The following is a 71734-nucleotide window of genomic DNA, read 5'->3' as shown; positions in this document are numbered from 1 at the left end:
TTTCACAATGTCCGCTTCATGATTATAATGCCCAAAACGCTGCACTCTTTTGTCCCTCCAAGGGCACCTAACCCAAAAACTGGTCAATGTATCCGGGGATAGAGGCGACATCCTCCGGGGAGAACTCCTCATAGGTCTCCTGCAGGTGTTTTTCAAGCCTCATGAGCAGGTTCCTGGGCAGGGAGAGCTTGTTAGGCCCCCCGTGGTATGAGACGTTTCCCTGCCACAACGCCAGCAGGTACTCGGGGATCATGGCCTTGCAGAGCATTGCAGCAAATGGCCCCGGTTTCTGCAGGCTGTCACGAAGCATCCGCTCCTTCTGGCTCTCCGAGACCTTCAGGAGGGTGATGTCTGGCATGACTCCCTGCTGTGAATTAGGTAGGGGAAAGTTAGTATTGGGACTGCTTGCCCGTCCCTTTACAGAACTGCAACCGCCGGTTTACAGCCACGCGGTTTACAGCCGCGAGGGGGTGGGACAGGGCCAGAGTTCATGCTTGCAGGATTGCTGCCAGCAGAGACTCGCATTGCTTTCTATGCGAAAGGAGGCCAGTGCCACTCTTAAAGTTTTAAGCAGCCACAAGTGTACGGCTTACCATGTTTGACAGCTAGACAAAGTCCGGTGTCCTGCCCTGCTCCTCAGCTCGCCACAGCAAGACCGCAGGCACTGTAGGCGAGGGCCGAAAATTCGACCTTGTCCTCAGTGCGCGTGTGATAGGTGCTCTGCATGGTCTTGTTGAAAGACTATGTTCTCTGTTCACAGATACATTGATCTGTCTCAGGAATTCACTCCCTTTTTCCAATTCCCACAGCCACATCTGCCCAGAGGCTAGCGCACATTAGGAGGAGGAAGAAGAGGACACGGGAAGACGTTTGCTGAACTAATGGGATGCTCCCGAGCACAGGCAGCCCAGCAGACACAGTGGAGGGAGAACTTGTCCCAAATGCACCGGGCAAACATGGAACGGGAGGAGAGGTGGCGACAGGAGGACTGGCAGGCTACTCAAACGCTGCTTGGACTAATGAGGGAGCAAACGGACACGCTCCGCCGCCTTGTGGATGTTCTGCAGGACCGGAGGCAGGAGGAGAGAGCCCCGCTGCAGTCTCTCTCTAACTGCCCTGCCCCGCCACCAAGTCCCATACCCCCCTCACCCAAAGTCCAAACACGGAGGGGCGGAAGGGGCCGTGAAAAATTTCACTCCACCCCTGCGGACTGCTCTACCACTAGAAGGCTCTCATTCCCCAAAATTTGAAAAGTCCTTTCCTACCCGCCTCACACAAGACCCCGTCCAAGTTTCACCCCCCCGTTCCATGTGCGGTTGTTAATAAAAAATACGTTTTTGTTCATTATTGTTTCCATCCTCTTCTTTTAGATGAGAGTCTGTCTGAAGGGGGGGGAAGGGGCTTGGTAATTGGACAGGACAGTCACCTTTAGCAGGGGGCAGGTCCAGCAGCAGGGCACATATACAGTGCAGTGACTAGTTATCCTGGTCAGTCTGGGAGGTGGTTTTCATGTTCTGTGTGGTGGGGGGGGTGGTGTTGCTCTGTGACTTGGTGGCGGGGGAGGGCAGTTACAGATCTTATGCAGCGGTCCTTACCCTGGATCACAGAGCCGCGCAGCAGGGGATCTGTAACCCTCCTCCCCCTGCAAGACAGTCACATAGCCGACACATACACGCAGTCCCGGCCAGGAGGGCTGGCAGGCTCCGTTGAAACAACGAGTCCACCACCGTGGAGCCTGTCATTCCTGGAGTTTAGAAGCATCATTTGCATCACAACACTAAACCCGCCCCCCGCCACAGTCTGCGTCCCAGGTTTAAAACATTCCCGCGAAAACAGTAATAAAGACAACGGTGTCCATTAACAAAACAGAACAGATTTTATTTTTTGGGAAGGGGGTGAAGGGGGTATGTAACTGGAGAGGATAGTCGACGGCAACTGGGTAAAGAAACGGGGGCAAGTTCAGCTTCTGTGTCCACAAACTTAAAAGTCACTGGGTACCCTGCTCAGCCTTGAAACTGGCTTTCAAAGCCTCCCGTATGCACAGCGCGTCCCGCTGGGCTCTTCTAATCGCCCGGCTGTCTGGCTGGGCGTAATCAGCAGCCAGGCTATTTGCCTCAACCTCCCACCCCGCCATAAAGGTCTCCCCCTTGCTCTCACAGAGATTGTGGAGCACACAGCAAGCTGCAATAACGATGGGGATATTGGTTTCGCTGAGATCACAGCGAGTCAGTAAGCTTCTCCATCTCCCCTTGAGACGGCCAAAAGCACACTCCACCACCATTCTGCACTTGCTCAGCCGGTAGTTGAAGAGTTCTTGTGCAGTGTCCAGGGCCCCAGTATAGGGCTTCATGAGCCAGGGCATTAGCGGGTAGGCTGGGTCCCCAAGGATCACTGTAGGCATCTCCACATCCCCAACAGTTATCTTGTGGTCCGGGAAGTAAATACCTTCCTGCAGCCGTCTAAACAGACCAGAGTTCCTAAACACGCGAGCGTCATGAACCTTGCCCGGCCATCCGACGTAGATGTTTGTAAACCGTCCCCGATGGTCCACCAGTGCTTGCAGCACCATTGAAAAGTAGCCCTTTCTATTGATGTACTGGCTGGCCTGGTGGCCCGGTCCCAGGATAGGGATGTGAGTCCCATCTATAGCCCCACCGCAGTTTGGGAATCCCATCGCAGCGAAGCCATCTATGATGGCCTGCGCGTTTCCCAGGGTCACTACCTTTGACAGCAGTACCTTGACGATTGCCTTGGCTACTTGCAGGACAACAACCCCCACGGTAGATTTGCCCACGCCAAAGTGGTTCGCGACTGACCGGTAGCTGTCCGGCGTTGCAAGCTTCCAGAGGGCTATGGCCACTCGCTTCTGGACAGTCAGGGCTGCTCGTATGCGGGTGTCCTTGCGCTTCAGGGCAGGGGACAGCAACTCACAAAGTTCGAGGAAAGTCCCCTTCCGCATGCGAAAGTTTCGCAGCCACTGGGATTCATCCCAGACCTGAAGCACTATGCGGTCCCACCAGTCCGTGCTTGTTTCCCGGGCCCAGAATCGCCGTTCAACAAAATCCACATGCCCCATTGCCACCGTGATGTCCTGGGCACTGGGGCTCGTGGTTTCTGACAGCTCTGTGCTACTCTCCGACTTCAGGCCCTCACGGCGGTGCCATAGCCTCCTCGCCTGATTTCTCTGCATCTGCCTCAGGGAAAGGTGTATGATAAGCTGCGAGGTGTTGAGAACGGCCACAACTGCAGCGATGGTCGCAGCGGGATCCATGATCGCAGTGCTGTGGCGTCCGCGCTGTCACTGATCAAAAAGTGCGCAAACTGATTTCCCGCCGGCGCTTTCAGGGAGGGAGGGAGGGAGGGCGGTAGTGACTGACGGATGACGACAGTTACCCAAAAGCACCCTCGCCACATTTTTTTACCCAGAAGGCATTGGCGGATCGACCCAGAATTCCAATGGGCGGCGGGGACTGCGGGAACTGTGGGATAGCTGCCCACAGTGCACTGCTTCCAATGTCGACGCTTTCCCTGGTAGTGTGGACTGACAAAGTCGAATTACTGTCCTTAGTGTAGACACATACGTTCGACTTTCTAATATCGATTGCACATATTCGATTTAACTAAAATCGAACTACTCCCGTAGTGTAGACATACCCTGAGTGATGTAGCTGGGTCAATCTAGATGTAAAGCGTAGACCAGGCCTCCATCGTGCTGTAGGGTCTCTTCCCCATCATCCAGTTAATTTCTCTAAGGTAAACAGGGAAGCAGAGCACCAGCACCTTCAGCAGGGCTCTAATAAGAAGGGCAGCAATAAAACACATTCATATTTCACTTTAACAGGATACATTTAAGATCCAGACACAGAGCGCCTCTCTGGATGTTTACCTGGCCGATGGAAGGAATGTTAGGCTTGATATCCAGACATCGGACACTGCTGAAAGAGTACTAGAGGTAATGGGTTTAAAATGGGATACTGTTGAAACTGCTAAATTTAAGGAAACGTGTGTGAAGAGTTGAGATGCTTTCCCTCATATTTTAGTAGGACCTAGGCAAAAATGCTTATTTGAGGGAATACCTGAAGAAAACATACACTTGGCATTGTTTACTAATTCTGTAGATAAGTTTCTTAAAGTTTTTATATTTATTAGCATTTTTTTCCCTCTGCCCCTAACCTCATCCACTCAACATCCCCACTGCTCTTTTTGTCTCCAAAGGTAGCTGTTTTGGCCCTGTGTACAGGAGGCCATCTAAGATGATTAGAGAACTGGTGTTTTGTTTTTTAAAAAGCTTGTTTTAATATAGTTCAGGCCAAATCTGTATAAACGTTGTGTTGCCAGCCAGTGTGGCCAGAGACAGTGTTCTACATTTGTCTTAAATATAGTTTAAGACTGTTGGTGTGCTGACACGCCTATTGTTACTATCCTAGCACATAGGAGCTCTAGTTATGGATCTGGACTCCTTTGTGCTTGGTGCTGTACAGACACAGAACAAAAGGAACAGAGGTTCCTGCCTCTACAGTAGAAGGAGTCTACAATCTATGTATCTCGCTGACCGATGCCCGATCTTTTTTTTTCCTGGTGCTCCCTCTTTCTATCTGTCTTGTATCTACCTGTTGTCTATAGTAAGTATGAAGACCCTTTAGGGTAAGGAGTGTCTCTTTGTTCAGTGCCTAGCACAATGGGGCTGAGGTGTCTAGATTTTGCCACAATACCAATAATAAATAGTTACAAGTTTTGTCTTAGACACGCTAGCAGCCAAACTTTGTTTAAACACAGAGAGTCTGAACTGGGTTGTAACATCTTTTTTTAATTCAAAGATGACAATAGGCCTGTTATAGATAGGGGGGCTTCAGTTGCTGGCCTGTAATCTTTTTTCTCTTCTTAGTAACAGAAGCCAAACTATTGCCATTTGCCTGATTTCTATTTTCTCATCCCTTTCACATTCTGAGCTTCATCCTCCAACATTCCTCTAGCCAGAGATGGTGAGTGTGTAACAATATGGATGCTACTTCCCCAGTAGCCACTGTTGCTGCTGCAGGGGACACAGAAAGCCAGATTGCGTGAGGTTGGTGGGCAATCACACACCAGTACTCCCATTGACCTCAGTGGGATTATTTGTGCACGTAACTGCTCGCCATCCTAAGTAAAGAATTCATGCAGTCTGGCCCTTAGATGTTACTCTGGCTAATGAAGTCTCTCCACCTCTTTGCCACACACATTATCATTGCCTCTAATATCCCTGTTCATCATGGGTCCAAGAATTGAGAGCACTAAATCTCTTCTCCAAGCAAAGTCGCTGATATAGCACAGAGAGAGAACTGCCCCAATACTGGCCAGATCATGTTTCTTAAGTAAAGCGCACTGCAGCTGAGCAGCTGCTTTGCCTTGTGTAAAGATTTCTCTCACTTTGGTTTCTTTTCATTAACAGATAGTTTGGCCCAATGGTTCAGGCTGGCCACACAACATTGTTCTAGCAGTTCTACATCATGCAAGTGAAATGAATTCCACACACCTTCCTACAGTGATTTCCCCCACCCCTTTGAAAAGCATCATGTTCAAGTTTGTTGAGCCTCTTTCTACCTCTGGAGCTCTTCACTGCTTAGTTGCCAAAAAAAAAAAAGGACTTGCAAAACAAGAAAATTGGTTAATCTAAAAAGCACATACAGTAACTCCTCACTTAACGTTGTAGTTACGTTCCTGAAAAATGCGACTTTAAGCGAAATGATGTTAAGCAAATCCAATTTCCCCATAAGAATTAATGTAAATAGGGGGGGGTTAGGTTCCAGGGAAAAAATTTTCACCAGACAAAAAACTATATATTATATAGATATACACACAGTATATGTTTTAAACAAACAATTTAATACTGTTTACAGCTATGATGATTGTGAAGGTTGGTTGAGGTGGTGAAGTTAGAGGGTGGAAGAGGGAGGGATATTTCCCAGGGAATGCCTTGCTGCTAAATGATGAACTAGCACTCGGCTGAGCCCTCAAAGGTTAACTCCCTGTTGTTAATGTAGCCTCTCATCAAGGCAGCACAAACAGGAGGGAGGGGAGACAGAGACAGACACACACCTTGTGTGTGGGAGGGAGAGAGAGATGCACACTGCCCCTTTAAGTAAGCTGACCCACTCTTAAGTGCATTGTCTTTTTAAGTGGATCAGGAAGTTGAGACAGCAGCTGCTGCCCCAGGCGCTCTGTCTCTCTCCGTCTGTGTCCCCTCCCTGCCCTATATGGAGAAGGGGTAAGCGGGGTGCAGGAGTGGGGGGAGGGGGCACCCTGACATTAGCCCCCCCCTTCCCCGCCTGCACAGCAAGCAGGAGTCTCTGGGAGCAGCTCCAAGGCAGAGGGTAGGAGCAGCACATGGCAGTGGAGGGAGGGACAGCTGAACTACCAATTGATAACCTGCTGGGTGGCTGCAGCACAGGGAACTTGGGGGAGCGGGGAGCTGCCGATCCACCCTGATTACGAGCCCCCACCAGCTAGCTGCAACGGGCTGCTCTTCCTGCAAGCAGTGGACAAAGCAGGCGGCTGCCAAACAACGTTAGAAGGGAGCATTGCACAACTTTAAACGAGCATGTTCCCTAATTGATCAGCAATGTAACAACGAAAGTGTTAACCAGGACGACTTTAAGTGAGGAGTTACTGTACCCTTCAGATTTATATCAGCATGACGGTAGCTTCCTTCTTCGTCACTGGCATCTTCAGTCCCATCTCTCCATAAAAATATCTTGCTATCTAAGCACTCGTGCATATTGTTCTGATACCCTTGTTTGTCCTGTTTAAGGGCCAGATCCTCTTCAAGCCGATGCACTCTTTGTGCAGTAGTACTTTGGGTACACTTCACAATAAAGTGCCATGTATACTTATGGCACTATAGGCAAACAGCAATGATTCTGATAATTCATTGGCACTGTAAATGCTGCCTGTTCTTCGATTCCCATTAGCGTGGGACAGGCTTAGGGGCATGTGTGAGCTTTCTTCATTATATATTTGTCTCACCACATTCCCCCTGGTAGCTTCCCAATTAATAGTGTAGAGTCTACAGGGGTTTGGAGTAATGTATACTGGGGTATGCCTTGATCCAAGAATTAGAAAATTAAGCTCAATACCGACTGAATGTTTCACATTGGGTAGCTCTATGAAGTGTGTTGAATAGAAGTAGGTGCTTCATTTGGATCACTGCGAGATGCTGTACTAAGTGATGAGTTTCTGACACTCTGTAGTGTCACCTTGCAATTTCAGGTAACAAGTTAATGGGGACTTTGGGTCAAGAAAATATAGGGTGAAAGTTAGTCCTGGTCAGGGTCTTTTCTGCCTGGGCCTCTGAACATTTATTCTAGTGCTCTAAGTGAGGGTTGGGGGGGAAGTGATATTATGCTCCAGCTCTCTCTCAACTGGAAGTGTTTGTAGAATTGGTACCTTCTAAAGGCACTCTGAAAACTTGTGCTTCCACCTTGTGTTCAGACCAAACAAGTCCTGCTTCTTATGCCAACTCACACACCCAGCATCTAAACTATGGAAAAATCATTTTCCTGGTGAAAGTTTTTCCATGTCCTTGCCTCTCCATAGTTGCATCTCAATGACTTCCTGATCAAATGGGCTGCTCATAATTGAAAGAGGTACCTTTTTTACTCTTTTACCTGTGAGCCCAGGAGGTTCTGTGGTACCCATTGAGTGCGGGAATGGTGGGGGTAGGCTCTGGCTGCTTTAAATAAGCTCTGGTTTCCAATGCTTGAAGCAGAAAATAGGCAGAGTGGAGTGTTTTCAGCTCCTCTTCCACCCTACACTTTCCATTCCTCTCCCTGCCCCACCCCTTCCTCGTCACACGTCCCGCACTTGAAGTTGCAGGGTGGGACTGGCACGGGACTGTTCCTACATTCTTTGCCAGTGGGGCTGGGGGCCATTCCTCCTTTACATCTTTCGGGTGGCATAAAGGGGCCATAGCAAAACAGAATCTGCTTCTGAGAGTCAAGCTGGGTAGGTCTTTCTTTCTTATGCGATGCCAGTAGCAAGAATGTGGAGGGTTGATGTTTAGGTCTTAACGGCTGCTTCTGCCTAGAGGGATAAAGGAACAGTTTAAAAAAAAATTTTTTTTTTGAAGCTGCATTAATGGCTGGTGACCAGACCTTGTATAAATTCATGATCGGATGCATAGGTGACCTCCTTTTTTCATTTTTTGTTTTTAAGGTTGTCTCATACAAGATGGGGCTGTCAAGAGAATTAATAGGATATTTTAGCTTATTTTTTATTCAAGATCACAGCAATGGAGTTCTCTCTGGTAAGCCATGTGCAGTATGTGTCACATAATGCACCCCTGGGTGGGCCGTTGCCAGTGGGGATTGGATCTCTGGATCTAAAAGCTTTACTCTATGCTGCTTGAGCTATAAGACTCATCGCTGTTAGCTGATGAACTTCCAGCCTTTGAATCTCTATATGTAGCCCAGCAACCACGAAGGAGGAACAGAGGATCACAGGTGGGTTGGGGTTATCTATAGCATAGTGGACTTTGCCTATAAGCACAGTTTGCATTGCATTTAATTTACAAGGCATATAGTAACTTGGTCACTATTGTGTGGGTTGTTTTGGTAAATATTGAGCTAGGTTGGCTTTATTTCAGGCTTTGCAAATGGTTATACTTTGAAGTAAAAACTGTTTATGTAATCTCAAACTCAGATCTGAACACTTGGACGATTTCCTCCTCTAGCCCCTTATAAAATGAAGTCCCTAATTTGCTTTCATTTATGCCCTCTTATTCCACTATTTCACTTTTTAATTGATAAGCATAGAAAGGTCATAACAGTGATGGAACTGGATGTGCCCTAAATCTAGGGTGTGATTCTCTGTGCTCACAAAATGTAGAAGGCTCTTGGAGTACTGTGTGTTTTTGTCCAATATGGGCTGGTGATACACATATGCCCTCTACCCCTCCCTCCATTTGGGCAGCTGTAATCTAGTGGACTGAACCCGGGACTGGGACTCAGATCTGGGTTGAAATCTTGGCCCCATTGAAGTAAATGGCGAAACTCTTGTTGACTTCAGTGAGGTCAGGATTTCACCCTTGAATTTGCTACCTGACTCTGTTACTGATTCTGTGTGGCCTTGGACAAGTCACTTAACCTCTCTCTGCCTCAGTTTTCCAGTCTGCAAAATGGTGATGATGATACTCTCCTGGAAGTATTTTCAGGTCCAGAGACAAAAAAAATGTGCTGTAGAAGTACCTTTTACGGTGATCTAGATTTTTTTTTTTAAATGTATGTAAGATTAAGGCTGAAAGACTTCTGGGTGTAAGGGTCATGACAGGTGTTCAATCCCTTGATGGGTTTGTAGTACAACTATCACTGCTAAACTTCACTACATATGGTTTATTTTATTTATCATTTCTCTGTCTTGACTGTGTCTTGCTTTTATGGATGTGGAAGGATGAATGTGATGCTGAGTGTGGAATCCCCAGCTTTTATTACATGAGTAGTAGGTGAAAGTCTGTGCTATTGCATGTGTGGCAGTTGGGCCAAGTAACCAATCAGTGCATTCTCCCTCATACAACCAATGAAATTGTTGCATGCAAATTTAGCTGTAGAGTTAGGGTGGCGATTTGTCTAATTACTTCTGATATTACAATGGTCTAGGACTCTTGGCACAATATGAGGTCCCTGGAATAGATGATGTTTTATAAAGTCATATTCAAAATTACTAAATATAAAAATATTTGTTGTGTATATATTTGTTAATGGTGATAGAAATTCTATAAGAGAAATAAGAGCTGTCCCTTTAAGAATAGGGTGGGAGCACACTGAGTGAGCTACTGCAGGGCCTAAAGTAGGGATGGGCAAACTATGGCTCGCAGGCCGCACCCAGCCTGGCAGCCATTTTAATCCAGTCCTCAAGCCCCAAGCTGGGGAACAGAGTCAGGGGCTGCTCCACGCAGCTCCCGGAAGCAGCAGCATGTCCCCGCTCCAGCTCCTACGCAGCTCTGCTGCGCGCTGCCCCGTCCGCAGGCGCTGCCCCCGAACCCTGGCCAATAGGAGCTGCGGAGGTGGTGCCTGCAGACGGGGCAGTGCGCAGCAGAGCTGCCTGGTCACGCCTCCGTGTAGGAGCCGGAGGGGGGACATAGCGCTGCTTCCAGGAGCCACTTAAGGTAAGTACGGCCGGGAGCCTGTACCCAAACCCCCTGATACCCCTCCCGCCCTCTGAAGCCGTTGGTCCCAGCCCGGAGCACCCTCCTACACCCCAAACCCCTCGTCCCCACCCCAACCCAGAGCCTGCACCCCCCCCCCATGCCCCAACCCCCCCCCCCAGCTCTGATCCCCCTCCCACCCTCTGAATCTCTTGGTCCCAGCCCAGAGCACCCTCCTGCACCCCAAACCCCTCATTCCCAGCCCAGAGAGGCCCCCCCACACCTCACCCTCCCTGCCCCAGCCTGGAGCCCCCTCCCACTCCCTGAACTCCTCGTTTCTGGCCCCACCCCGGAGCCCGCACCCCCAGCCATAGCCCTCACCCCCTCCTGCACCCCAACCCCAATTTCGTGAGCATTCATGGCCTGCCATAAAATCTCCATACCCAGATGTGGCCCTTGGGCCAAAAAGTTTGCCCACCCCTGGCCTAGAGTGTTCAGAATATGTGCTGATGCAAGAGAAGGCTGTTTGTAGCTGGGCTCTGAGGAGATCTCTGTCTGCAAGAAACTCCTAAAGCAAAAGGTTTTGTATTCCTAGAATAAACAATGTTTACACTGAAAAGCAGAGTCTTGTGATTAAGGGTGTAACAGTGGCATAGACACACTCCTTACTGTTTCACATGTGTAATTCATAAAGTCCAAGTGGCTGAGAACTTAAAAATTGGACAGTAACAGACCACACTTATCAACCTGTTGACATTCTGAACAAAAATTGCTCTCAACCATGATTGTAGCTGTTTCCATTGCTTCACACTGACTCAGCAGAAGTTCTAGGCTTCAGTGTGAGACACAGTCAGGGGCAATCCTGGAATCTTACATCTAGGTAAGATATGTTTTATAGTTAAGTGTATTTGTTTATATACTATTTGACATATTCACAAATGAACTTATCTCTGAATTGTGTTTGAATAAAAATACATAGCATATTGGAATAAATTTTCCACATATTGCACTTTTATTTACTTTAAAACTTTATAAAAATGGACATATTGAATTCTCCAAGTACGTGTACAAACTGCTTTCAAATATATATACACACATGCACGCACACATACACGTCAATCAGTGATGGATGATAAAACCTGCCAAGCTGCAGCATTACTCCCAGAGTCAAACCACCTTAAGGAAACACCTAAATACTCACATGCTTAAAGTTACACACACGTTTAAGTACGTTGCTGAATTGGGGACTAAGCACAGGAGTAAGCACTTGCAGGATCAGGCCCTTAATTTTATGTTTGGAAAACTTCTTATTGAAAGCAGTCACCTCTTGTGTGACTTGTATTCCTTACTGCACTTTAGTGATAGTGTGTTTGTCTTCTGTTTCATTCAATCAATGAATAACCCAAAGTGCCACAACCCTATTAGTGTACATCCGAATCACAAAACATTTATTTTGCCTCCCATAATTGCAGCTGCCCCTAACTGCTCAGCGTTATTTGAGATCTATACTAACTTAAATCTCCTTTCCTGGATTTCTCAGTTTAGTGCTCCTTACTTGCACTCCTTGCATTAGTATAAAGCAGAATAAGGAGACACTGATATACTGCTCCTTAAAGATTAGGTAAAGAGGTGGGGGTGGGGAGTGTCTAAACAACATGATTGTCACCTGCCATTTTTTATCATTTGTTTTTGTGATGTCCTCTTTCTTTTACATAACATGTTGTCATGGAGCACTTACTGAAATACTAAAATAGCCGTTCTGCTTCAGTGGGGTTTCAACCAATCAGGCTTATTTGTCTCTTCTTTTTTTTCCTACCTGCCCTGTCCCTAGTGGTGAAAAAAGTGGCAGAATTTGAACTTCCCTACGTGAGTCTTCAGAGTATGAAAGAGTCAGACTGTAAGATTGGGATCAGAAAATGGTGAGCTGGAAGCTGAAGAGAAATTTGGAAGATGCATTAAAATTATAAATGTACTAGAGAAGAGAATCCTCACAACTTAAATTCTGTGTATTTGGCCTGAGAGCATAACACACAAAGCTGATTTTTTTTTTTTTAAGGAATATAATGGTTCCTAACTGCTGGTCTTTGGACCTTTCACTGTAATGTTGGAACTGACCAGTTTATATGATCCTGCAACGGTTGTCGATGGAATGTCCACTATTGCAATCAGCCAATTACTCTTGAACACTTTCAAAATCTATAGATACAGATGGTTTGTTGTTGATGGGTGTTTGTTTGTTTGTTTTGTTTTTTTGCCAAAGCCACCAATAAAGGAAACCTTTTATACTTATTTTCTTTTCTTTAGTTAATGGTGTTTGTTTATTTATTTTTTATATTCAGCATTGTATCTCCTACAAGAAAAATGGGAGGACTGGGGGTTCTCAGCTGCAAATTGCAGTGTGTATGGGGGAGGTTGTTTTTGGGGAATTGTCTTTAAAGATCTCATTGTTAAATATTAGATCACAAAAGACCTGAATTATAGCAGTGCCACTATGCTTAAGTGTCTGTCACTGAGCTATATAAAAATATTTTCAGACACTTGTAACTTGTCAATTTTAAATTTAACTGGACTGAAGCTTGGCATACATAAGCCCTTCTGTTAAATTCTCCAGTTTATAAGGGCTTACCTACATAGGGAAATTTAGTGGCAGAACTATAGCAGTATAGTTATACTGCTATAACTTCCTGTGTGGACACTCTTATTCCAGTCTGAGTGCTTTTTTGTGGTTTAGCTTATGTGTATTGGAAATAGCGTAAGCTAAACCACAAAAAGGCACTCATATTGTACAGTATAACTGTACTGCTATAGTTCTGCCACTAAACTTCCCCATGTAGGTAAGCCCTAAGTTTTATACACATGCAAGAGAAATATTAAATGGAGTTTTTTAATACTTAGATTCTAAATCATTGTTTTCCATATTATTGTGATAAAAGCAGATGAGCAATTTAATTTATTTCATACCGTAGTCTATTTGCTACAGTGCTGTAAAGAGTAATTTTTTTACATACTTCACAGATGTGTAATTTCAAAGATGTGACATATTGCTGTCTTTTATTACTTTTGAGTAGTGGGATCTTTCTGTATCTATTACTGCTTGGTTATACTCCCAAGTGCATATTTATTGCTGAATGGAAATGCTAATTGTTGTGCTTAGAAATGTAATGTTTAATATTTTTGCATTTGTCAGGTATCTGGATCCCTCTCTTGATAAAATGTTAATGGACTGTAGAGCTTCAGTGAATTTACTCTATATGCAGGTAACAAAGGAAGAAAACTCCTGATACTTCTAAAAGCTAATTCCCAAAATGCGTCTCCATTTTCATAATGTAAAAGCTATGTTTTAAATAGTGCAAGTTATCTGAATATTAAGTATGGCCAAGTACTTCCATCTTGGTTTTTTTTTTTATTATTTAAAAACAAAAGAAATAACTATGGATGAGCTTGTTCTATGAGACTTTTTCATGTACAAATAACACTATCTAGTTTGCAAATTCTGTTTAGTGTAAGTAATTATTGCATGCATACAGGGGATTTATTTAGACATTGGTCCGTTTGCTTCCCATGACAATATATGTAAGTCCTATTATGTGCTAGTGGTGTTAAGGCTGAGATCACACTAGCATACTGAACACTTCCACTACTTACCATTTTCTCAAAAAAAAAAAAAAAAAATCGTTTGAGGATTAAAATGTCTCCTGGTAGTCTCTGCCCAGAGGTTAATTTTTTTTGGAAGATTTCATAAAACTCCACTAGGCTTCTTCTGTTTTATCTGAAGGTAGAAAAAAATAAATATCCGTAATAACTTTTACACTCCTCCTTTTCTATTGAGAACTCAACGCAAAAGGCTTCAAACCTGGCACGTGCATTGTCTTAAGCAATCTCTGTTAACAAATTTCACGGTTGTAATTCACCCTCTGTGCAGCTCCACCCGTGATCGTATTGGTGGAAGCTGTAGTGTAGACAGGGTTCCAATGTCCTTACCACTATATTGTGCTGGGAGGTCCTTCAGTGTCATGATTAATTACCATTTTTGCTTGCTCATTTTATTTTTAAAATTGGTAGTTGTGCCCCATCATTCCATGTGGTGTTACATTTTCTCTGTGTACTGGAGTCATGTTCTGCACAAGCAAACGAGCAGGTTGTCAGAGTAACGATAGATACCGCTTTTCATAACCAGAGGTCAGGGGCTTGCAGGTATGTTGGGCAACGCTGAATTAGAAACCATTTTGGTGCAGGGACTAAGGGTTGAGTAGACTAAAAGTTGTGTGCAGCTGTCCAAAAATCTGAGCACGTATTTTAAAAGATGTTGGGATATCTTCCCCACCCCCACAGTAAAGGGCAGATGGAAATACCCCTGTTCCCTCCCTCCCCCATTTTTAAGTTAAAATTTACTAACTCTTCTAAATAAGGCACTGCGGGAAATTGAGAAGAATTGGGTCAGACTCACAGATGGACAGATGCAGAAACTGGAATCGCTACAAAAAGCGGCAAACAAAATGAAGGTAAAGTGCTCTTTTAAAATGATATAAACCTATTGAGAGAATATATTTCAGGATGTAGACCCTTGAGGCTGCAGCCACATATATTTAATGTGGTTTTTCTCTGAAAAGTGACTCTGTAAAAATGGCATCATAAAGTTCCATATTTATCCTCTCCTTCCCCCCCTCCCTCTGTGACTTTCAGATCCATTTTACAGATAAACTGAGATAGAGACACCAGATGACTAGAGCTGGGTGAATAATGGATTTTTTTGGTTCACTGCAATTCCAAAAAATTGAAGAAAATTTTTTGGGTTAAACATTTAATTCACTCCAAAACAGAATGTTTCAATTATGAGCATTTATTAAACACTGTTAATGTTTAATAAAAGTGAAGGAAATTTCTAAACGTTTTTCTGAAGCAAAAAAAATGAGTTTAATTTAAAAAATGTCAGAATAAAACATTTCCATTGTTTCAGATGGCGGGGAGGAGGGGGAGAGGGGTTTGACTGAAACAACTGGTGAATTTTAAACCAATTCGCAAGATGGCTTGGTATTACTGAATCTGCATTTTTAGCCAAAAAAAAAAAATTCAGATGGAAAAACTTTTCAAGGTCTAGAGGTGACTTCAAGGCCACAGTGAATTGGTAGAGCTGGGATTAGAAATCAGGTCTTGGTTCCTTGTGCCTTGCTCAGTTACTAGATAACAACTGCCTCTGTACAGAAGATCATGTAGGACACTATATTTCATCACTTTCTGATTCTGTGTTTCTGATGCAGGTTCTAGAGCTGGTTCAGGAAGTGCAGCACTATGGATATATACAGCTTGATCCCTGCACCTGTGACTATCCAGAAGTAGGCTGTTCTGCTGCTGTTCATGTAGGAAATAATGAGATTAGCTGCTGCATTAAGTTACCTAGTAACCAGACCAAAGAGGTCAGCTTCAAGATCAACAGGGTGAGGTGCTGGCAGGTCACTTTTCTAGTAAGTACCTTGTTGACATTGCAGCTCCCCAAATATTTCAGCACATTTAATTCAAAATGACTTTTGAGATCAAGGCTGTATGAGATCAAGGCTGTCAGGGAGCCGGTCAGAGCTCTCTAGTTCTCAGATACCTTGCCCCCAGCGTACGTACCTTCAGCTGCCTTCCCCTAAGTTAGAAGGTGGAGTGGGACAGCGGAACTGGCACATGAGGTAGCAGAGCCACCTTAGTCAACTTTGTTAGTGGAGATTTCACCCTTCGCAGAGGGACTCTTCCAGTACAGATCTCCATCCGCTTCAAATTCACTTTTGCCCTGTAAGCCACACAAACTGAACCTGGCTGACTGGAGAGTCCAGCCCTGATTCTGAGTTAATACCTCTTTGTGGCAGTTTCTTCTCTTTCTCTTCAGGGTGCTATTACACAGCCAAAAGACCAAGGACACGAGCAGACCCTAGAGTTCAGGTTCGAGTACAATGATTCGGACTCATGGAGATGGATCGTCTTTTACACAAAACAGGTTAGCTTCAGGGCAGTAAAGAAAAAGGCCTTTGATGAAAAGTAGGCTGCTAGCCACTGGAGCTGGAATTTACTCTTCGGTGCTTGTGTGTGGCTCCTATAACTAGACAACTGCTGTGTCTGTGCCAGTTCAGTCTAAGGACAGACTTACATGGGAGCTCAAATGCTTCTCCCCAGAGAGAGGGTTGAGATTGGCAAGAGAAATTGCCCTGCACTGGGCTGCAAGCCTGGAATGGTATGCAGAGGTGTTAGTTTTCTTTTTTTATTTACTAGTCCAGTGGATAGTCACAAATTTTAATGTGGTGGAAATGCTTAACGTCTAGACACTATCTTCCACATGGTAGATGATGCACATGAATAGTACACTCAAGTACATGTTAAATAAAAAACAGGTACATGATAGGTATAAATCTATACCAGCATATTGTAAATAATAATAATTTTTAAAAATCCCTTTTTCCTCCTTCAGTACTGTCCCACCTCACTTATCAGGTCTCTGGCTGCTGTTCAAAGAAAAAGGTGTTCAAAAAGAGAAGTAGCCAGTATACAGTTATGCACCAGAGCTGCAAAACTCAGAGCTGGATATGAAAAAACCCAGGGTTTTTTGAGGGGTGTGTGTGGAATCTGGGGGTCTTGGTACAGGCCCATCCCTAGTACTTTGCTTTTATATATATAAAAAAAAAAAAAAAAAAAAAAAAAAAAAGAAATATAGGGAATATGGTGTGTTCTTCAAATAAGCTGTCTCTCTTCTTTCCCCTCCTCTCTCCTCCCTTTTCTTCCCCCCACCCCAAACCTGCCAAAATTAATAGCAGATAAGACTTTACAAGTGAAATCAGAATGCTTAATTTTTCACGCATTATTTCTGCATTCCAGTATGACTCTGTATTGTCCACCCACTTATGTAGTAGCTCATTATTTTGCTGCTACTCAGAGTTTTACAAGAACATGAATCACCCCCATATTCACAAGCCAAGAGGCTTTCCACTTTGGTCGCTGTTATGGGAAGAGAGCAGCCAAATTGAAATTCCCTCATTGTTAATTTTCCTGCTGAATCTGTTAACTAGAGCTGTCCCTAGGCTCCAGGAAGTAGGAAAACTGCGATCCTTTCTTCAAAAGTGAGAGAGAGAAAATATAGCTGAAAAGGTGCCGGGAGGACCCCAGGGCTTGATCTAAAGCCCACTGAAGTCAATGGAAAGACTCCTATAGACTTTGATGGGCTTTGCATCCGGCCCCAATAGAACTGGTGGTGCTGCCATGCCCACTGCTTTCAGTTCACACTACCACTGTAACCATGCAGTGCGCAATGGCAGTGAGATTGACTCCAAGTAAGTGCAATATACTGTCAAATATTTACTATTTGCATTATTGCAACAACTTTTGCATGTAGACACAAGGGGATCTGAATTTAAGAGGTGCTGAGCACTTGCTGCTCCCATTTACTTCCGTTGAAGTTTTGGGTTCTCAGCACTTCAGAAACTTGAGTCTAAGGTGTGTTAGAAGTATGGTAGGTACTATACTTAATTTGGTATTGTCAATACCAATGCAATTTGCCTAAGCCAGCCTTGAATGTAGTTCAGCTGCTCTAGAGGCACAAAATAGGGGTAATGATAAGAGAATAACTTGCGGTACAGAACCCACAATAAAGACACCTACCCTAAATTTTCTAAGTGGTGGTGTCAGGGTTTAGTCACAGTGAGATTGGATTGCAACTAATTTGGTGAGCACAAATATTTTAAACACATGGTAAAATTAACCAGAATTAGGCAAGTAATAGTTCAGTAGTTACCAGGAAAAGTGGGTGGGGAAATAGGGTTGAGTAAATCTTTAACAAAAGAAACTAGAATATATTCTGTTTATCTACTTAGGCATTTCTACTGAGTAGCTGCTTAAAAAAGATAATATCAGAACAGCTGATGAAGACAACCAAAGGAGACAAAGAAATGGTGAGCAAAGCAATCTATCTGCATCTCTTGGTGCCCAAGTATATGGCAGCTGGCCAGCAACTCTCACTTGTCTATGCTAGGGAATTTTTATGGGAATGAAATTTCCATTGCTGCTATCATTAATTCAGCTGCATCAGTGGCATCTGCAGTGTAGAAAAGGCTCTTGCAGCTTCCAATATTTTTACTCTAGATTGAATTGCCAAGGAGGTGGAAATGTCGCAAAAAATATTGTGATCTGGATTTCAAAGATGACCTTTTGTCGTAATGGTGTTTAATGTTAGTCTTTCTCTATCCCCCTCTAGCTTTTATCACATATGACAAAGCACACTTATGTGTCTTCCCTCACTTGCTGTATTCAGGTCCTGTCTGAATTTTTGTTTTCTGCTAAGACATTTTGTTCACCATGTTTGCAGTGATCAGTCTAAAATTTTGAAAAATTCACACTGAGACAGAGGGCCTTTTTTTAAAAAGAGAGAAGTTTAGTAAACTTAAAGTAAAAAGGCTAATAGTCAGAAAGTTCCCTGTTGCCCTTGAATGTTTTTTTAAATTTAAACAGGAACATCTTTTATAGGTGTTAGATTTATTCATAATATTTGAAATTATTAATATGGGAAAGCACCAAACACCAATGTAACCATAAATTCTTTTTATGAAATCTAAAGGCCAAACGGTAGTTTATGCAGTCGCTATAAAGATGCCTAAAAGCCTAACTAATAAGCAATTTACTACATCCAAACAGTAACAAAACATTTATAAGCATATGATTAAGATACTTTCAAATGGGCTAAACCCAGGAGTGATTAGACCCATATTGGTTTGCTCAATGTGGTCAGGCAGGTACTGTATTAGCAATGAACCCTTTTATGAGTTTACTTTTTATACCCTTTAACAAACAAGTGCCATTACCAATTACTGACTTCTGCTAAAAAAAAATTTGAGACAGTTCACCCTTATTTCCAGTCTTAATCCGGATAAGATTTACAGCCTTCTTTCTTCCGAAGGCCTTTCCTTTCTTATCTTGTCCCCCCATTCCTTGCTTACCAGCAGAACAATGGGAAGGTATAGGCTTGTTTCTTTTAAGACAGTTTGTCTTGTTATTGGAGCTCTTTATTTTATTAGTTACTTTTGGAACCATATATCCTTCCCACACTACAACTAATACTACTTATTCTCATGGACTTCTTTTACTTGCTGATTCTGGCCTTCTTACACACACACACACACACACACACACACACACACACACACACACACTTTTTTTATATAGATATATATCTCCTTGACCAAATTAATCTTTAATTTTATACTTATCCCACAATAGGTGTTTCTATGGTGGTCTTAGCTATAGTGACTGAGTGCTAAATGTCAATACCTTTGCTGACATCCTGAAATTTGACGGTATTGTAGAACAGCTGTTATGTTCAATTCTTTTTCTTTAAGATGTGAAAGGAAGAGAATGCATGTGGGCTGCCGGATTAGTACTTGGATTATGATATCGCCATGCTCATTAAAGTGAACAGGAAGGCAACAAATGACTTCTATGTTCCGTTTTAAGCAATTAATAAACAAACATTGGGTAAATGGAGATGGAGACCAATTTGAAACTGATTTAATCTTTAAACCCCAAGTTATTTGTAGTAGAGATATGCTAACATTTTAAATGTGGCAGTGATGGCTAATTTTCAGATGCTGCTGCTGCTGCTGCTGCTGCTGCTACTACTACTACTACTACTACTACTATTTAGTAGCTATAGTGATTTTGAACCGAATTAAGGAAGTATAAATAAATGAACTAATGCCCTACTCCTGCTCCCATTGGATTCAATGGAAACTGGGCCAGGCCCAATGTGGTTTGTCTGTATACTTGTTTTCTTTGCGTTTTTACTGTGTTTTAAATTTCATTACTCTGTGTAGCAGATTGAGATGCCTGAATCCCTGAAGAGTAAAAAATCCAGCATCCAACAAAGTCAGGTCAGTGAGTGAGTGTGACATACCGAGGTACAATCCACACTGAGGCCAGGTCTACGCTACAGACTTGTATCGGTATAACTGTGTTGCTCAGCGGTGTGAAAAATCCACAGCCTTGAGTGACATAGCTATACCGACCTAACCGCCTGTGTAGACCGCTATGGCGACAGGAGAGCTTCTCCCATCAACATAGCTCCCACCTCTCGGAGAGGTGGATTAACTACGCCAACAGGAGAAGCTCTCGCGTAGGCGTAGGAGCATCTTCACTAAAGTGCTACAGCGGAACAGCTGCCGTGCTGTATGTGAAGACAAGCCCTGAGTAGTTGTCATCCCTGCCTAGGCGTGCCCATTATAGTGCCTTGCTGCTGTAGCCTCCAACCTGGACTGCTCACAAACAGCCTCCAGCATGTAGGTCACTCCCAGCTCTGGCTGTGTGTACTGCAGCCAGCCAGCCACACCTTGGCTCTTAATAGCTATAGTTATGCTGCAGGGTGACCTGAACATATCCCCAGTCCAAGATCTTCCCTCCGAAATGTATGTCTTGTACTGCCCAGCCCTCTCCTGGATAGCACAAATATATTGAGTCTCTTATTCATTTAAGGAAATAATATGCCAGTTTATCATTTTAAATAGTTACCCAAACACTTCAATTTAAACACACTGTATTAGATCAAATAAAACAAGCTTATTAACTACAAAGAGATTTTAAGTGAGTATAAGTAATAAGGTATAAAAGTCAGAAATGGTTATAAGAAAAATGAGAAACTGCTTACTGGTGCCTAATTTAACAAATGATATTAGATTCAAGCAAAGTTTGTCACCATATGCTGCAGCAGATTACTGGCCAAACTCTCATGTCAGGACCCTCCCTTGCCACCCAAGTGCAATGGCTGTTTTCCTTTGTCATCTTACGTGCAACCAGAGACACACAAGGAGAGAGAGAAGGGGTGTTTGCCCTTTATTTTTATAGTCCTGTCCCCCACTTTGAGAACTGTTTACAGCTGGGAGCAAGGTGATAGGCAGTCTGCGTGGAAGGAAACTCCATGCTCTTTCTTATAAGGGCTATAAACCAACCACTAAATGTGCTGAAATTAGGAAGTAATTTTCCTCCATGAGCAAATTATTCAATGATTGTCTGTTGTGAGAGGTTTCTTGTCCCTTTCCTCTGAGGTATCTGGTAGTGGGCACTGTTAGAGACAGGCTACTGGACTAGATGGACCACTAGTTTGCTCCAGTATTGCAATTCCTATGTAAAAATCCACATCTGTTTGCAGATAACTTGTCAATGGAAAAAGGGAACTAAATTGTCCGAATAGATCGTTCACTGTCAATCGTTCATGTAATGATTGAGAAAAGACCCTAGAATTTGAGCCAATAGCCTCGTCTGGTGCATCATTAGAAGTGAGAGTTTTTGCACTTCTTCTTTTTCTCAGTTGTGTGGAATGGTCCATTTGAGAGACATCTCTTCTGATTCTAACATACTTCTCATACAGCCTACTTTATTAGCATTGGTAACATATAGAGTGACATTTACTCCAGTACAGAGGTCCACACAAGACCCTATACAAAAGATTTAAATGAAGCTTAAGAGGTGCATATGATCTTGAGGGCTCTCTGTACTGCAGTGAATGTCACTCATAGTGAATTCTAAAAAGTAAACTGTTCACTTATGCTAGATCCAGGTGCTTGCTTGAGCTGATTTTTATCTACAATATTAGCCATTTTATCGAATCTTTACATGAGATGCTGATACTTTCTGTCTAAACTTCAAAATCCTTTCTCTAAGCTATAAGACCGCCAGTGGGGTAAGTCTTCAGTCTTTATTTCTGGTTTTAAGACACCAGACTGTAATTTGCAGTGTAAATATTCTGTAATGTTAACAACCTGAGGGAGGAGGGAGTTGATTGTTGGACAGCCCGTCTGTGGAATGCACTGTTACATTTTCAAAAATGCAGACAATAAAGATTTAATTTGATTCAATCTTATTCAGTTGAACCTCTTAACGTCTCCTACACATCTCAATGTTAAGGTTCTTGAGGCTTCCCTACCCCACCCCCCTTGTTGAAGCCTTAATATCACTTGGTAAGATGCTTGAAAAACCTTGCATAAAAATTACTCTTTCCCTAACCAGTTTTTTTAGGTTAAAGAGAGTTGCTTGGGCTGCCTCTATTTACTTTCACCACTACCATCTTGGTCAAACACCTTGCTGATCTTCCTTCTAGCCCAGGCAGGGCTTAAATTCTCAGAGTATTTCCTGGAGCCCCAGGGTTTGGGGCTTCTGACCTGTGGATTTGAAAATATTTACCAGAGCTCCGCTCCAGACAGCTCCAGCTGAATTTAACCCCTTTGCCCAGGAGGGATGGATGTTTAATGAACCACTCGCCCAGTGTTTACCCAAAATAATCTCTAGAGAACTATTTCTGGGTATTTTTTGTCTACTCATGGGAACAAGAAATCTGACCTTGGTTTTTCTTGCCGCCTCTTGGATGCTACTATTAGACCACCAAGATAGCCCATAAAGAGTCTCTGTTTTGTAGATTATCCAGTACAGCTATAAAAAAATGAATAGGAAGTTCAAGAATCATCCGCTGGATGGAAATAAAAACAATGGTTGACAGGCAGTAGATAGGCAGTCCATAAATACAGTGAGGCCATGTTATGGAATGTTCCAACATCTAGACAAGTTTAGAATGACTGAAAGTATGTCTACACTACAAACCTAAGTCGACCTATATTAGGTCAACGTACAGCTACCGCAGTAATTACTGTGGTGGTGCATGTCCACACTACCCTTCTTGGGTTGAGGGTGTGTCTCCTCACCAGGAGTGCTTCCATCAATCTAAGAGAGGCAGTGTGGGGAGCTGAAAGCCCGGTCCCTCAGCTCTGTTGGCAGCTCTCTGCCAGGAGCCTGGCAACCCCACTGGCTTATTGGCTCCCAGCAGGCTGTCCCCCCCCTCCCCTTCTCCCCATTCCCCACTGACAAGACCACCAATGTGAGGGACACAGTGTCTGTGTAGACACTGCATTGCCTAATTACACTGACATAAGCCTTACACCTCTTGTAGAGGTGGAGTAATTATTTTGGTGTAGTGGGGCACTTAAATCGGTGGGAGGAAAGCTGTAGTGGGGACACTGACATAATTAGGTCGACATAAGCTGCCTTAATGTTGACCTAACTGTGTAGTGTACGCTAGCCCTGAGTCTTTGAGGAATCTCTGAACAAGGGAACTGAGATAACTAATGTGTTACTGCTAGGTGAAGTTATAAACAGAATTTTGTACAGATGATAGAGAAAATTAAGGTTGCCACAATTTATATAACATACATTTTTATACATTGCTTTAAACAATGTATTTAATGTGTAACTCAAGATTTCAGCTGTTTGCAAGACACATAAAAGAAAAACCTATGCTCTAAATTCTCCAGATAAAGTAATCTACAAATACATGTCACATTAGTGTAGAGGCAGGCCCATGTTAAATGCAAACTTAGACACTAGAGAAATTGGGTGACATTGTAGTGGGAGAGTTTGAGGTAGTATCTACCACCTATTGGAAGAGATCTGTTCTCCCAACTAAAAGCTTAGAACAATGATGGCTCTTTGAGGACAGAAGAAGAGCAGAATGCAATGCATTCATTCACAAAGGTTGGATATAAATAATTACCTTATGTAGGCCCCAGTCCTGCAAACACTTGCCCACTGTGATGGATTCCCCAGGGTGCAACTTGGAACTGTGGTACTGCTGAGCTGTCTGTCTTACCAATCTGAGCTCCCTCTCACACTGTGATGCTGTAACAAGCTGCAAGTCCCTCCAGGTCCTGCACTCACGCAGCCATCCACAGGCAGCGACGTACCCAGCTGAGTTACACAAATGCTTCTCCCAGCCACTCATGAACTAACAATAGAGAGGCTCTAGCTAACTCTCCCCAGCCTAGGAAACTAGAGCTGTACCGTTTTGCCTTGGGCAGAAGCCTGACCAGTGTAAGCTTATTCCCCAGTCCATTCCTCCCTCATTGTGGAGAGGACTCGCATAAGCCCTTGTTCCTGAGCAGTTTTCCCTTGTACTTCAAGTAACACACTGTTTTAGGTAAAATATATAAAACAGATTTATTAACTACAGAAAGAGAGATTTTAAGTGATTATAAATTGTAGGCATTCAGATCAAAGTTGGTTACGTAAGAAATAAAAAGCAAAACCACAATCTGAGTTCTATAAACTAGACAGGATTTGAATCAAGCAGGGTCTCACCCTGATAGACAATACAAGCTGGTCACAGATCTTCCATACACAGGCTGGAAACTCCCTTCAACCTGGGATCACCTTCCCAGTTCAGTCTTTGTTCTCTGGACATACTTCCAGGTGTTAAGTTGTGGGGGGCGTGAGGCCAAATGATGATGTCACTTCCCCCTTTTATAGCTTCTTCTGGCTTGCTGGAAAGATCCTTTGCTATGATGTGAGTCAAGCAACCTCCATTGTGTACGTGCTATCTCCAAGAGGTTTCCATTTTATACAGTTCCTGGGTAATCCTTGTGATTGTATGTATTCCTCCTAATGGGCCATCATCAGTTTCTGGCTGCACCATTGTTGTACCCGAAAGACTGGTTGTGGGTGTGTCCAACTTCACAACATATTTCAGTAGCATATATATAGCAAAACTTACAATGATAGCACATACAATTTAACAGGATATTAATGTTCAACAGATTAAGACTTTTAAAAGATACCTCAGAAAGCATACTTTTACAAAACACATCATTATATCACCATGGTAAATATGGGGGTTTCAGGGTGTTGCTTTGGGGTACAGAGTGTCACACCCACATGTCTAACTTAAAGCATGTGAGTATTCCCACTGACTTCAATAAAATTGCTCACATACAAAGTTAAGCACATGCTTGTAAGTATTTGCTGGATTGGGACATTATTATTCAGGCATAACACCAATAAAAAGCAGCCCCAAATGTCCCAATTTGTCCCATCATTAGAGCATTGAAATAAACATTACTGTAAACATTAGTTTCCTGCTCCAATAAGCAATTATCTGTCTCCTAAATGCTGACCTAGAAGTGCCATCCATTGCATCAATAAAATAGGATAATGTCTGATAATCTTTTTTTTAGTTGCATTAATGTTCATACTTATCGCTGAATGTCTATTGGTTTTTTTGGTTACTGTGATTTGTGTGCTCTTACTGTATTTAACTGTGTATTTGTTTCTCTGCAGATAGCTCACTCTGGTTTTATACCAAGAAAAAGGATTTTGGTTAGACCAAATAAAGAGGATGGTGTTTTTGAGAAGATAAGAGAGGAAGATCTATGATAGATTATTTAGAACTGCCTATAAAAATATGTTGCAAAGTATCAATTATATTAAAATAGTCTTCAATTTAACAATACCTTATACATTTTTCTAATTCCTTGACAATTATAACATTCTTGATCTTGTAGTTTTAAAGATCCAGTTAACTACTCCCTGGAGTTAGAACTTGCTACAAATTTGAAGAAAAAGTGAAGACAGGGCAACATAAAAACATCTTACATTTCTTATATGTGTATTTTTATAACTGAAATTAAAAAAAATTGAAATAGAAAACAGTCTACTGAAATGTTAGAGCTTGAGAATTTTATTTTGCATTAAAATATAAAGTTTTAATTAGTTGAGTGTTGATTTAAATATTGTGACGGTGGTTGAGTGCAGCTCAGTGTCGCCATCTCTGGATTATCTGGGAGGTCCACCCATTTCCCTTGGACACATACCTTGCCATGATCATTTATGCTCTTCCTTATCAAGGGCAGTGAGCCTACTACAATGCCCCCATGCTTCTAACTGAGCTTCACTTGATGCTGATCTGGAGACTGCAACAGTTGCTGAATGCAGCTGTTAATGTACTTCCTGGCATAAGAGGAAGGGAATCAGTTATACCTATTAACCCACACAGTGGAATCTACATTGGCTGCTGATACGTCTAAGAACATATTTAAAGGTCTTAGGACTTGTCTACACAGGGAATTCATGGGGAAGTTGGTGCAAAATAGCTAGGGTGTGAATTTAAAGCACAATATCTATTTTTCACTAGCTATTCCGGGTCTCTTTCCCTGTGTAGACAAGCCTTTAAGTGTTCATATATAAAATCCTTCAAAGTGTAATCTCTAAAATGATGAGTCCATGCCCAGCGGTTATGCTGAGGCTGTTCTTGGTCCCTAATTTCAGCCAGGACCAAGCTACAGGGAGAACTTTCTCAGTCGAGGCACCCTGGGTTGTAAGAACTACTGAGAGGGAGGTTCCTTGGCAGCCTCTAGGGCACTCTGCAAACCCTGCAAATTTCACCTGGCCAATCCTTGACCAGTTTTTGATCCCCATATTTTGCACAAGCTGGTGGGGTGGATACTATGAGGACTGTCAGGAATCCTTCTGTGCCAGCTTGCAGGGTTCTGACTGAATGTGAAGTTGGGCTGGATGATTCTTCTGACCATGTGTTGTGTTTATGCGTGCTTTGTAGTATGGTGTGCAGATGCCTTATGATAGACAAAAATACAGCACACTGTGCAGTTTAAAGGTGATCTGCAAAATTTAAAGAATACCTTTCTGGAAGATGCTGAATGCCACAAAAAAGGCCCTCTCCTGCACAGGCTCTCCTGCAATTTCAGTGGTAGGACATACAGGATTGGCTCCAAATAGCAGAAGAGGCATTTCAGGATGTTAGTAACTTAAACTTACTCAGCATAGACTGGCATACAATCTTCTTAATGCAGTAAGGAAAATCCAATTGTTTTTAAATGTCTTGTTATACTTTTATACACAGAAAGCTGCCGTTTAAAAAAAAAAATGCAAATTGCTTCTCCCCTACAGGCAGCCTGCACGCTCTAGCCTTGGTTTGTATGACAGACTAGCAGAAAGCATGTTTCATTGATGTCACATTGGGCAGAAGCTAGCAATCATAGGAGGAAGGTGTCTGGACTGAATGAATTTACAAAAGGGGGGGTGCTAGAGACAAGGTTAATAAGACAAGATGTCTCTTAAAACTTTTTAGTGGATATGTGACCTGCTGGCTGGCTATATCTTGAATTACTCTATATGTGAATGAGTCTTTCATGTGAACTATGTATTCAGCTGAATAGCAGAAGGTTTAGAGAGACACACTGAAAGTGGTTGATCCATCATTTGACCTACCTCCTTCTCTCTTTAAAAGACAGGCATATCTGTGAGTGGTCTGAGAAAGGAGCTGGGACCCAAGAATGTCTAAATTCTGATCTCTGTTGTATCTGTGGCCTTGGCCAAGTCACGTAACCAATTATCCCCACTTTACTGATGGAGAAACTTAAGCAAATACTTATCTATCTCACAGAGGTATGATGGGGACTAATTCGAGAGTCTCTCAACTTAAATGACACTTTCATCTGAGTTTTTACCCACTGTCACAACGTAAGCTGATGGGCCAGTGCCCAAGTCAGTATATCAAATAAAGCTGCTGTCCGAGCAGAATTTCAATCCCTTTCTTCAAGGTTTTCTTTATTCAGCAAAACAGTTCAGTGTCAGCTGAAAACAAATCTATAATAGGCTCCATAGTTCCTTCCTGAAATCCAGAAACTGCTGCCTGACCTTTTCTAAAGCCTCTCCCCACTAAGGCTTCTATCCCTGCTCCCTGCAGGGATCTGCTTACAGTAGAGCCCTGCGCAGATACAGAATTTGTATTTGCATCCATCCGCTATCCACAAACATGGGCCACGGATATAAAGCAGATATCCATAGATTTGCAGGGCTCTAGATATAAAATTTGGATCCCATCAGCAAACATGGTCCATGGATATAAAGCAGATAAAGGGCAGTATGTCACACACATACACCGCAGCACTATGTGATTAATATTACTATACCTGTGAAAGAATAAAAGGAAAATATTTCCCATTTTTCAACTTTAGTTTGTATGTTGTCTTCTTGTTACACTAATAGTCATTTCCTCTGTTTGGGCCTTTCTGTGACCCTAAGCACCCTTGTACTCACACCTTACACACGATTGTAATAATCTTTGTACAAAATATGCCTTGTGAGGTATCATTTGAAAACTTATAACTCACTGGTCAATAATATCATGGTAAAATGTATGTAGCAACATTATATGTAAAGCTATGAAATCCCTTGTATGATTTTATTAGCACATGTTCAAAACCACACAGCCCTGCCCAACCAAACAGCCCTGCACAATATAAGAAGTAAATAGGGTCCTTGAGACATCAGGGAGAGGAGATGGCAGAAGACAAAGCACATTTGCATTTCAGCAAACACAGGTGAGAAGAAAGAGCATAGAGCCTCCTTCCCACCAGACTCTATGTTGTCTCCTTTACTGTTTGAATAAACTTTGCTTTGAGGGGTAACCCTCAGGAGAATCCACTTGAACTGGACTATAAAAGAAAGGTGGTTGTAACTGTGTTGGTCCCAAGATATTAGAGAGACAAGGTGGGTGAGGTAGTATCTTTTATTGGACCAACTTCTGTTGGTGAGAGAGACAAGCTTTCGAGGTTACACAGAGCTCTTCTTCAAGTCTGAAAAACTTACTCAGAGTGTCACATTTTGCATTTAGCTGTGACACTCTAAGTACATTTCCCAAACCTGAAGAAGAGCTCGGTGTAAGCTCAAAAGCTTGTCTCTGTTTCTCACCAACAGAAGTTGGTCCAATAAAAAGATACTACCTCATCCCGAGAAACTGCAGAATTGGAATTAATTTGCAAACTTGACACCATTAAATTAGGCTTGAATAAAGACTGGGAGTGGATGGGTCATTACACAAAGTAAAACCTATTTCCCCATGCTAATTTTTCCCCCTACTGTTACTCACACCTTCTTGTCAACTGTTGGAAATGGGCCATCCTGATCATCACTACAAAAGTTTTTTTTCTCCTGCTGATAATAGCCCACCTTAATTGATTACTCTCGTTATAGTTAATATGGCAACACCCATTTTTTCATGTCCTCTATATCTTCCTACTGTATTTTCCACTGCATGCATCCGTGGGCTTTAGCCCACGAAAGCTTATGCTCAAATAAATTTGTTAGTCTCTAAGGTGCCACAAGTACTCCTCGTTCTTTAAACTAGGAAAATGTCTCTGTAAAATCAAAACATTTGGTAGTGGGATTCAGGAACAGGGCAGTACTTCACAAATGAAGTGGATGTTGATCTAGTCAGTTTTTAAAAATGGGTTAACAGTTTGAAGTGCTTTACAACACTTTCATGTTCTCAACTTTGAAGTCTGATCTGTTTCAATTATCTACAACTTGTGCTTTTTTTTTAGAAATAAACATCACTGTTTTTAGTAAATTCACACAGCTCAACGCTTAACAAATAACTGGACAGTAGAAAATTACAGTACATATGATACAAATTGACTGATAAACTTCAATAGGGAAAGATTTGTCAGTGGTATAAGTGATGAGTAACAATTACTAAACATCTATTAACTGCTTGAAATGTTCTTTTAAAGATTTAAAGTTTTCAGCTGTCTCTAAAGGCACAGGCCTACAATGAACAGTAGAATAATGCTAATAACTAAAATAGCCACCTTTTGCTTAAGCTGTGGATGGTAGCAGTTATCTTCATTAATCATACCCATTATATTGTAATTCTGAAGAATTAAATCATTGCTGCTTTAACATAATTTAAATTACCTGTAGTCCATTATTGTCTTAATAGTAACAGCTGCTACTTTTAAAAATGTACAAACATTTTTAGCAGCATGTGATGGGAAATTGAATGCCAAAAAATGTTAACAATGAATAAGAAATATTGTTGGTATTAGGCTTTAGCAAACATCAAGAATCAGATCAGAGCCTTTGCTGTTGTTTGGTAAAAGTCTCTAATTATTATCTTCATACCTCAGGTTCCTTCTGGGGCAACCTTAAGCACAAGCCACTGCTTGGAACCTAAGAGTTAACTAGGAAAAAAGAGTCTTTATTGCCTCAGCAAACCCAAACTTTCATCTGCCCCTCAGCAACTGGAACCAGCAGGAAGGACCATTCATAGACCGAGCACTGCTTTCCACTGGCACCAACCCTCCAGTATGAACAAAAATACACACTTTAGTGGAGTGGCAGGTGGTGTGGCCAGAGCACCCCTAACCCTGGAGTGCCCCTAGCCCCAGCACTGGCTGGGCAGCACGGCTGGAGCGCTCCCAGCCCCAGAGCACTAGGCGGACGGAGCTGCCCCAGAGCACTGGGGGGGGGACGGGGGGGCAGTCCGGTCCCAGCACCGGGTGGATGGGTGGCATGGCATGGCCTCAGCCCCAGCCTTGTATGCCTTTGCCCCAGCCTGCCTGCCCCAGCCTCTTGGCCACAGAAGAGCAGGAAGGGAACTGAAGCAGGCAGGAGAGTGTCTGGGGGCAGAGTATGGGCGGGGCCACACCAGGCTGTTTGGGGAGGCACAGCCTTCCCCGGCTTATGCTACCTGCTGCCCATACTTTAGGCCATTCTCAAAATGATCCAAGTGTTTCACTTATGTCTGATGCATATATTCCTTTTGATTCCTGTCAAATTGCAAGACCAGCCATGGTAGACTGATGGTAAACATTTAGAAATGTGTTAGTTTTATCATGGGGGCCTATAATAAATTCCAAATAGGGCAGAATACACTTTAACCACTACACGATGTAGAGGAAAGAATTTCAAAAGTGTCACAACTTGCTCTTACGCCCCAACCACAGCATTTGTAGACCAGTCTAACCTGTAGGTACACACTTTTATCATGGGAAAGCTGACTATAAGATGAATGTCAAAGACTCCAGTAAATCTGTGACAGTAAGGGGAATTGGGTAACAAGTCCCTGTGAAATGGTCTGAACAAATTGTTATTCCATTGTAAAGAATCTGGTCAGAAAGTTTTGTGAAGAGAATTAAAAAAATGCACCGTGAAAGAAATAATTCAAAACAAAATGAAGATCAGACTAAGTATATGGAAGATATTATAACCAGTTCTCTGTGAGGGAAAAGAATCTGTGACTGTGCAAAGAGAAACAGTAACATCACTGGCAATTATTCTTATGCATGAAACGTATCTGGGACAGACTTTGTGTTCCTTAGGGAGCAGGAAGCTTGCACAGCCCCTATCCATGCTGTGCCTGTTCTGTACACAGTGACGACTTATAGCTCCAGGCCTGTCTGTGTGGCACCTTCGCCAGCACTATTTTTTTCTTCAAGTGGCCTGAGACTAACTTCTTTTTAAATGGTTGAATATTACATTCTGAAGATCATTGTTTTAAAAATAAAAATGTACAAAGCCTTGTTAAGAAACGTGAGTGGAAAGTGAGAATTACCAAAAGGAAAAGCACAAAAACAAAAAAAATCTCACTATTTTATGCTAAATTAAGGCCACAAAATGATGAATTATAAGTAAGGCTACGATTTTGTCATGGAGGTCGCAGAAGTCATGGAATTATGACTTCCAAAGACCTCCGTGATTTCAGCACCTGCGACAGGGAGCTGTGACGTGCTGCCATCACCTGAGGCAGCGGGCCCCCAAACACCCAGCTGCGGCAGGCAGGGTGGGTAACTTGCAGTTCCCAGCCACTGCGGCGGACAGGGGGACCCCCGCAGCTCCCTGCCAGCCGTGGTGGCAGGGGGATCCCCACAGCCCTCAGCCACCACAGGGGGTAGAGGGTGTGACATTCCCCTGGTGTTACTGGGACCGATGATCTGCTAGGTCACTCCAATCCTCGATTCTGGGAGCCAGCCTTACCCTGTTCTGCTGTGAGAACCCCCACTCCTGGTCTGTTCACGCACAGCCTCTGGCATGTAAGCTGCTCCTTGGATTGTGCAACTGAATGACACTAGCCAATATCTCCGGTCCCAGACACAACCCTAGGAACCTCAGTCTTGCAGTGTCCAGTTATGCCCACTGGACGCTGCAAGCTTATATGAGTTCATCAATCAAAGAAATTGATATGCACCAGGCTTGTCATCCCAAGGGGAGTCTCTGACATGCTTCAAACCAAAGGCACTGCTTCAGGTAGAATAAACAAACAAATGTATTAACTACAAAAGATAGATATTAAGTGATTATAAGTCAAAGCATAACAAGTCGGATTTGGTCAAATGAAACAAAAGCAAAATGCATTCTAAGCTGATCTTAACACTTTCAATGCCCTTACAAACTTAGATGCTTCTCACCACAGGCTGGCTGGTTGCCCTTCAACCAGGCTCTCCCCTTTGATCAGCACTTCAGTCGCTTGGTGGTGGTGTCTGTAGATGGAGGTGGAAGAGAGAAGAGAGAGAGCCTGGCAAACGTCTTTCCCTTTTATCATGTTCTTTCTTCCCTCTTTGCGCATGACCTGCCCCTCACTTTTACTAAAAACATCCATGACAAAATCTTAGCCTTAATTATAAGGCACTATTAAAGCAGACATAATGCTGGGAATGGGGGACTGGAGATGGATCACTTGATGATTACCTGTTCTGTTCATTCTCTCTGAAGCACTTGGCATTGGCCATTGTCAGAAGACAGGATACTGGGCTAGATGGACCTTTGGTCTGACCCAGTATGGCCATTCTTATGTTCTTATAAAACTAGTTTGTAGCTTCTGACAGCAGCCCTGAACAGTCCCAATGTCACTCTTCAGCATACTGGTGAAATACTTTTCACCTCATGTTAATTTCCAGCATACTGCCATGAGCAAACTAGCCTTCTTTTACAAGCAAGTTCAGTATCGGTGCCACTTTTATTTTCTTTAAAGGCAGCCTTGTTGTAAAGAGGATATTTCGTTTCCTTTAGGAGATTTTTAAAAAGCTGCAGGCTAAAGAGCTGCATGATCATTAATTAGCAAGTTTACCAAGTTAATTTACAAACCTTACCACATGGAAATAATTTCTTCTAATATAGCAAAGGCAGTTTTAGATGCAAGAGTTTTAAGTGTATAACCACTTCTTTAGGCGTTACTGAGATGAAATAAACCTTTACGTTAAATGCTGGTGCATTTTTCTAACCATTAGAGATCTGAGGCATCGGGTGCTGGCCACTGTTGGAGACAGGTTGCTGCATTGGATGGAGCTCTGGTCTGATCCAGTTTGGCAGTTTCTATGTTCCTATGCTATGGCTAGTTGCTATCACTTCAAGACTTATGAGCTATTTCTGGTATTTTAAGGCAGGCATTGCCTTGGTACCTGAACCGCTGAAGTTGTACATGAACACTGCAGACAGGAGGTGTGATTGCAGCACCCCTAGACAGCCCTACCTGAGCTAGCTGTGAGTTGGAGTAAGGCACGTGGGGCTGCATGTGCTAGCCTAGCCCCCTGCCCTGGTCCCAGCCTGGAGTGGTGCCCTCCTCCCCCAGCTCCTGCAGCCAGGCTTCGCTGCTCAATCAAAGCTCCCTGGGGTTGACTGCAGGGGTGCTAGAACAATGTTTATAGTGGGGGTGCTGAAAGCCATTGAACCAAACTGCAAACCCTGTACATCAGAGATCCCCAAACTGTGGGTGTCCCCACTAGGGGGGCACGGCTGGGGCCCAGGCCAGCCCCCACAGGGCGTGGGGAGGGAGTGGCACACAGCTCCATTCCTGGCCCAGCCCCAGGCTCCCCGCTCAGGGATCCACTCCCAGCCAGCGCCAGGGGCCCTGACTGCCAGCTGTTCCTGGAGATCTGTTCCCGCGACCCAGCTCCCAGCCTTGGCTCCATGGGGTGGGGAGGGGATGGTTGACAGGATAAGGGGGGACCACTGCTGTACAGTTTTCCCCAGGAATTAAAATTAGGGGGGGGGTTGGAATATTCAGGGGAGGTGAAGGCTGATGAGGGTTGAAACCATGAGGGCAAAGGTGGGCTGTACGGCACCAGAGTAAAAACTGAAAAATGTTTCATGACCATTTTATTAGATTTAACTCACGTTTTAAAATCATCACAAAAATTAAAGTTGGCTACTCAAGCCTACCATGAAGAACTATATCTACAGCCTTCTTGGTTTCTTGTTGTAATTTTGCACTCTTTGGTGTCTTCTTGTGTGTCCAGTACTTCCAGTCCTTCACGATATGTTCATGGTACCCCATCTCAAAAAAGATATATTGGAAAAGGTTCAGAGAAGGGCAACAAAAATTATTAGGGGTATGAAACAGATTCCATATGAGGAGAGATTAAAAAGACTGGGACTTTTCATCTTGGAAAAGAGACAACTAAGAGGGGATATGATAGAGGCTTATAACATCTTGACTGGTTTGGAGAAAATTAATAAGGAAGTGTTATTTACCCCTTCACTTAACACAAGAACCAGGGGTCACCCAATGAAATTAATAGGCAGCAAGTTTAAAACAAACAAAAGGAAGTATTTCTTCACACAATGCACAGTCACCTGTGGAACTTTTTGCCAGGGATGTTGTGAAGGCCAAAATTATAACAGTGTTCAAAAAAGAACTAGATAAGTTCATGGAGGTTAGGTCCATCAATGACTATTAGCCAGGATGTAACACCATGCTCTGAGTGTCCCTAGCCTCTGTTTGCCAGAAGCTGGGAGTGGACAACGGGGGATGGATCACTCGATGATTCCCTGTTCTGTTTATTCCCTCTGAAGCACCTGGAATAGTCGCTGTTGGAAGACAGGATACTGGGATAGATGGACCATTGGTCTGACCCAATATGGCTGTTCTTACATAAAAAATAATTATAATAATCAAAAAGTTTAGTACAGAAACTCCCCAAGATAATGACCTCTTGAGATAGCGATGATGTGAGATAATGACCTTAGCAAATAATGCATTTTAAAAATGTTGGCCTACTAGGGAATGTATATTTATATAAGTTTCCCAGTCACAAATCTAGCATTCTGGAGTGAAGTCACTAAAACATAGTCCAATGCTCTGGTCGCTGTTGTTTGTCGTGCCACCGCTCACTCTATTGCTCCGTCCCAATGGCCCTGCACTGTCACCTTCTGCTGCCACCTGCCACTGTGACCTCTGCAAGTCGGTCTCTCGAGATTCCACCCAGCTCTCAGTGATTTCAGCTGAGCTCTCAGTGGGGGAACCTCGCTGCTAGTGCAGGCTGGGCTGTCTCTTCCATAGAAACACTGTCCCACAGCAGGTATCAGGGGGTAGCCGTGTTAGTCTGTATCTACAAAAACAACAAGGAGTCTGGTGGCACCTTAAAGACTAACAGATTTATTTGGGCATAAGCTTTCGTGGGTAAAAACCTCACTTCTTCAGATGCATAGAGTGAAAGTTACAGATGCAGGCATTATATACTGACACATGGAGAGCAGGGAGTTACTTCGCAAGTGGAGAACCAGTGTTGACAGGGTCAATTCAATCAGGGTGGATGTAGTCCACTCCCAATAATAGATGAGGAGGTGTCAATTCCAGGAGAGGAAAAGCTGCTTCTGTAATGAGCCAGCCACTCCCAGTCCCTATTCAAGCCCAGATTAATGGTGTTAAATTTGCAAATGAATTTTAGTTCTGCTGTTTCTCTTTGAAGTCTGTTTCTGAAGTTTTTTTGTTCAATGATAGTGACTTTTAAATCTGTAATAGAATGACCAGGGAGATTGAAGTGTTCACTTACTGGCTTATGTATGTTACCATTCCTGATGTCCGATTTGTGTCCATTTATTCTTTTGCGGAGAGACTGTCCGGTTTGGCCAATATACATGGCAGAGGGGCATTGCTAGCACATGATGGCATATATAACATTAGTGGATGTGCAGGTGAATGAGCCCTTGATGGTGTGGCTGATGTGGTTGGGTCCTCTGATGGTGTCGCCAGAGTAGATATGGGGATAGAGAGTAGGCAACGAGGTTTGCTACAGGGATTGGTTTCTGGGTTGGTGTTTCTGTGGTGTGGTGTGTAGTTGCTGGTGAGTATTTGCTTCAGGTTGGGGGGTTGTCTGTAAGCGAGGACTGGCCTGCCTCCCAAGGTCTGTGAGAGTGAGGGATCATTTTCCAGGATAGGTTGTAGATCGTGGATAATGCGCTGGAGAGGTTTTAGCTGGGAGCTGTATGTGATGGCCAGTGGTGTTCTGTTATTGTCCTTGTTGAGCCTGTCCTGTAGTAGGTGATTTCTGGGTACCCCAGTCCCACAGCAGGTCTAAGCACTTAGACCTGATTATCAGTGATTTCAGCTGTAGTGGTCACTTAACAAAACAAAAGACTATCTATGAGCCTAACCAGCTCTGTCTTTAAACAGTGGAGAGGGGCAGGTCAACTAGTACTTGTGACTCAGGCAGACAATCAAGGAAAACATCTGGCCCCACCCTCTCTCTTGATGCCCTCAATCAGCACAGGGTAAGTACCGTTCTACTGCCCTTTACTCATACAATAAGAATAACAAAATTTCAGTACCGCCCCTGCATTCAAGTGATTTGTAACCCAACACTAGCCAAAATCTATCACTTGGGCAACACAGCTCTATTTGCTGGATACCTGGGTAGATCAGGTGTGAATGTAAATACAATCTGGTCCTGATTGTATTTCCCCCCAGCCCCCAGCTCATCACTAGCTGTCAGGGAGAGCTCATTTAGACTTTGCTTACAAATCATCATTTGAAATGATTAGGTTGGCCAACATCACTGAAATGAATGCACTGACATTGTCATAAAAAACAACAGCTGTATAATGAAACTAGTCTATGTTCATACTCTTCAAATCTATTATACTTTTTCAGATACATGTGCTGTATATGCTTTTAAAGTGTGTATTAATGTTTTAATTTGGCAACACTGCATGTGACTAGTTCACAAAACTGGTGGGGGGGTGTTGGGGAAAGTCAGGGGGGTAGGGAAACCCCTGCTGCTGTACATAATGGAATCCACGTCCAGCCAAGGGGTGCGGCAGCACCGCCAGTTCCAGCACGCAGGCAGGGCTGCAGTCTCCCCCCAGGGCAGGGCCCGAGCAGGCTGCCCTGGCGCCAACTGTCCCGGGACGTGTGGAGGCGCCTCGCACCGCGGCCAGGGGAGGCAGGGAGCCCCGTGAGCTGTGCAGGCGGCCTCCGACCAGCAGGTGGCGCGGCCTCCGGCCCGGCCGGCTGCGTGTGCGTCCCAAGAAGCAGGCCAGCGCGGCGCTGCGGGACTCAGGTACCGGGACGGGCAGCGGCAGGAGCTGGGCCCGGCGGCGGGGGGTCGGAGCCAGGCAAGGCCTGCGGGAGGGGATCTGGCGCGGGGCCCGCTCCCTGCTGAGTGCCCAGCCGCGGGGGCGGCCGAAGGGCGCAGACCCCGCACCTGGCCGCGGGGCAGGCTGCGACGCGGGGCAGCCGGGCCTGGCAGGCGCCGCCCGCTGGCTGGGCACCGGGCGGGCAGCCTGACCCCGGCGCGCCGAGACTGGGCCCTGGCGCCGCTCGCTGCTGCGGATCTGCCACCCCAACCCCAGTGGGGGGAGACGGCAGGGCAGGGCCTGTCCTGGATGCCGGGCCTAGCCCGCTGCGTAACACAGGCCCGCAGAGCGGTGCTCTCCGCGAGGCAGTGCCGGCAATTCCCATCCAGGGCCAGGCTAGCGGAGTTACAGGAGATGCCGGCCAGAAACCCTCCCGCCCTGCTGCTTTCAGGGCTCGGATTGTGCCTGCCCCTTAGCTGGTAATCGCCTTGTGGCAAAGCCTGTCTAAGCGATGGCTTGTGTAAAGCCCCGTGCCCACCCTGGTCCAGTACAAGCGCTAATGTATAAATAGTGTAGTCCAAACTAATCCCAGGTACAGGGGAGGAGGAGGGGGGTTGTGCATTCCGAGTAATGTTGGAAAAGCAGCTGTGATACTGGCTAGGCAACTAGGTAGCTTCCCAATGTAATGTGGTAGCACAGAATTAATGCTGTGTTGAGCCACCTAACGCAGGGGTATAACTGACTCTGGCCTTGGCTACACTGGCAATTCACAGCGCTGCACTTGCTGCGCTCAGGGGTGTGAAAAAACACCCCCCCCGAGCACAGCGAGTGCAGCGACGTAAAGCGCCAGTGTAATCAGCGCCTGCAGCGCTGCACGCTCCCTCGCAGCGCTATTCCCCTCGGAGAGGTGGAGTACTTGCAGCGCTGCGAGAGAGCTCTCACAGCGCTGGCGGCGCGACTACACTCGCGCTTCACAGCGCTGCCGCGGCAGCGCTGTGAATCTGCAAGTGTAGCCAAGGCCTCTAGTTTTTAGCATCTCCCTGACAAATTGAACACTATCCACAAAATTGTCATGAAGATGTGAGAAGACTAAAAATAGCTAACTCTGCATAGCCTGGGTGATATATAACTGTCTACAAATACTTGAAATGTCACTGTGAAGGCATGGGAGGGGCCCTTTGAAATGACGAAGGGATGGGAAAACTAGAAGTAAGAGAAGGAAAGTGAGTGAGAAAAAAAAATTCCCTACCTTACAGTCCAACTTTGACTTACAAAGAAAGAGGAGCAAATCTATAAATATGTATAGCTTGACTAAATACCTAAAAGGAGTGTGAGAGATGTAAGCATGTACAAGAACATTAAGCATGTAAAAAACAGTAAGGAGGCAGAGGAGTTCCCTTTTTGTTCTGCCAAAATGTAACTAAGTATAATGGGGTAGGACTAAGAAAATGTTGTCTATCAGGAAAAACTTTCTAACAGTGGGATGATCTGTTAGACTGAAATAGTCTTTGAAAAGAAATGGTAGACATCTCATTTTAAAAGGTACTGCCATTTAAGATTTGTACTGTTGTAGCACCCAGAAGCCCCAGTCGAGATTCACTTGTTACATACTAAGGGCTTGTCTACACATACAGCACTGTTGCAGCGCAGCTGTAGCGCTTAATGAAGATGCAACTTACATCCCCATGGGCATAGGTATTCCACCTCAAGAGGCAGTAACTATGTCAACAGGAGAAGACCTCCCATCGACATAGGGCTGTCTCCACCAGGAGGTCGGTCAGTATAACTAGAGCCCTGCACAGATACAAAATTTGTATCCGAATCCGATCCGCAAACATGGTCTGCAGATATAAAGTGGATATCTGCAGATTTGCAGAGCTCTAGATATAAAATTTGGATCCACATCCATCCGCGATCCGCAAACAGATGCGGATATCTGCCGATATAAAGGGGGTATCAGCAAATTTTCAGGGCTCTAGGTATAACTGTCGTTCATGGGTGTGGATTTTCCACACCCCGAGCGATGTAGTTATACTGACATAAATCTGTGGTGTAGACCAGGGGTCTCAAACACGCGGCCCACAGGCCGCATGCGGCCCGTGGGGTTCTTTCGTGCGGCCCGCCAAGCTCCCCACGGCCCCGCCTGCCCCATGCCGCCGCGAGCCCCGCACTGCTCCCTGAAGCGGCTGAACTACTGCATGTCCCTGCAGCCCCGGGCAGGGGGGTGGGATGCGAGTAGAGGGCTCCGTGCTCATGCAGCTCCCATTGGCCAGGAACTGGGAACCGCGGCCAATGGGAGCTTTGGGGGAGGTACCTGGAGGAGCAGCAAGAGCAGCATATCATGCCGTTTCCCCTCCCGCGGGCCCCCCCCCCCCCCCCGGGACTCCAGCTGCTTCCTGGAGCGGAGCGGGGACAGGGACAGGGCAGGCAGGCAGGGAGCCTGCCCTGGCCGCGGTGCGCAGCGCTGCCACCCCGGATCCACTCTAGGTAAGCGGCGCCGGGCCAGAGCCCGTACCCTGCACCCGAGTCCCCTGCCACACCCTGCACCCCTCACCCCTCCTGCACCCCAACCCCCTGCCTGGAGCCCCTTGCCACACACTGCATCCCAACCCCCTGCTGCACCCCTCACCCCAACTCTCTGCCCTGAGCCCCCTGCCGCACCCTGCACACCTCCTGCACTCCCTGCCCTGAGCCCCTGCCGCACCCTGCACACTTCTTGCACCCCATACCCCAATTCCCTGCTGTACCCTGCACACCTCCTGCACCTCAACTCCCTGCCCTGACCCCCAATCACACTCCGCACCCCTCCTGCACCCCAGCCCCCTGTCCGGAGCCCCCTTCCACATCCCACACCCTCCCGCACCTCAACTCTCTGCCCTGAGCCCCTGCCACACCCCACACCCCTCCTGCACCCCGAGGGGGCAGAGTTGGGGTGAGGACTTCAGGGAAGGGGTTGGAATGGGGGCAGGGAAGGGGCGAGAAGAGGCGGGGCAGGGGCGGGGCCTCATGGAAAGGGTGGAGTGGGGGTGGGACCAGGGGCAGCAAGTGGGGGGTGTCAGTTATGCGGCCCTCGGGCCAATGCACTAGTCCTCATGTGGCCCTTGAGGTCATCTGAGTTTGAGACCCCTGGTGTAGACCAAACCTTATAATATAGTTTTAGTTCTGTGCTTTGTTGTTTTTAAATTACAAACCATAAAGTTTGGAATGGTATCCCTAGCCTGTGTTTGCCAGAAGCTGGGAATGAGCAAAAGGGGATGGATCACTTGATGATTACCTGTTTTGTTCATTCCCTCTGGGGCACCTGGCACTGGCCACTGTCGGAAGACAGGATACTGGGCTAGATGGACCTTTGGTCTGACCCAGTAGGGCCATTCTTATGTTCTTAAGTTTTATTAACAGTGCTGTATGTTCTATATTTTTAATAAGCTATGAAAGTAGTGCAGTGTTTGCAACTCAAATATTATAGAATCATGCTAGTGCATGAGCATCAAAAAGTGAAACTGACTGGACGCTCACTTTGTGAGTTAAAGAGAAAGGTGTATTGGGGGAGAAAACCAACCACACCAATGGTGAAAGGTTTGAATTTTAATTTTTGTAATAGCCTAAAATGATATTAGCTAGCAATACAGGCATAGATTTTAAAATAGTTTTTAATCTGATAATCTAATACATACAGTAGGGAACAGCCCTGCACTGGCAGAGGAATGATTAGATGACTGAAGAAGTCTTTTACTTGTAAATTCAGTGGGCTAAATTCTGTTGTATTCTGCAGCCCTTTTACACTGCCAGAGCAACGTAAAGGGCAGCCCCAGAGAATACTCCTGGTGTAAGGTTTTTTCTTCAGTGCCACAGGACTGCCAGAATAGTTCTGCTGCTCCCTCCTCACAGCCCCCAGTGCAGCAGATGGGGCCAGAGTACACTGTATAGTTAAGGCTATTCTTGGCTGTGGAGCAGCTCCTAGAGGACTGTTGCATTTGAATGTAATTTAGAGCTACCTTCTGGCAATTGTAGCTCAAGAGCAATGGAGATTCTGCCCCACTGATTTTAATAGCTTTGAGCACTATCCTCACATCACTAAGGGTACGTCTACACTTACATCCGGGTCCGGATGTAAGCAATCGATGTTCTGAGTTCGATTTATCGCGTCTGGTTAAGACGCGATAAATCGATCCCGGATCGATCCCGGAAGTGCCCCGGATCGATCCCGGAAGTGCTCGCCGTCGACGCTGGTACTCCAGCTCGGCGAGCGGAGTACGCAGCATCGACGGGGGAGCCTTCCTGCCGCGTCTGGACCGCGGTAAGTTCGGACTAAGGTACTTCGAATTCAGCTACGTTATTCACGTAGCTGAATTTGCGTACCTTAGTCCGAAGTGGGGGGGTTAGTGTAGACCAGGCCTAAGGCCTGGTCTACACTTACCCCCCAATTCGAACTAAGGTACGCAACTTCAGCTACGTGAATAACGTAGCTGAAGTCGAAGTACCTTAGTTCGAACTTACCTCGGTCCACACGCGGCAGGCAGGCTCCCCCGTCGACGCGGCGGTACTCCTCTCGTATAGCTGGAGTACCGCAGTTGACGGCGATCACTTCCTGGTTCGACTTATCGCGTCCAGACAAGACGCGATAAGTCGAACCCAGAACTTCGATTCCCAGCCGCCGAACTAGCAGCTGGGTGTAGACATACCCTAAGGAGTTGTCTATACAGGGAAGTGGGCCAAAATAAGTTATTCTGCAATAGGACCCTGTATAGATACTTACTCCAGAATAAGAATGTTCATACGGAGAGTTATTCCAGAATAGCTATTGTGCTTTAAATGCACGCCCTTTCTTATTCTGGAATAATTTCCCCATGTAGACAAGCCTGAAATCTCTCACAGTGGGAGTTCACTGTAGTTTCTTTTTTTCCATTTCTTCCCTTGAAAGCTGCCCTCCACCTTTTAACTATTTTAATACTAAAATAAACAACATGGCTGCATTTTGTTTTGGGTTGTTTTCCTACCATTTAATGCTATTTTTATTCACTAGAATATTTTGGCAGCTTGTCTTCCAACATTTTCTAAAACCTTGTGTGGATTGTGAGGGACTAGTAATATATCAAAACAAGTTGTGAGAAAGTCTAATATTTTTGTTCAGCAGCGCCAAGAAGGATCAAATAAAAGTTTATAAGTAATGCTTACTATGAGCACTGCTCTTTAGCCTGAAAGACAAAAGAGGCTAACACAATGGGAAGGAAAAGAGATACTATGGGAAGGCTCTAAAAAGTATAATAAAGAATCTGAAGGAAAAATTGCAGCAACCGACATTCTTAATGACATTGCAATGTGACTGTATGTGGTCACAATAGCTCTAAGTGCTGTGACCCTTTATTTTTTTTTGTACAGTTTCTGATCACTCTTTCTCATGGTGTTGTGAATTGCCACTCAAGGCATTTTTAGGAAATTTGGGTATTGCTGTTCATTCTTTTGGGCACTAGCCTTCATTGGAAAAAAACGAAGTGTTTTTTTAAATAATAATTAGCTTTGGAGAAGAGTCGCTTGATATTAAACATCTACATAAAATAAGACCAAGTAATGCTATAATGGAATTGAAAGAAAAAAGATATTTGAAGAAAGCTTTAGTTTTGCAAAATGTGAAAATTACAATTTTAGTGTTCTCTAATTAGTTTTAAAGCTTCATTTTTCTGATGCAACTGCTATTTATATCAGTTCCTGTCCTGAAAATCTTACAGTCCAAGACCCCAATCCTGCATATATTTATGTAATTGCTTAACTTTACGCTTTTATGTCAGTAGGACTACTCATGTGCACAGTAAACATGTGTGTAAGCGTTGGCAGGGTCTGGCATAAGAAGACAAATTACATATGAAATGTGGTGGGAGAAGGACACAATCAAATATATACATTTTTTACAAATTCTAGCTTTTAAAGTTATTTTTAAGATCAGGTAAAATATCAGTTATCCCCATTTGCCTGTTGGTCTCACCATCATTAATTGCCTGACCTTTTTGGTATTGTGGCAGAAGTGCTTTGATAGCAGCAGACACTGCACATCAGCAGATACTGCAGTTTGATTAGTGTTTTTGTTTTGCCAGGATTTGCTGTCCTTTCTGAACCTTTGATTTTTATGTAACTTACTGAATGTGTTGAATAACTAGATAGAAAAACAAACAAACTAAATAATGAAAACTGCTAGCCAAATGAATGCACAGGAGAATTTACTTTTTAGAGAGAAAAATGTTAACTTTAAAATAATATGGTAAGTGCCCCTATTATGTGGCCATTGGGTTCATTACTGGTTGAGTGAGTTTTGATTAAACAACTTGCAGCTCACTTTTAAGTATAATTGAATTCTTTTATTAAATATTCTTACTCCCATGGAAGAAAGTATGACTTCAGTTTAGTAAAGAATGGTGAGGCCATTCCAGAAAGACTCTGACTTTAAAATAATAGTTTACATTTTTATTTGGCTTTTTAATAGATGCGACTTAGGATGCAATCGTGTCATTTGTGTTTTAAAAATCCATCATGAATACAAACATTTGAAAGTCAAGGCATTCACAATCCACTGGCAAGTGGGACATTTTTGCTGGTGAGTGTGGGGCCCAAAGGTATCAGTTTTTCCAGAATTTACAGAATTTAAAAAAAAAAAAAAAAAAAGAATTTTCTGCCTCTTACTGTTGTGAACATAACCATCCAAATGTGAACTGAATGTAAGCTGATTGATGCACAGTGTTGTTTTCCTGAGTTTTCACAAATTTACCAAGCAGCAGAGTAGAATTAAAAGACTCTGGTCAGTTTCATTGTTACTGTTCAAAATCTTGTAAACAGCAGTGTAACTCTCAAGAATCATGTCAAATTCATATTTCTCCTGCCTGAAAAAACTGTATCGTCACCAGAGACACACAAGGACTGAGAAAGGAAAAAAAAAAAGCAGCAGCTGGGGCAAGGGTTGCGTAGCAGAGATCCCTTCTGATAGACCCAGAGGTTCTTCAGGGACGGAGACAAAATTCCTTCAAACTTCCAGCATATAGAGAGTGGAGCTTCAGATTTATCAGATACCTCCTAGTCAGCAGGTGATTATAAAAGATGGAATACCTTGTTAGAAATCCCTGCACCCTCACTAGCATCTGGGGCTTCTTACCAAAGCCCTGCCCTTCGATTTTATTAGTAAGGCCACCCCTTTGTCTTTTTGATTTACCTTTGGCTCTTAGATGTCTGGTAAACTTTTTGAGTTCTGGGTATCTCATCACAAAAACCATCATGACAACTCATACTAATTGGCACACTTGTTGTGACTCTGATACTATGGGGTATAAATGCATGGAACTGGCAATCTCAGCAGAGCGGCTAAGGACTCTTTGTCGCTTTTTAAGGATTGAATGTCTGTTCATCCCTGCAGTTGTCTCTCCTGACTCAGAGTTGAGGCACACTGTTGAGTGGGGAAGTTGTTACTGCAATTGGCCTTGTTTCTGTTTTGAGGACAAGTAGATTTTAGTTTTAATTCAGTCAGCTTGGCACTTTCCCTGAGTTATAAACTATAAATACAAGGAAACAAAAATGAATTGCCTACAGTTTTATTTAAACTTTAGAATCATTAAGTTTATTTTAAAAAGTAATGGGATAGCACAGTAGTCTAGAAGTGATGCAGTGCTCTACTATGTGGGCATCAGAGATGTGGACCTTCAACTCAGTCCCCTCATTCCTGGGCCAGCAAGTCTGGAAGTATGCTCAGGTGTCTCGTGATCCTTCCTATCTGCTGATTCACTCTCCCTCCCCCACAAATTAATCCTTCTAGAAGCAATGTTGGCAGACTCCAATAGGAACTGTTTGCTTGTTTACATGGGGGGAAAAGACCAGCCTAGCTGTAGCAAGTAATTATTCTAGACTAATGTCCACATGGGGGAGTTATAATGACATAGCTAAAGCAGTGTCTGTGTTGGTTAGTTTCCCTGTGTATACAAGCACTGTGTTAGGCAGAAGAGGCAGGATTGATGGTGGTGGTAGGAGAACTGAGGGCAACAGCCACTCTCTGATGAAAACAAAAGTAATTGAAACAATTGTCTCAAATTTTGGGATCCATGGTTTGCACAGCTTTTGAGGAGGCAGTTTAGTTAGCAGAAATTAAAGTACACAGTGAACAGTTTAGTTAAGGTCTGTGTATACAGAGTGCTCCTGCTGTAACCTGATGACTGGAAACTTTTGTTTTTGTTTTGTGTTCCATAGCAACTTCCTGGATGGGTGATTCTTTTGGAAGCAGTTAAGATGCAAAACTTGGGCAAATAGCTGTATTTATAATCCTGTTGAACAGGTTATGGGTGAGTCCCTCGAGCCTGAAGAACAGGAATTGTTTTTTTGTTTTACCTTTTAATTTTTTTCTTTACTGATTTTTCTAGAAAAAGACAAAAACACCAAAAATAATACTGAATGAAGAAGACATTTACATTTCTTCAACAATCATCATTACTGACATCAGGAAAAAGGAATTTAAATACCAGGTTATTGCTTTATGAGTTTAGCTACTATTTTTAAAAATTTGACACAAGAAAGGATCAGTGCTTAGCATCAGTATGTACTCATTAGAAATGTAGCCTAAAAATGTTGTGCCATTGCATCATTTCATGCCACATGATGTGGCCTGTCCTTGCATAAGGTGATGTGGTGAAAGTATTTTAAATAACATTTTACTGACAGAGACTTACCCACTTCTTAACAGATGTTCTATTTCAATCCATCACATATTTAGCTATGATAAACTGATTCCACTGTCAGAAGTCTAATAAATGATCATGTGTGTGTCTGTCCTGTTGCATAGTAAGAGCCATAAATCTGATGGTGTCAATTTCACAACCTTCAGTATTGGCAAATAAGCATATTAGCAATAAGGACCGATTGTGAACAAGCATAGCAATGTGTTTTTAATATTTTAAAAGTTTTTACTGAATAGCATACACTGTAGATGTATAGTGCACAAAATTAAGACGGCTCTGCTAACCTAGAGTTCCCCTAAGCTGACCTGACTCTGTTTGTTAGCCATTATATGGGACTGCATGTTGTAAATGCTAGTGAGTGAGAACACTGAAACCTTGGGTGACCATATTTCCCAAAGGGAAAATGGGTCACTGCATTAGGCTAGCCCAAGCCGCTCATCCGCACCTTCCCCGTGCGGGGCTGGCCTGAGCTGCTCACACGAGCCTTGCTTCCCACTCCCTGGATGGGGCTGGCGTCACTGCTCGCCCAAGCCCTGCCTGCTCGCCGCCGAGCTCTGCCTCCCCCCTGCATGAGCCTGGCATCACTGCTCCCCCTCCACCCCCGACTCCTCCACATGTTCCTCTGCATCCCCTTTTTTTGACAAAAGTGGGCATTTGTCCCACTTTTTCTGAAAAAGTCAGGACAGCCAGGACGGGTTAAAAAAGGGACTGTCCTGGCCAAAACAGAACGTATGGTTACCCTACTGAAACCTTATGAAGGAGCCCACGGAGGTTAAATGTATGGGTAGGAGATTTAACCTAGAAAAATGTAAGCACAATTGTTCAAAGAGAGGTGCAAGGCAAGGCGTAACCCTAGATAGAATATGTCAAGTGATAGACAAAAAAGGGAAGAAGAAGTCAGTATATTAATATAAAGTTCATGTGGCAGACTGGTTTGTAATGTGTGTATTTTAATTTGCTGAATAACACTATGCCAGACGTACCCATAACACTCAGTTCTATGTCCCTGAAAGGCAGTAAGTCTCTCCATTTTAGTAACCTCAAGGTATTGAAGCTGTTGACGGAACGTGAAGTGTTCTTCTGTAAACAGGCAGAAGTAATCTTGGTGGTTTGAAGGAAAATGATCTTATCTCGAGACCCATGGCCCAAGTCCAACCCTCTAATATCAGTAGAATAGGGATCAAAGACCAGACAGGATAACTATCTTTAGCATAAGTGATGAGATGTTTTAGGACCAAAGTTCATGGACAATACACTCTATTTTTAGTGGTAAACAGTTAGATGGGACAGAGTTTTGTAACTGTGCTGCAAAACTTATCTCTAGCTTTTTCAAGTTATTTTGGATTTCAGGATCTCCTTTTGTCCCCCTAATAATTTAAACTCTTACTTGCAAGTTTTCTTTCAAGAAAACAACAGCCACAGAAACAAGTAATAAGAAATATTGAGGGGTTATATGCTGTTTGCTGCAGCTGAATGTGAATTCAGCAGGTCGCATGGTGGCACCATTCATCCACATACAAACAGCAATTTGAGAATAATTCACTTATTAAAGAATTGATTTCTGATGGACAGTTGTTCACTGGCACTTGTCTCCTATTGCATAAGAATCTTTTAGGAGCTGCAGCAAATTCAAACTGAAATGTATCACCAAGAGCTAAAAATAATCATCAGTAGCTTTTAAACAAAAAATGTTGCACTGACCTTGAAGTAACTACTGGAAGTCCTTGTTGTTTAGCATTCCTGCAGTATACCAGTGGAAAGAGAATGTGCACGAAGGTTTCTGGGCAGGAAGATATTTATACTATGAAGAGTGTGATTCAGTAATTTCCCATAAAGACGGAAGTATTAGAACTTATGGCATTAGGCAGCAAATATTGTTTCAATTTCTATATTGAGATTAAATATATATATTCAGTTTCCTTCAGTTATTGTGTCCACTTTGCTTGAGACAATTGCAGTGAATTAAGTCTGCAAGTAATTTGAATAGGTACATTCAACATCACTGTAAATTATGCTCCTCACTGAACGCTCCCTAGCCAAAGTATAAAAATGGGCAAGGTTCAGAAAGGGTTTTTAAAGGCATCTATTAAATAGTGAAATATTCTGAAACAAATTCTGTCTGTAAAAATACTTTGATGCAACTGATTTGCATATATGTGGTTGGTATGGGAAATGTTTGTGAATCTCCTCATCAGTAAAGCTGTGGTGTAACGTAACATTCTTTTCTGCAACAGAGCAAGATCCAAAAATTTTGTTTTGGGGTGGGGGGTGGGGGTACAGCACATTCGTTATACTGTACTGGGAGGCAGTGTCCTCTAGTGGATAGAGCAGTGGATAGAAATAAGAAATCTGGTTCTGTCCCTGGCTCTGCCACTAATTGACATGCTGAGTGAGCTTGCCTAAGACACATCCACGCGCAGTTCCTCTGTTTACTCACATGAGGTAATTATTCTTACCTCCTTTGTAAAGCACTTTGCAATCTATAGATGAAAAGTGCTATATGAGTAGGGTGATCAGATGTCCCGTTTTTAAAGGGACAGTCCCGTTTTTTGGGACTTTTTCTTATATAGGTGCCTATTACCCCCCACCTCTGTCCTGTTTTTTCACAGTTGCTATTTGGTCACCCTATATATGAGAGCTGGGTAATATTATATGCCAAAGTTTTTCTCAGGGTATGGTTATTATTAAAGTCAGGATAGTATAGCTATAAATCTCACACACCCCTGTTTAATATTGTTGAAGGAAAATGGGAATTATTACCTCCAACACTGGTATCTTGCGACTGGAAGATTCCAGATCTAAAACTGGATTTTCAGGTCCCAGTTAGTGGAAAGGATTCAACACTTAAGTCTCCTTAGTGTGCAGCAAATGACAGGTAGTGCTGCTTTTGCACTGCCACCAACTCATACATCCCATCTGAGAAAACACAAAATGATAGCAGGCCATTAAAAATTGTTATCTCTCTGGCCCCTGGATACAGTGTGCCAACACCATGGAAAGCGAAACTCTTGGGAAAATAGCTAAAGGCAGGAGGAGGGGAAATGCCAAGTGATGTAGGTTAGTGAAGTGTAGATCTGTATATTGTGAACTCTGAATCTGAGAGGTGTTCAGAGCCCTCCATGGGATTGGTTCTGGCTACCTGAGAGGTTGCCTTCCACAACAGTTTCGTTTCACTGGAACCATGAAACTGTAATCCAGTGGGGGAGGGGGAGAGTGAGTGCAGGATACAGATCTTTCAGAGGAGCTGAATGTAAACTATGGAATTCTCTCCCTAAGCAAAAATGACTATAGACCGTATCATTTTCAGAACTAAATGCAAAACTTATTTATTCAACTTAACTTTCCCTCAATTTCCACATACCAAAGAAATCCGCACACAAACACAACCTGTAAACTAACCGAGTAATTTCTCCTACATGCTAGGAAGGAAGGGGGAGAGGTAGCTATTTGTTTCTATTTTTAAATACTTGAGAGGTACTCATATACAGCAGTGAGGGAGGAGGAGTCATACAAGTACTTAGTGTGTTTTTCTCTCATGGATAAAATTACATCATTTTAGTTTTGTTTTTATCTTGCATGCACATGTAAATAGGGCTTATTCTTGTCTCGCTGTATTTTTACGTGCAATCCCAGTTGAACAGGAAACCTCACTTTCAGAGGATGTGGGCAAACTGCTTAAGATGGATGCTTTGTTACTTTAAAAAACGGAGAGGCTATATAAGCCAGTATCAATTAAATACTCTAAAAGTGTATGACAAAGGGTGGAAGATTATATGCAATTAAGGAGTTGATGAATGTAGAGCTTATGTGTAAACTGTGTACCTCTTACATTAACCTCTCCATATTCTCCATCACAGTGCATTGACTTGTTGACATATTCTAAATATCCCGTTGCTGCTAGTCAGAATATCACCAGTGGTAACTCACTGGCATTTTGGCTCTGGTAGTCAGAATTAGTCATTAATGTTGGGAAGTCTCATTCACTGGTAACATGTCATTGCATCCTTTTGATAGTTTTTTTTTTTTTAAGGGCAAAGGTAGTAATGGGTACTCTCATTCATTTTCTGAGAGATGGCATGAGTGTTCCTAGTTTTTTTTTTTTTTTTCCCCCCCACAGCCTGTCAGTACTGATACATTATGGGTGGCACTGACTGGGTGACTAAAGGGTTTTGGCCAATCATAACTAGGGATCCTAGTTTTTTGTGATTTAAAAAACCCGACATTCTCTGATTAAAACCCCCATAAAAATCTGTGTTTTTCCGCAATTAGAATGGATGCTGAACTTTAGTTTCCCTAGCCACAATATGTATAGCTATCTGTTGAACACAATGTTTTATTGTTATACATTAGAACACCATTTATCCAAGCCTCCATTATCCAGCTCTCCGTGTTAACCAAACCACCAGCTGCCTGGAGCTGATCGCCCAAGCCCTGCCGCTGTCAGACTATGGCGGCTGGTGGTTCGGTTAACACGTAGAGCCGGGTAATGGAGGCTTGGATAAACGGGGTTCTACTGTATGTAAATTTAAAGTGCATTCAAAAATCAACAACAAGAGGAGAAGGTTGTGCGCATTGAATAAGTGACACTAGTTAATATATGTTTTTATTTTTTCACAAAATGTAAAAACTAAAGATTCTTGAAAAATGCAAATTCTGCATTTTTCTGTGGCAAATGGATTTCTAGGATCCCTGATCATAACTAATATCTTTGTGATGCATATGAGAGAGAGGGAGAACCTGTACCAATGAGTAATCCTGTCTCATCAATGATCCAGCCATATCTTTATATCTTCATGGTATTGAGTGATAGCTGTTTTACTTTGATTGTTACATATTGAGAAATACAAAGAGGAAAACATCCACTTGCTGCAAAATAAAATGACTCAGAGTTGGTAAATTCCAAACTTACAAGCTGTTTAAGATTTGACAAATTGTGGCTAGTAGTGTGATTTTACTTGCTAAAGAGAATTCCTCCCCTGATGCTTCTGTAGTTTCTTGTCTAAATGGGCACAAAAAATGTAAGAGAAAAAAGCTTGACTTATTAGCAGAATTACAAGCAAAATTACAGACGTCAGGCTTCTAATAAATAAACGTAAATAACTTTTACGACCATGTAATCATTTCCCCTATGATTCCTCTTGAAAACAGAATAGTTTCATTAGATTCTTCCTCTTAGTGTGATATTCCCACTGCACTAAGTCTCCTGTGGCACTGAAGAAGCAATTTATTGCATAATTCCCATTAGTAGTACAAATATACTCTGTGATCACACTACTGTGTTCAATCTGTATGTATTGCATAAACTTAGAATAAATTGACATCCCCTTAGCACCTTTTCTCACTTGAAATGATATCTTTAATTGATTATTTAAAAATAGTCATTTCATATTACTGCAACAAAATGACAACAACCGTACTTTTTTTATACAAGTATACTGCTTGTCTATTAGAAGATACATTTTTCAATAAATAGTGCCACATTTTTGGAACGAGTAATTCACTGAATCAAATTACATGTGTTTGTTCCAGGTGCAACAGTGGTAATTTTCACAAATATTCAGAATGCTTGTTTTACAGTATGTCTGCTGCTCAACACTATAGTACATGCCTTTTTAGTTTCTCTCATACATTTGTGGTGACTGATAGATGATGCTGTGTTTCGCTTATATTCAGAGCTGCCATCAAATTCACCTTTCTGAAACCATTTAAGGAGATTGGTGAGTACCTTAATATTTCTTCTAATCCTTTTAACAAGTACTGGTCATGGCAGAAGTAACCCTTTTGGCAGATGTCCTGCATAAGGTTGCAACTTCTGATCAGAGCGCTAAATCCACAGTTTATTTATCCAAAGTTATCAATGGTATCTGAACAAATAAACCATCATAACTGTGCTGTATTTTGGTGGCAGAAAACTTCACTAAACCAGATGCAGTTCAAGACATTAGTGTATTTTTTGTTTAACATTTCTGACATTAGGGGACTGGTAATTTTGAGAGAGACTGTTCTACCTTTGTCACAAGGTAGAACCACTGGCAGAGGTTGGTAGCCTGCATGTTGGAATACTGGAATTATGTTTTGTGGGCTGGAATATGTCAGTTGCATGATCCATAATCCTCAAACAATGGCAAGTGGGATTTATTTTTGCTTGTTTTTATTTACTTACTGTGGAGCACTAAGGGTTTATCCTAAATCCTCTGCCTTTCAGTGTGCGTGTCTGCAGGTTCTAGTTAGTATTAGTTCTAAACCAGAATACTTCAAATCCTGCTCCATGATAAACAGCTGCTTCTTCACACATCTACACACCACAACCACCTTGGCATACTTAGTCCAGTGAGTTTTTTCTGGCCATTTGGTTGTTCCATTAAGATTTGCATGTGAAGTACCTGGAGAACTCTAGGAGGATTTACCAGATGTACAAACAAATACACATTTAACAGAACACACAATTTTTTTCAGGAAGTTCTGTACTGTTCTTCTAATGGAATAGTCTGTTTGTTACAGATTTGCGCTGATACACTACAAGACATTTTATTAAACAAGTTTAAGGATCCCACCAGTGTCCTGGAACATCTGAAGGCAACATCTTATTTTCTTAAGAACAAGTGAGTTTTTATACTGTTGGTATGTTTGTGCTACTTGAAGATTTTAAAATGATTTAAGGTATATCTAGTACAGAGTTCTAATGTGAAAATTGCATCTTTTGGAGATTGAGCCTGTCAGCTTGTGGGGAAGGGTAGGGTTGAAGAAGATACAGTTGTGCCACTTCAATTTTGGAAGGGAAATAGACAAGAAAATTTAGATTGCTGTACAGGGTCGATTTGATTTAAATCATGATTTAAATCAGTCTGATTTAAATCATGATTTAAATCACTAGTCAGGAAGACACGATTTAATCATGTATTTCTACATAAAAGTGCATTCTTGTTGGTTGTTATAACCTTAATACATATTCTTCACAACTCAGAGATAGATGTAGGTTTCTTTTTTAGAATGTACACCCTATACATTTTTAAAGTGATTTATTTTGAAAACTTTTCAGATTAGTTTTATAGCTATATCGGAAAATGAATGATTGGTTATTTCATTTACCAAAGGTAATTGAAGCAGATATTTATGAAGTCATTGGGAGGTGAACTATCTCCAGTTCAACAAGTTAATCATTAATATTTGGAGGATTTTCTTGCCATGCTGTATTAGGAGGAGAACATCACCAGACAGATATTTAAATTGTTTTATTTAACTAAAACAACAATGTTATATATACTGGATTTTTTTTCTTTAACAGCAAGCATATAATATTTTAACAAAACAAGCATATGAATTTTTGAATTTAGTTAAACATTCAAGATTTTTAAAAATCAGGGTTTTTTTTGTTAAAATTGTTTTTAACTAAAATAGTTAAATGAATTTTAAAAAACAAACAAATTAAATTGACTGTGTCAGCCTGGTCAACATGAGAAACTTAAAATATTGGCTTCTGCAGCTACCTCAGTCCTCTTCACCTTCATTTTCCTATTTGTTCGTAATCTGGAAAAGAAAAAACAAGCTTTCCTGCTTTTTCAGGTCCCAAACGATTTCTCAATTTGGAATGAATTAGTCCAAAGGAAGAAAATATTCTTTCTACACTGGCAGAAGAAGCTACTGCTGTTAAAAGTGAGATTATCACTTCAACAGTCTCCGAATCCAAGTGCTTAAGTGACTTCCACCAGTTCACTGGTGTGACTGTCTTTAAAACATCATCAGCAAACATATATTTCTTGAATGGTTCTTACTCCCAAACTGGGTCTCCTTTACAGCCTGCTGCCATTATAGGTTTTCCCTTCTAGTGAGAGAATGGTATGGTAGATCACAAATCAATGAAGGCTACACTCAAGACTTCTGGAATATGCTGCTCAAACAGTTTCACTTTTGTTTCTACTGCCTGTCCCTCCCTTCTCCAGACTTTTTCTCCTTGTCCAGATCTATTCCGCCCCCAACAATCTTCTATTCATTGAACTTTTTGAAATTTTGCACTTTTAGACAGCGGTAAGGGATTGACTCTGTGTACACAAATTTGCAGAGGGACAATAGGATTGAGGTCTGTTATTTCTCACCTCTATTTATTATTTATTTATTTAATTTATTTTAAAACATTTTTTCTGTTAACAAGCATGTTATCTCTGGAGACACACATCCACAGTTTGAGAACGGCAAAACTAAGCATCTCTGATAGTATCTTCTAGACTGAGCAGTGAGTCCCATTGGGTAGATAGAAAGATTAACCTAAATAATCTATACAGAAGCCCCTGGAGCCCCATAAAATTGGGGCCCTAATCCATGAACTATTGGAACGCATTTACAAAACTTTTCTGAAACATTACATGACTATATTGTCTCATGCTATAGAATTAGAATTTATAATCCCTAGTCCGTGATGAGATATCTTTGAGCTATAATGTATCGTAATTAAAACTACCTTTAGATAGGTTTTTTCCTCAAAAAGCATTTTATCAAAAAAATCCGATTTAAATAAAAAAAATCATTGATTTTTTTTTTATCCACCCTGTAGCTGTGGAGTCCTAGCCATGCAACCCACCAGAATTCTTGTAGCATTTCAGTTGGAAGTACCAGATAGATCAGAGGTGGGCAAGCTATGGGCCCATGGGACCCTCCTGCCCAGCCCCTGAGCTCCTGGCCCGGGAGGCTAGCCCCTGGCCTCTCCCCTGCTGTTCCCCCTCCCCCGCAACCTCAGCTCAGGGCGCTGCTGGCGCAATGCTCTGGGCAGTGAGCTCTTGCTGGGCCGCGCAGCTGCAGAGCCAGCCTGACCCGGTGCTCTGTGCTGCGTGGTGGCATGGCTTGCTCCAGCCGGGTGGCACGGCTGCCTGTCCTGGTGCTCTGGGTGGTGCGGCTGTAGCGCCACCAGCCACGGTACTCCAGGCAGTGCGGTAAGGGAGCAGGCGAGGTTGAATAGAGGGCGGGGAGTTTGAGGTGATGGTCAGGGGGCGGGGGTGTGGATAGGGGTCGGGGCGGTCAGAGGGCAGGGACTAGGGGTGTTGAATGGGGACAGTCAGGAATGAGAAGAGGGGTTGGATGGGGCGGTGGGGGGCAGTCAGGGGTGGGGGGTCTGGGGGTGGTCAGGGGACAGGGAGCGCTGGATAGGGCAGGAGTCCCGGGGGGGGCCATCAGGGGGTGAGAAGCGGGGGGGGGGGGGCGATAGGGGGCGGGGGCTGGGCCATGCCTGGTTGTTTGTGGAGGCACAGCCTCCCCTAACTGGCCCTCCATACAATTTTGGATACCCGATGTGGTCCTCAGGCCAAAAAGTTTGCCCGCCCCTGAGATAGATTCTGTGTTCTTTCAGTTGCTCTGTCCATATCTGGATAAAATGGAAGTAGTTAGTGCCCTAAAGGGAAACAATATTGTATGAACTATCTTATGGCTTTCTGTTGTTGGAGATGATTGTGGAAGAGAGTGCTTTCAAGTAAGCAGTAAATTATCCCCTACATAAATATTACTTGCAGACTAAAAAGAATGTATTCTGCATAGGTGCTGAATTATTAAGTCATTCTTTATGTAGCTATTCAGGGCCAGAAAGTTATTCCCCATCTATTCCTCTTCCAAATCTGAGATAAGAAAAGTCAGCTTTGTCTCTTGCCCTGACAAATTAAATAGTGTTGATACATACATTCTGATGGCATTTCTCATTTGGACAAATTCTGCTAACTCGTGAGGTGTAAATAATACTTGTTAATTTGAATAGACTAAAATATTATAGTCTCTTAATCAGAACAGCATTCAAAACCAAGGTGTCTGTAGTGTAGGTATTGGAAAATGATTAATCTGAAACACTAGGGAAGAGTTATAAAGCATGAACAGTGTAAACTCCCCAAAAGCAAGAGAAGTCTTAAATCTAATTCTTTGGCTGCTGGCCATATTTCCATTCTTCCAGCCAAATGAGTGCACTAGGATTGGAGGATGCCTTATATAGGCAAGAGAATTAAAGTACTTAAGTATCCTATCAAAAAGATTCAGCTAGCTAATCAGAATCCTGGTTATAATCTGCTAGAGAATTGTCATGAGCATGGAGTACTAAGTATCCAAGATTCATAATTTCTTCTCCATTTCCACCAGAAAAATTCTAATCCAAGTCTAGGTCCTCTTTCAGCCCTGTTATTTTAATGCCTCCTCTCTGACTTCGTGATTCTTTCCTCACTCCAGTATATTCAGAATTCATCTGGTAAAATCATTTTCCCTGCCCACCACCTGGACTACATCACTCCTATGTTCAAAGCTCTTCACTGGCTACTCATTGTCTTCCACATCAAGTTCAGCCACCTGGTCCTCTCCTGCAAGGCCCTGTATAGTCCGTCCCAGCCATCATAACTACTTATCTTCCCCTCTCATGCACTCTGCACCAGTGACTCCTCCTGAGTAACCATTCTCTTCCTCTTCTCTCATTTTTGTCTTCATGCCTCTTCCCCACTGTCCCTTATGCGTGGAACAACCTTACTTGGTCTTGTGAGTCACTTATTCACTCTCTCCCCATCCAAATCTGTCTTTAAAAATCTCACTTCTTTCACAATACCTATTATCTCTAGTTAGTCAGTTGAATCATATTTAATCAAATAATAATTAGCAAGAAATTAGTGGTGCAACCAATTTCTACCTTGCACTTTTAGGCCAAAACAACAAAGTACATGTTTATCTTTTAAAACCTTTGGGACTGTTCCCTTGCTTTGCTGGATGGGGTCCTGATATGGAAATTGCACCCACAACAGTTCTAGACCCTCCTTTGATTTACCATTGTTGTCTTCACATTGTCTAAAAATTCTATCATTTGTCCTTTGTCTAAGTTAACTTCCTCAAGGCAGGCACCTTATCTTTATAGTTGCTTGTGAAACACTATGCCCACTTATGGTGCTGTATAAAAATGTTCTGCAGAGGTGGCTGAAAAATGTAATTTCCTGCAGAGAGTGAAGGAGATAATGCTCACAGTAACAATGAATTTTTCAGCTGCTGTCACTACTGTGTATTGAAGTTCAGATGTAAATAAGGAACAGATAAATGAGAGAGGAAATCCCATTAGTGACTTTATTTATAGTACGTAAAAACTCTGATTGATTACTTTGAGAGCCCAGTGTGTTTGTTCAGTCCTGTAATCTGAATTATAAAAGATGACTCTTCTTCCCCCTCCCCTCTTTCTAAATAGGTCCAGCCTGTGAGCTAATTCTATCAAAGTTTTCTTTTTAATATAAAATCTACAGAGCGTGATCTCTCCCTCTGTGGGGTTTACCTAGTGTCTTGCATTCATGGTGATGCTTTAATGCAATCCTCTGAAGTAACAAGGCTATCCATTTCTGTTCCAGCAGGTGTGAACAGGATTAAAAGGAGCGTTCTCTATGTATCAGAAAAGACTGCAGCATATTAAAATAATATGCAGTATACAATGATTTCAGAGCTATATTCATAAACTACTTTGCATTTTTATTTGAGAAAGCATTTGTGAGGTGTTTGCATTGTATTTATTTACTTCACTTCACCATTTCATCTCATTTTTAACTCCAGGTTTGCCACATCAGACAGAAGTGGAACAATGTCCTATGTTTTTGTAAATGATTCTTCCCAGACAAATGTGCCCCTGTTGCAGGCATGCATTGATGGGGATTTTAACTATTCCAAGCGGCTGCTGGAGAGTGGCTTTGACCCAAATATTCGTGACAGTCGTGGCCGAACTGGTCTGCACCTTGCAGCAGCCAGAGGAAATGTAGACATCTGTCAGCTGTTGCACAAATTTGGTGCTGATCTACTGGCCACCGATTACCAAGGTAACACAGCCCTTCACCTGTGTGGGCATGTGGATACCATCCAGTTCCTAGTCTCTAATGGACTCAAAATTGATATTTGGTAAGTTTGTCATCTCTTTTTTGACCACTTTATAGTATATTAGTCTCTCTCTCAGAAGTATTTTGTACAAATATGTTGCCTGATACAAATGCTTTAATGGTAAATTTAGTGAAATTCAATTTTTTTAAATGCCAGTTATGAAAAAAAAGAAAAACAAATGCATGGGCCCACTCCTAACTGATCATGAACATCATGAAAGGCAATAGAAGCAGGAGCTGTTGGGCTTGGCTGGCATAGCCACTGTCTCTCACTAGCTGATGGCTCTGCTATCCTGGTTTGGCCAGACAGCCAAGAGGGGGTGGATGGCATCACAGAATAATTTAGAATGACGGGTTTTTTTTTTTTTTAGAATTTTCTGTACCACAGTCTTAATGCTTTAATTGACGACTGTAACAAATAAAGAAAATACAGTAAATGTGTATCAGTTCTCCCGTACTCTTTGGGAGACCGTGCTGCCTTTCAATGCTCCCCCTTCCTCAAAGCCAATCCTTCTTTTAAATATTGTATATTCTTTCTTCCTAGCTCCCAGCAGCTGTCAGATGCTAGTGTCCAGACACAAGCACTCAGAATACCAAATAACTAGCTATTTTATTGAGTACAATTAGGTTAGCCAAGGTCACCTTGTTCTCAGAACTTTCTGCACATGCATCTCAGCAGAGGAAAATAAGGCAATAAGTTTAGGCCCTTGGGCCTTCTGGTCATCTTTGATTATTGGAGCTGCCCATGATCTCCTCATATCAGCAGTATTAATTATTGGCCAGCCCAGGGTCATTGTGTTTTTTCCCTTCCTCCCTTTATCCCAAACACCTGTTTGCTGGCAGCCTCTAATATGAAGGCAACAAATGTACTCCTACTTGGTTTGGTTTTTTCAAAGGTATGGTAGGAGGATTTACCCATCCTGTGTTTCATTTATTGCTTAATATTCTGTGACTCTTATATAGTAAGGAGCTATGAAGAAACTTAGATTTCAAGCAGTAATCATACAAAGCCTTATACACTGATATAAATATGTTGTTAGTTTATTTTTCTTGCGGGAGCATCCAAAGGCTACAATCAGGATAAGACCCCATTGTACTAGGATTTTTGACTTTGTACCAAGAGTAAAATATTATAGGGTTGTGTGCTTTAAAAATAAACTGTACTGAATTTTTCATACAGTTGCCTTTTATTCTTGGACTTTTTATAACTAAGAATAGTTTACTATCTTGTGTAGCTAAAGACTGGTCCTAAATACTTATTGGTCAGTACATTTTACATTGCATACTTATGCAGATTCATCCTATCTTAGAATTCTCATTTTATAGTTTATCTTCCCCCATCCACTTTCTTGGGGGGACTATTTTAGCAATCACCAAGGAGCAACACCACTTGTTCTGGCAAAACGAAGAGGAGTAAATAAGGATGTAATTCGATTGCTGGAGTCTTTGGAGGAGCAGGAGGTGAAAGGATTTAACAGAGGAGCTCCTTCTAAGATGGAAACCATGCAAACTGCAGAAAGTGAAAGGTATTACAAGACAGATGTTTACTAGAAAAAAATAAAAGCATGTGTGTAAAGTATATCTTTGTTGGTAAATCCATATTGTTTTCTGCTAGATACATGAGTTGACATGTTTGTTCCTCAAAATGGAACAAAAGATTTATAAAAATTATCTTTAATAAAAACTAAGTTCAATAGAAAAGTTTGATTTTTTTTTTTTTTTTTTTTTTTTTAATTTCTAGTGAAAGAAGTTTTTATAACAGCTAAGTATTCCACTACAGGGTTTACAACCCAAATATTGTACCATTTTACTGGTGCAAGATAATCTGAAAATGAAATTCACTAGAAACTGGTTATAAGCAATATCCTGCAGTGTTCTGCTCTAGAAACTAAGGGTATGTCTACACTGCAATTAGACGCCTGCAACTGGCCCATGCCAGCTGACTTGGGCTCCCAGGGCTGGGGCTAAGAGGCTGTTTAACTGCAGTGTAGACATTCAGGCTGGAGCCTGAGCTTTGGGACTTTTTCCCCTCACAGGGTCCCAGACCCTGAGCTCCAGCCTGAGCCCAAACATGTGTTATCCCATATGTTAAAAACAAGCCTACTCACTTTACATTTTATATCATTAAAATTTTACAAGATTCTAAAAGGGATTGGACATTTATATGGATAAGATGAATATCCAGAGTTAGAACAATTACTGCTAAAAATTTTGGAAGAAATGTTAATCTCGTGGGTCAGGGGTTAAACTAATCTCTAACAATTAGGGAGAGACCTAATGTGGAGGAAAGATTATCTCACATCTGCCTGCTCTGGGGCTTCTTGCATCTTCCTCTGAAGCATCTAGTGCTGGCCGCTGTTAGAGACAGGACACTAGACTAGACAGATCACATTCTGATCCAGTATGGCAAGTCCTATGTTTCTTATGGGAGTTTTACCATTGACTTTAATGGGGCTTGGATTTAGCTGTGAATTTGAACTGATAATGTCCCTTTAAAACCTGTAACTTCCTTTCCCTTTTGTGACCATCATTAATGTTCTCTTGTTTGATTTGGCAGGGAAACCTATAACTTGTCTTTTGAAATTACAGATTTATAGTTTACTCCCAGTTTGTTTGTGAGCTAGTTTAAAATATCTGAAGTATCTCCTTTTGTAAGATAACTTTGTATAATAAAAATAGATCGAGACAGCATTAGAAGCAAATGAATGGACATGTGCTTTGTAATTAAATAGTTTGTGTCCTTGTAAGAGCACTATTTGGGGGTTGGCTTTTCAGACCTCTAGTTTCACTCCTACCTCTTGGTATTATTTCCTGATTCTAGAGACTCTCAGAATAGAATCCCTACTTGTTTCTCTCCTCCCTCATTCCCACTATGCATGAAGCCAAGCGAGGATAATTGCTGTTCCCTCTGGAGACCCTGAACTTCACTTTTGAACTGACAGGAGAAGTTTCTAGAGATCAGTGCAAAAGTGTTCACTCCCTTCCTGGCTGAGTTTAATGCCACCTCCTCCTCATTACACTCACTTGCTTCTGACTCATGAGCAAAGGACAAAACAAAACTAGGTTCCCAAATCAGATTTCTTCTCTTTTCCTTCTCTTCCCTCCCCCGTGTGGTATCATATTGTGCTATGTCTGCGCAGAACACTCCCTCTCTATTTTCACATAGAGAATCTGCTTGTATGCCTAGACCTAGTGACCTGTCACTATAACAGGAAGCAACATTGAATGGTTTTGTTAGAAGCAAAATGAACATTTAAGGATTTGTCACTTACAGATTTTTCCAGAATAGTTTTATAGAGGAAATTGCTGCTTTATTACTGTTGCTTTTAATTCGGTTGCAATAGAAAATGCCACAGGGGTCGTCTTTGAGATGAGTGAGGACCTTTGGTTTTATTGTGGTAGTTTTCTTAACAATGAACGTATGACCTCTTTTTTTTTTTTTTTTTTTTTTTTTTTTATTTTTTTTTTTTTTTTTTTTTTTTTTTTTTTTTTTTTTTTTCCAGATTGCAGTGTACCTTTATTTAACCCCTGGAGTGATTATGTATTAACTAGTTGGTGCTTAATTAGTGAGCAGATCTATTCTATGCCAACAGATATCTTTTAATAAACCCTCTCACTTTGTTAGGAAATGATAATAAGCAGAGAAGATGACTAACTCCTGTAGTTATGGGCAAACCACCATAGCTTCGCAGCCAAGTAAATATTTAAAAACCAAAAAACACAAAGCACTTTACTGGAAATGCCTGAAAATTTCTGCACACGACACTGTAATAGTTCAGTAAATTACTGGAGCTTTGTCTAATTATTATTCAGTAGCTGTACTTCATAATGAGGAAAAATGTCACATGAATAACATTAATGTTAATCAGGAGTGTATTTTTAGAAAAAAAGGTTTACAAATGAATCTTCCTTCTAGGCATGTGTTACTGGCATCTTTAGTCATATCAGAAGCAAGAGCATTTAAACGGATAGTGTTAACTCACAATTTACTTTTATCTGAAATATTTTGCTCCTATTATTATTACAGGATACGCCTACGATTACTGTAATTGAAGAGATATTGGGGGAGGGGGAATCTGTTTTTACTCAGTATATTTTATGCCTTAACATCACTGTTTACATAGCTAGTTTTATTGTTTCTCTCGATACACAGTAAGAGCCTGATTCTGCAAATGCTTATGCTCATACGTAACTTTGCTCATCTGGGAAGTGGTGGGACTACTCAAATGAGTAAAATTACAGACCTGCATAAGTGTGTGATCAAGACTTTAGTCAGTTCTTTTGCTGTTTGTGTGGTTCCTTCCAGGGCTTTGGAGCGGAGCCCGGAGCTGGAGCACAGAGCAGCTCCAGAGCAGTGGAGCTGCAGGTTTTTGCCTGGAGCTGGAGCGGAGCCGGAGCACAGCTCCAAAGCCCTGGTTTCTTCATACATCAGCCAAGGAAATACATTTGCTTATTTTTCTAAATACTTCTCTGTACCCAAATCAAAGATTCTTTGAAAAGATAGATTATAAAATCATCTGTCTCAAAGGATTGCTTGTCAACTACTGTATGTTGATTTGGTAGGGTCAGGGGAGGGTCCTTTTCTTATATGCTGTCTTGAGATCATGAGTAAGTACTGTAAATCTGAAAATGTTTAATTTTGAATATTTTAGTTGTATTAGCAGGTTTACTCTTATACTTAAGGATGCATTCTTTTACTTGATGTGTTTATAACTTTAATCCTTCACAGTGCAATGGAAAGCCATTCCCTCCTTAATCCGAACCTGCAGCAAGGTGAAGGGGTTCTTTCCAGCTTCCGCACAACATGGCAAGAGTTTGTGGAGGACCTGGGCTTCTGGAGGGTGCTACTCCTGATCATTGTCATTGCCCTTCTCTCTCTCGGAATCGCATACTACGTTAGTGGGGTGCTTCCTTTTGTGGAAAATCAGCCTGAATTGGTGCATTAAAGCAAATGAAAAGAGGCACAACGTTCTTTTCCTGAGTTCTAATCTTTGTTTTGAGCTTCTTATAATTCTTGGTGCAGCTGTATATACTGTTTGCCTTTTATATGTACTGCTAACCCTTTTGGAAGAGAGCTGCATTAATTTCCGCTAACACCACCAAATTCTAAAGAATTCCTAGGCTACCTCTGACATGTCTTGACTTCTAATCAAAACTTATAGATAGCAGTCTTTATTGATCAAATGTGGTGATCATAAAAGGCCCTTCATAAATAAATAGCAAATGCTTGAGCATGTAAAAATGTGTCCTGCTACTGGACCAAATCATCTTGTTTTCCATTATAAAAAAAAATAAATAAACTACTTTTCCTATGCTTCAGCTTTTGAGGAGGAGTATTCTTATAAAAAGCTACCTAGATTAAATTGGAATAATTTTAATCTATTCTGATATTTACATCATACAATACTGTAAATGTGCAGTTTTCTTAGTGCACTCAACATGTTCATGTGTATGGTTATAAACTACATATACATTTAAAGAATGAGAAACATTTCAAATTTTATAACTTCGTTAAACTTCCTTTGACATCCTTGTATTTATATATTAGCTTAATATAACCTAGGTTTTTTTTCCAGTTAGTGTGGTGGTATTAAAATTTGTGAGAGAATAAATCCTTTGAAGTGAAATTGTCTGTAGTGCTTTTGGATGCAAACATCTTTAAGCATTTGACTTCAAAATGCAACTTTTTCATTTGAAATACCTTTAAGGAAACATTTTCTTTGTAACCTAGATGAAAAGCGATTTAAACATTTTTTCTGTGTTGCTGTGAAACGTGTCATGCAGGATAACTAGTTTCTGTGAAAATACTCAGAAAACAATATGTTCATTTCATTTGCAGTTTTGTGCAAGGGTTTAATTGGGATATATTTTTGGTAATATTGCTATCAGTTTCAACTATTTTCAAATGACACTCAAAAGCTGATGAGGCACTTTCTGAGTTAACATAATGCAATGTTGCACTGGGTGTCTTCATATTTCGGAATATTATGTAAATTGAAATCTGGCCCAATGTGAGGTCTTTGTTGTTGTTAATCTGAAGTTATAATACCTGATGATTTAATACTCTTTTATGGAGACTGGGTAAATATGCAGTAAGGTTGTGATTGTCAAAGGTGCCCAACTCCCACTCAATTTCCGTGGCAGTTAGGTACCTAACTCCCTTAGGTTGCTTTGACAATCCCAACCTAAGTGAATTCAGCAAACGTTAATAAAACAGCAAAATGATTTGTTTTATTAAAATGATCCTAAATCATTGCAAAATAAACTGAACACTTAAAAAGTTAGAAATTACAGTAAATGATAGTGGATATACATACATCTTATTATTGTGTTAATATATATTTGTTGTCTCTAGTTTGTGGTCATTGACTGAGGAGGCATCTTGTCTTTGTGATGTTGGGATAGGCTTCACAGAAGCGTTCATTCTAAATTGTTTCTGAAGAATTCTTAGAAGCTATTCTCCCAGATGGTACAAATGCAGCAAAGAAGGAAGCCTCCAAAAACCAACAAAATGAGCTTCTCTTCTAAACAGTTTAATTTGTCGTTTATCTGTTTATGAATAGAGAAACATAAGCTATTATATATAAACTACATTTACTTGTATAGGTAAGTCCATTTCTGTTAAGAACACCCTGTCTTATATTAAATAATGAAATTTTGCATTATGCACTCTCTGTATAATTTGTAAATGTATTTTGAATGTGAATGAATGCCATAAATAAAGATGTATAAGTAGACAAGTTTATTTTATTACTGTTTTAGAACAGAACTAAATATTTTATTTCATTTTAGTGATTCGGTGTTAATTTCTTTTCCATTTTGCACTGACCACATTGAAACAATGTGTATTAAAAAAGAGGATGTTTCTCCATTCTTAAGGGTTGAGGCATGAGGGTTTTGTGATGGTGCAGGGCTGGAGGCCTCCCACTTTAGAAAAATCTAGCTTTAACATATATGGTGTTGGAGAATGATTATTTTTTGGGCTTGCGTGTTTTTTTCCCTCTTACTGGTGGTGTTTTGGTCAGTTGTTTATTTCTCTAGTGTCTAATATAGCCACTTTCATCCCAAAGGAATCCAAAGGACTCCTTGAACCTCAGTATATACTGAACACCACTGAAATTTAGCCATCTGTGGGGTAGAGGGAATCAGCCAGGACAGCACTGGGCAGAGAGAGTGGGGAGGAGAAGTTTTGCCTACGTGCACAAGAGCAAACCCCTTCAATGAAGAGGGTAGTTGTATCTTTACTATGTCCACACGCCATGCAGGATTTCAGTTTCTGGGGTCCATTCAAAAGAAGAGACCCCAGACTCTTCCTTCTCCCCCCCCCATCCCCCCTTCCAGCAAACTGCATGGAACTCAGCTCTCCATCCTTGCAAGGGAGAAGGTTAAGTATAACCTGTTGTACTTGAACCTGTTGTTCCAGGGATCTGGACATTTCATAAGTCCACTCTGGATTTTATATATGTCACTAAGATTTATTATTTACTGGTATTACAGTAGTGCCAAGAGGATCTGGCTGATATTGGGGCCCCATTGTGCCAGGTGCTGTACAGACACCCGGTGAGAGTCTGTACCTGCTTTGAAGTGCTTCCAATCTAAATAGACAACACAGAGAGAAAAGTGGGAGGGGAAACACAGGCACAGAGAGGTGACGCAATTTGCCCAGTATCATACCAGAAAGGCATTCTGTGATTCTGGAGGCTTTCAGTGGCTTATAGTGGTGTTTTGTTTTGTGGGACAGAGTCAGTTGTTGTCTGTACTGTTTCTGGGCAGTATACAGTAGTCCAGTATCATACATTTTCTAGTTGATGCACTATAAGTAATCTGGCACTCTGTGGTGCTTTGTCATGGGATGCTCATATGAGGGAGGGAGCATGGTCTGGTTCTTAAAGTACTGGTACTCAGATCTAGGTACTGTTCCTGGCTCTGCTATTGACTGCAGTTCGGTACTGGCGCAAGTCAGTTAACCTCTCTCTGGCTGTTTCCCCACATACAAATTGGGAATAGCACTTGCCTTACAGTGGTGCAGTATGTGAATTAGTTAATGTCAATGATGCTTTGAGATCATTGGTCATAAGGCATTATAGAAGTGCAAATGATGGCAGTAATTTATCCAGAAATTAAATTAGATACTTTAAAATAAGTCTAGAAAGCATAGTTTACAGACAAAGGCATCTACAGGCCTAACATGTGCAGGGATTAATACTGTTGTTTGCCCTGTTATATGTTTAAAATTAATATTAACTGCTAAGGTTAATAGTAAAAATTAAGCACAATAAAGCATTTTAGAGGTAGTGATCAGATGTGTTTACAGGTGGTTGTCTGAAGGTTAGCTGAAGCCTAATTATAACAACTGACATTCTCCTCACTGCCAACCCCCCCCCCCCCCCCCCCGAAGTGCTACTCTTATTTCTATAGCCAGCTCCCACCTCCATAGGAATTTAGGAGTTAATATTTACCTAAATTATCTCTTGATCCATATTTTGATCAGATGACTAAGAAAGCCTTTTATGACTAGTGAATTATTATACTATGGAAAGCTCTGTGCTCCTTTATGATTTTACCTCGTTATAAACAATTAATTCGTATAGACTGGTCATCGAGAATATACCTTGTGAAAACTCCTAAGTGATCGATAATGCTACACAGAGGTTAAACATTGGTACAAATTATCACACTTCTGTCACTATACTGGCTTCCTAGAAAAAACGTGACCATCTTGCACTGTGTTGTATCCTGCACACCCCTGTGAACTGATTAACAGAGTTTAAATACAGATTTGAGACTGATGGTGCAAGAGCCTTTGCTGGTTGAACCCTAATGTTATGAAACTCCTTGCCTAATGACATTAGAGCTAATTCAGTATCCCTGCTTACAGTTAAATCCCAGAGATTTTTGTCTTCAGCCTTTCCAGTGCTTGAACTGAATTTGTGTTTTGTGTCTGTCTTTGTACAGTGCCTAGAGATGCTCATATGAAAAGATACTTAGAAATGTATGACGAAAGGGAACAAATGCAATTAATTGTAAGATCAGTATTATCTATAGCTAGGAAATGGGGCACTCCCAGGTTTTTTAAATCAAAGTGTAGCAGAAATCTGAGAAACTGAGATGTCCCATAGTCTTGATAGTGATTTTCTGTGGTATCAGTGGTACTGAACCACTGCTGATGTCTTATCAAAATAATTTTGTGTATCTGTAGTAGCCATTTAAAAATGTGTGTCTAGCTTAGATATTAATAGAGCGTCCATCACCATAGTAACTAAGAATTAAGCAACTAAGGAATTTTAGGAAGACAGTTGGGATTTGGTTCCCCTCAGAAAGAAACAGGAGGCTAAAAGACACTTCTGCCTTCAAAGACAGCAAATCCCCTAATAAGTATGGTGAAATGGCAGTATTACAGTCCATTAGCTTGGAAGGAGGATTGGGAATCTCTGAGATACCATAATTAAGGGGCAACAAGCTATAATTCCTGGAGAAATGAAAATGAAGTGGCCAATGTGTTTTAAAGAGGAATTTCTTGAAGATCTGAAATTTAAAAATACCCTGTACAAGAAAAGGGAAAATAATGTGGACTGTAAAAAATAACCCACAGATCTACTCTGAAAGTCTGGGTGGCCTCACCATGGGTAGTAGCAGTTAGGGTTGGAGGGACCACAGTTAAGGGTCTTGTAGACTCAGGTTGTGGGTGCACCTTGGTCCGGGAAAACCAGGTGAGGTTAAATAGCCTGGACCAACACCTCCCAGTATGTATCTCCTATATATACATGGCGAGACTCGTGTCTACCCCACTGCAGAAATTGAGCTGGAAGTGCAGGGCTGGGGAGCTTGACTGTGTGCTGGGGTGATCATGGGCCTGCCTTGGACCATAGTTCTAGGCAGGGGTGCGGGAACAAATTTTGTAGAGAGGGTGCTGAGAGCCATTGAACCAAACTGTAAACCCTGTATATAATGGAAACCATTTCAAGCCAAGGAGGTGCAGAAGCATCCCTAGTTCCAGCACCTATGGTTTTGGGGAGAGACTGGGTGGGTTTCTCAGCCCTCATGCAGGAGGGACTAGGTCAGTAGCCCAGGACCAGAGGGGTTCGGGACCAACTGGGAAAGGAAGTAAAGGGGCTGGGAGCCAGAGTAAAGATGGCAAAGGGGACTGAGAACATGGTTTTCCCCAGGGTTTGAGGGACCAGCTTAGGAAGTGCCAACAGGAGTTGGACGAAGTAAGCACTTCATGGGGGAAAATCAGCCAACTTGTCAGGATAGAACAAGAGTTAACCCAGGTTCAGATAGAAGCAAAGGGGCAGAGGAAACAATGCTGGGCCCTGCAGGAAGAATAGGCCCAGAGAGGTCAATGGGGTACAGCAGAGACCCAGGCAGAACCTGGGATGCAGCAGGATACTGTGGGAACCCAGGCTGAACTAGCCATTGAACAACTTAGCGTGGGGACTCAGCCAAGATTTCTCCAACAGAGACAGGCTCAAGAAGAGGGCTGGGTAGGCAACAGGACCCTAGGGCGGGGAAAGAGGTAGTGTGGGCCTGTTTTATTGCCCCCCTCCTAAAGGCCAATGAGCTGATAGAGCTACTGGAGTCAACAAAAACGCTGTCCAGGCAGAGAGGCCAGAGAGAGAAGATCCTGAGCAAAGCAGGGCAGAAACTGGAAAAACTCTCCAGACAGGTCTGGGAGAGAGAATCCGGACTAAACGGGGCAAAGATTGTGAAAGCTTTCCAGGTACAAGTAGAAAGACCTTGACTAACCAGGGCAGAGACTGCAAACACAGAGAAGACCCAGACAACCCAGGTGAAGTTAAAAAAGCTTTCCAGGCAAAGAGGCCTGGGAAAGTAGACCCCGTGAAATCAGGGCAAGATTGGATAGGAGGGGACGTTACCCTCCATAGTACCTCCACCCCAATCCTTTCTGTGGGGAGAGGTATGTGATGGGGGTGTATCAGGCCCTTTGAGGCCCCCCACTGAAGGCCTCGTGGTCCTACCACACCCCACCTCAGAAAAGGAGCAGTGAAGGTGGATCCTCTAAGCTTGCCTAGAAAGGCTACAGGAAAGCAGCCAATCAGTGCACAGCAGGCTCAGATAAAAGGTGTTGCAGGGCAGGACGGGTAAGCACTGAAGGTGCTTCTTGTTGCTGGAGCTCAAGGGAGAACCAGAAGACAGGTTCTGGTGGCACTGGCATTCTGTGAGGAAGAACTTCAGCCCTGAGGTCAGGGTGAAGAGTAGGGTTGCCAACTTTCTAATCTCACAAAACCGAACACCTTCGCCCTGCTCCTTCCCTGAGGCCCCGCCCCTGTCCTGCCCTGCCCCTTCTCTGAGGTCCCAGCCCCACTCACTACATCCCCCCTCCCTCTGTCACTTACTCTCCGCCACCCTCACTTTCAGCAGACTGGGGCAGGGGGTGCAGGCTCCAAGGTGGGGCCAAGGATGAGGGGGTTTAAGGACAGGAGTGGGATCAGGGCTTGGGCAGGAGGTTGGGGTGTGGGAAGGGGTGTGGGCTCCAACTGAGTGTGGGCTCGGGTGGGGCTGAGGACGAGGGGTTTGGAGGCATCAGGGGGTTCAGGGCTGGGGCAGGAGGTTGAGGTGTGGGAGGGGGTGCGGGGTGCGGGCTCTGGGAGGGAGTTTGGGTGCAGAAGGGGCTTAGGGTTGGGGCCGAGGGTTGGGGTGCAGGAGGAAACATGTTAGCAACAAGAGGAAAGTCAGGGAAAATGTGGGCCCCTTACTGAATGAGGGAGGCAACCTAGTGACAGAGGATGTGAAAAAAGCTAATGTACTTGATGCTTTTTTTGTTTCTGTCTTCATGAACAAGGTCAGCTCCCAGACTGCTGCACTGGGCTGCACAGTATGGGGAGGAGGTGACCAGCCCTCTGTGGAGAAAGAAGTGGTTCGGGACTAGTTAGAAAAACTGGATGAGCACAAGTCCATGGGACCGGATGCACTGCATCCGAGGGTGCTAAAGGAGTTGGCGGATGTGATTGCAGAGCCATTGGCCATTATCTTTGAAAACTCATGGTGATCGGGGGAGGTCCCGGATGACTGGAAAAAGGCTAATGTAGTGCCCATCTTTAAAAAAGGGAAGGAGGAGGATCTGGGGAACTACAGGCCAGTCAGCCTCACCTCAGTCCCTGGGAAAATCAGGGAGCAGGTCCTCAAGGAATCAATTCTGAAGCACTTAGAGGAGAGGAAAGTGATCAGGAACAGTCAGCATGGATTCACCAAGGGCAAGTCATGCCTGACTAACCTAATTGCCTTCTATGAAGAGATAACTGGGTCTGTGGATGAGGGGAAAGCAGTGGATGTGTTATTCCTTGACTTTCGCAAAGCTTTTGATACAATCTCCCACAGTATTCTTGCCAGCAAGTTAAAGAAGTATGGGCTGGATGAATGGACTATAAGGTGAATAGAAAGCTGGCTAGATTGTTGGGCTCAACAGGTAGCGATCAATGGCTCCATATCTAGTTGGCAGCCGGTATCAAGCGGAGTGCCCCAAGGATCAGTCCTGGGGCCGGTTTTGTTTAATATCTTCATTAATGATCTGGAGGATGGCGTCAACTGCACCCTCAGCAAGTTTGCAGATGACATTAAACTGGGAGGAGTGATAGATACGCTGGAGGGTAGGGATAGGATACAGAGGGACCTAGACAAATTAGAGGATTGGGCCAAAAGAAACCTGATGAGGTTCAACAAGGAAAAGTGCCGAGTCCTGTACTTAGGACGGAAGAATCCCATGCACCGCTACAGACTAGGGACCGAATGGCTAGGCAGCAGTGCTGCAGAAAAGGACCTAGGGGTTACAGTGGACGAGAAGCTGGATCTGAGTCAACAGTGTGCCCTTGTTGCCAAGAAGGCTAACGGCATTTTGGGCTGTATAAGTAGGGGCATTGCCAGCAGATCGAAGAACGTGATCATTCCCCTCTATTCGACATTGGTGAGGCCTCATCTGGAGTACTGTGTGCAGTTTTGGGCCCCACACTATAAGAAGGATGTGGAAAAATTGGAAAGAGTCCAGCGGAGGGCAACAAAAATGATTAGGAGGCTGGAGCACATGACTTATTAGGAGGGGCTGAGGGAACCACAGAAGAGAAGAATGAGAGGGGATTTGATAGCTGCTTTCAACTACCTGAAAGGGGGTTCCAAAGAGGATGGATCTAGACTGTTCTCAGTGGTACCAGATGACAGAACAAGGAGTAATGGTCTCAAGTTGCAGTGTGGGAGGTTTAGGCTGGATATTAGGAAAAACTTTTTCACTAGGAGGGTGGTGAAGCTCTGGAATGGGTTACCTAGGGAGGTGGTGGAATCTCCTTCCTTAAAGGTTTTTAAGGTCAGGCTTGACAAAGACCTGACTGGGATGATTTAGTTGGGAATTAGTCCTGCTTTGAGCAGGGGGTTGGACTCGATGACCTCCTGGCTCCCTTCCAACCCTGATATTCTATAATTCTATGGGGGGGGGGGGGGGTGGGGGGGGGTGGGGGGGGGCGCAGGGCTGGAGCTGAGGCGTTCGGAGTGTGGGAGGGGGTTCGAACCTGGGGCAGTGGGTTGGGGTGTGGGAAGGGGTTCAGGGTGCAGGCTCTGGCTGGGCGGCACTTACCTCAGGTGACTCCTGGGGCCTGAGTTCCCGCCGCTCGGGCCGGAGCTCGCAGCCCCGCCCCGGCCTTACCACGCGGCTCTGAGCGAGGGAAGCGGCATGGTAAGAGGCCAGGGCCGGGGGGATTGGATAAGGGGCAGGGAGTCCCGGGGACAGGGAGTGGGGGGGGGGGTTGGATGGGGCAGAGGTTCTGGGGGGTGGTCAGGGGAACAGGGGGTTGGGTAGGGGGGAAGGCGGAGGCGGGCGCCTCAGATTCTCGTGGGGGCCCCTGTGGGGCCCGGGGCAAATTGACCCCCCCCCCGGGCGGCTCTGGAGCTCGCAGCCCCCCCCCCTTATCTTGCTGGGGGAAGTGAGGGAGGGGCCGGGGGAGGTCCCAGCTGGGAGCTCAGATGGGGGACAGGAAGGTCCCGCAGGCTGGATGTGGTCCTCGGGCCGGAGTTGTTTGCCCACCCGCCCGGCCCTTTAACAGCCGGTTCTCCACCGGCATCTAATTTTAGCAACCGGTTCTTGCGAACTGGTGCAAACTGGCTCCAGCTCACCACTGGTGGCC

At 43.1% G+C, this 71734-nt stretch overlaps 2 protein-coding genes across 6 annotated transcripts in view; both read left to right on the top strand.

Annotated features, from left to right (window-relative positions):
* The window catches only part of SNX31 (sorting nexin 31), a 52379-nt gene extending 26862 nt beyond the window's left edge, over window positions 1-25517 (top strand). Inside the window, exons 5-14 of the mRNA XM_024203298.2 lie at window positions 3842-3952; window positions 8191-8281; window positions 11949-12036; window positions 13305-13374; window positions 14527-14619; window positions 15376-15579; window positions 15987-16094; window positions 17959-18036; window positions 19951-20007; window positions 25229-25517. Coding sequence (XP_024059066.1) covers window positions 3842-3952; window positions 8191-8281; window positions 11949-12036; window positions 13305-13374; window positions 14527-14619; window positions 15376-15579; window positions 15987-16094; window positions 17959-18036; window positions 19951-20007; window positions 25229-25324 — 996 coding nt within the window. The 3' untranslated portion in view covers window positions 25325-25517. The remainder of the gene's footprint in view (window positions 1-3841; window positions 3953-8190; window positions 8282-11948; window positions 12037-13304; window positions 13375-14526; window positions 14620-15375; window positions 15580-15986; window positions 16095-17958; window positions 18037-19950; window positions 20008-25228) is intronic.
* An 11440-nt stretch (window positions 25518-36957) lies between these two features.
* Window positions 36958-64342, top strand: ANKRD46 (ankyrin repeat domain 46). Of its 5 annotated transcripts, none has more exons than XM_024217260.2 (6): window positions 36958-37026; window positions 51421-51464; window positions 52249-52349; window positions 57289-57627; window positions 58973-59131; window positions 62335-64342. In XM_024217260.2, exons 4-6 carry the CDS (start codon window positions 57317-57319, stop codon window positions 62549-62551), a joined length of 687 nt encoding a protein of 228 aa, XP_024073028.1. In that variant the 5' UTR covers window positions 36958-37026; window positions 51421-51464; window positions 52249-52349; window positions 57289-57316; the 3' UTR covers window positions 62552-64342. The 5 variants fall into 5 exon arrangements, with proteins under 5 accessions (XP_024073028.1, XP_024073027.1, XP_024073029.1 ...); XM_024217259.2 differs by having other exon boundaries at window positions 36995-37026; window positions 51364-51464; XM_024217261.3 differs by lacking the exon at window positions 36958-37026 and adding an exon at window positions 45418-45534.
* Window positions 64343-71734: the final 7392 nt, after the last annotated feature.

Source organism: Terrapene carolina, unplaced genomic scaffold, assembly GCF_002925995.2.
Source record: "Terrapene carolina triunguis isolate 2854851 unplaced genomic scaffold, T_m_triunguis-2.0 Scaffold58, whole genome shotgun sequence".
NCBI lineage: Eukaryota > Metazoa > Chordata > Testudines > Emydidae > Terrapene > Terrapene triunguis.
Note: the sequence above shows the minus strand (reverse complement) of the source record. Positions and strands in the feature narration are given on the sequence as shown.

Coding starts and splice junctions, on each gene's coding strand:
- ANKRD46 (XM_024217260.2), top strand. CDS start 57,317: ATGTCCTATGTTTTTGTAAATGATTCTTCCCAGACAAATGTGCCCCTG. Junction 57,628..58,972: donor GGACTCAAAATTGATATTTG/GTAAGTTTGTCA, acceptor GGACTATTTTAG/CAATCACCAAGGAGCAACAC. Junction 59,132..62,334: donor CAAACTGCAGAAAGTGAAAG/GTATTACAAGAC, acceptor AATCCTTCACAG/TGCAATGGAAAGCCATTCCC.